The sequence below is a fragment of the Zea mays genome, chromosome 2 (assembly GCF_902167145.1).
Source record: "Zea mays cultivar B73 chromosome 2, Zm-B73-REFERENCE-NAM-5.0, whole genome shotgun sequence".
NCBI classification, from domain to species: Eukaryota; Viridiplantae; Streptophyta; class Magnoliopsida; order Poales; family Poaceae; genus Zea; species Zea mays.
Window position 1 is genome coordinate 101143019 of NC_050097.1, and position 71645 is coordinate 101214663.

The 71645-nt window shown below is 49.0% G+C and overlaps 1 protein-coding gene across 3 annotated transcripts; it reads left to right on the forward strand.

The window, feature by feature from the left end:
- Positions 1 to 32847: 32847 nt before the first annotated feature.
- Positions 32848 to 46491, forward strand: LOC100382262 (uncharacterized). 3 transcript variants are annotated; one of them, NM_001175014.1, is made up of 4 exons: positions 32848 to 33325; positions 34837 to 34917; positions 45869 to 45963; positions 46102 to 46464. In NM_001175014.1, the coding sequence occupies exons 1-4, from the start codon at positions 32960 to 32962 to the stop codon at positions 46325 to 46327; spliced, it is 768 nt and encodes a 255-aa protein (NP_001168485.1). In that variant the 5' UTR covers positions 32848 to 32959; the 3' UTR covers positions 46328 to 46464. The 3 variants fall into 3 exon arrangements, 1 of the variants encoding a protein (NP_001168485.1); XR_004855986.1 differs by lacking the exons at positions 32848 to 33325; positions 34837 to 34917 and adding exons at positions 35608 to 44435; positions 44517 to 44635 and having other exon boundaries at positions 44746 to 45963; positions 46102 to 46491; XR_004855985.1 differs by lacking the exons at positions 32848 to 33325; positions 34837 to 34917 and adding an exon at positions 41216 to 44635 and having other exon boundaries at positions 44746 to 45963; positions 46102 to 46414.
- The last annotated feature ends 25154 nt before the right edge of the window (positions 46492 to 71645 follow it).

Here is a 71645-nt window from a genome sequence, read left to right on the forward strand (position 1 = left end):
TTTCTTAGAGTTCCAAGACACCAGGGACCTTCCTAAGAATTGGCACGTCCCCGATGTACTCTTCCTATCGACCTTACATCCAGCATAGTCGGAGTCTGAGTATCCAACTAAGTCAAAGGTAGACCCCTTTGGATACCAGAGCCCGAAGCAAGGCGTAGCAACCAAATATCTAAGAATTCGCTTCACCGCCACTAAGTGACACTCCTTAGGATCGGATTGAAATCTAGCACACATGCATACGCTAAGCATAATATCCGGTCTACTAGCACATAAGTAAAGCAAAGAACCTATCATTGACCGGTATGCTTTTTGATCAACGGACTTACCTCCTTTGTTGAGGTCGGTGTGTCCGTCGGTCCCCATCGGAGTCTTTGCGGGCTTGGCGTCCTTCATCCCAAACCGCTTTAGCAGATCTTGCGTGTACTTCGTTTGGGAGATGAAGGTGCCGTCCTTGAGTTGCTTCACTTGGAACCCAAGGAAGTAGTTCAACTCGCCCATCATCGACATCTCGAATTTCTGCGTCATCACCCTGCTAAACTCTTCACAAGACTTTTGGTTAGTAGAACCAAATATTATGTCATCGACATAAATTTGGCACACAAACAAATCACCATTGCAAGTCTTAGTAAAAAGAGTTGGATCGGCCTTCCCAACCTTGAAAGCATTAGCAAGTAAAAAGTCTCTAAGGCATTCATACCATGCTCTTGGGGCTTGCTTAAGTCCATAGAGCGCCTTAGAGAGCTTACACACATGGTCGGGGTACCGTTCATCCTTGAAGCCAGGGGGTTGCTCCACGTACACCTCCTCCTTGATTGGCCCGTTGAGGAAAGCGCTCTTCACATCCATTTGGAACAACCTGAAAGAATGGTGAGCGGCATATGCTAGCAAGATTCGAATTGACTCTAGCCTAGCCACAGGAGCAAAAGTCTCCTCAAAATCCAAACCTGCGACTTGGGCATAACCTTTTGCCACAAGTCGAGCCTTGTTCCTCGTCACCACCCCGTGCTCGTCCTGTTTGTTGCGGAACACCCACTTGGTTCCCACAACATTTTGCTTCGGACGAGGCACCAGTGTCCAAACTTCATTGCGCTTGAAGTTGTTTAACTCCTCTTGCATGGCCAACACCCAGTCCGGATCTAGCAAGGCCTCTTCTACCCTGAAAGGCTCAATAGAAGAGACAAAGGAGTAATGCTCACAAAAATTAACTAATCGAGATCGAGTAGTTACTCCCTTGCTAATGTCACCCAGAATTTGGTCGACGGGATGATCCCTTTGAATCATCGCTCGAACTTGGGTTGGAGGTGCCGGTTGCACTTCTTCCTCCATCACTTGATTATCTTGTGCTCCCCCTTGATCAAGCGCCTCCTGTTCGTCATCTTTGGTTGGGGGATGCACCATAGTTGAGGAAGAAGGTTGATCTCGTTCATCTTGTTCCTGTGGCCGTACTTCTCCAATCGCCATGGTCCGTATAGCGGCCGTCGGAACATCTTCCTCATCTACATCATCACAATCAACAACTTGCTCTCTTGGAGAGCCATTAGTCTCATCAAATACAACGTCGCTAGAGACTTCAACCAAACCCGATGATTTGTTGAAGACTCTATACGCCTTTGTATTTGAGTCATAACCTAATAAAAACCCTTCTACAGCTTTGGGAGCAAACTTAGAATTTCTACCCTTCTTCACTAGAATGTAGCATTTACTCCCAAATACACGAAAGTACGATACATTGGGTTTGTTACCGGTTAGTAGCTCATACGACGTCTTCTTGAGGAGGCGATGAAGGTAGACCCTGTTGATGGCGTGGCACGCTGTGTTCACGGCTTCCGTCCAAAAGCACTCGGGGGTCTTGAACTCTCCTAGCATCGTCCTCGCCATGTCGATGAGCGTCCTGTTCTTCCTCTCTACCACACCATTTTGCTGTGGTGTGTAGGGAGCGGAGAACTCGTGCTTGATCCCTTCCTCTTCAAGGAACTCCTCCACTTGAAGGTTCTTGAACTCGGACCCGTTGTCGCTTCTTATCTTTTTCACTTTGAGCTCAAACTCATTTTGAGCTCTCCTGAGGAAGCGTTTGAGGGTCCCTTGGGTTTCAGACTTATCCTGCAAAAAGAACACCCAAGTGAAGCGGGAAAAATCATCAACAATAACTAAACCATACTTACTTCCCCCTATGCTTAGATAGGCGACGGGTCCGAAGAGGTCCATATGCAGTAGCTCCAGGGGTCTTGACGTGGTCATCACATTCTTGCTGTGATGCGCTCCTCCCACCTGTTTACCTGCCTGACAAGCTGCACAAGGTCTATCTTTTTCGAAATGTACATTTGTTAGACCTATCACATGTTCTCCCTTTAGAAGCTTGTGGAGGTTCTTCATCCCCACATGTGCTAAGCGGCGATGCCATAGCCAGCCCATGCAAGTCTTAGCCATTAAGCATGCATCTAGACCGGCCTCTTCTTTTGCAAAATCAACTAAATAAAGTTTGCCGTCTAGTACACCCTTAAAAGCTAGTGAACCATCACATCTTCTAAAGACAGACACATCTACATTTGTAAATAAACAATTATATCCCATTTGACATAATTGACTGACAGATAGCAAATTATATCCAAGACTCTCCACTAAGAATACATTTGATATAGAATGCTCATTTGAAATTGCAATTTTACCTAGCCCTTTTACCTTGCCTTGATTCCCATCACCGAATATAATTGAATCTTGGGAATCCTTATTTTTGACGTAGGAGGTGAACATCTTCTTCTCCCCCGTCATATGGTTTGTGCATCCGCTGTCAATAATCCAGCTTGAACCCCCGGATGCATAAACCTGCAAGGCAAATTTAGGCTTGGGTCTTAGGTACCCAACTCATGTTGGGTCCTGCAAGGTTAGCACAAATGTCCTTAGGGACCCAAATGCAAGTCCTGTCTCCCTTGCATTTTGCCCCTAACTTCCTAGCAACTATTTTCCTATCCTTTCTACAAATAGCAAAGGAAGTGTTTAAAGCACAATAAATTATAGAAGGTTCATTCACTACTTTCCTAGGAGCATGAATAACATTCTTTCTAGGCACATGAGCAATATTTCTCCTAGGCATATCCCTATCATGCTTATAAGAAGAACTAGAGGCAAACATGGCATGAGAATCATAAACATGTGAATCAAAATCATTATAAGCATTTCTAGCATTTCTCCTATCATAATACATAAAAGCATGGTTCTTTTTAGCATTACTAGCCATAGGGGCCTTCCCTTTCTCCTTGACGAAGATGGGAGCCTTATGGCTTGTTAAGTTCTTAGCCTCTCTCTTGAAGCCAAGACCATCCTTAATTGAGGGGTGTCTACCAACCGTATAGGCATCCCTTGCAAATTTTATTTTATCAACTTCATTCTTGCTAGTCTTAAGTTGGGCATTAAGACTAGCCACTTCCTTATTTAATTTGGAAATTAAAACTAGATGTTCACTACAGGCATCAACATCGAAATCCTTACACCTAGTGCAAATCTTAACATGTTCTACACAAGAATTAGATTTATTTGCTACTTCTAACTTAGCATTTAAATCATTGTTAACACCTTGTAAAGTAGAAATGGTTTCATGACAAGTAGATAGTTCATAAGAAAGCATTTCATTTCTTTTTACTTCTAAAGCATATGATTTTTGTGCCTCTACAAATTTATCATGTTCATCATACAATAAATCCTCCTGCTTTTCTAAAAGCCTATCCTTTTCATTCAATGCATCAATCAATTCATTGATTTTATCTATCTTAGATCTATCTAAGCCCTTGAACAAGCATGAATAATCTATGTCATCATCACTAGACTCACTATCACTAGAAGAAGCATAAGTGGAGTCTTGAGTACTCACCTTCTTCTCCCTTGCCATAAGACATGTGAGACGCTCGTTGGGGAAGAGAGCCGATTTGTTGAAGGCAGTGGCGGCGAGTCCTTCATTGTCGGAGTCGGACGAGGAGCAATCCGAGTCCCACTCCTTGCCTAGATGCGCCTCGCCCTTTGCCTTCTTGTAATGCTTCTTCTTTTCCCTCTTGTTTCCCTTTTCCTGGTCACTATCATTATCGGGACAGTTAGCAATAAAATGACCAAGCTTACCGCATTTGAAGCATGATCGCTTCCCCTTGGTCTTAGTCTTGCTCGGCTGTCCATTGCGACCCTTTAGCACCGTCTTGAATCTCTTGATAATGAGGGCCATTTCTTCTTCATTAAGACCGGCCGCCTCAATTTGCGCCACCTTGCTGGGTAGCGCCTCCTTGTTCCCTGTGGCTTTGAGAGCAAAAGGTTGCGGCTCGTTGATCGGTCCATTCAAGGCGTCGTCCACATACCTCGCCTCCTTGATCATCATTCGCCCGCTGACGAATTTTCCTAGTACTTCTTCGGGCGACATTTTGGTGTACCTGGGATTCTCACGAATATTATTCACCAAATGAGGATCAAGAACGGTAAAGGACCTGAGCATTAGTCGGACGACGTCGTGGTCCGTCCATCGCGTGCTTCCGTAGCTCCTTATTTTGTTGACAAGGGTCTTGAGCCGGTTGTATGTTTGAGTTGGCTCCTCGCCCCTTATCATCGCGAACCGTCCAAGCTCGCCCTCCACCAACTCCATTTTGGTGAGCAAGGTAGCGTCATTTCCCTCATGAGAGATCTTGAGGGTATCCCAGATTTGCTTGGCGTTATCCAAGCCACTCACTTTATTGTATTCATCCCTGCACAATGAGGCTAGAAGAACAGTAGTAGCTTGTGCATTCTTATGGATTTGCTCATTAATGAATATAGGACTATCCGAACTATTAAAGTGCATTCCACTATCTACAATCTCCCATATGCTAGGATGGAGAGAGAATAGGTGACTACGCATTTTGTGGCTCCAAAATCTGTAGTCCTCCCCATCAAAGTGTGGGGGCTTGCCGAGTGGAATGGAAAGCAAATGTGAATTTGAACTATGCGGAATACGAGAGTAGTCAAAAGAAAAGTTAGAATTAACCGGTTTCCTTTGTTTGTCGTAGTCGTCGTCCTTTTGGGAAGAAGAGGACTCATCGCTGTCGTAGTAGACGATCTCCTTGATGCGTCTTGTCTTCTTCTTCTTCCCATCTCTTCGCTTGTGGCCCGAGCCCGAGTCATTGGACTTGTCATCCCTTGGCTCGTTGACGAAGGACTCCTTCTCCTTGTCGTTGATCACAATTCCCTTCCCCTTAGGATCCATCTCTTCGGGCGGTTAGTCCCTTTCTTGAAGAGAACGGCTCTGATACCAATTGAGAGCACCTAGAGGGGGGGGGGTGAATAGGTGATCCTGTAAAAACTTCAAACTTAAGCCACAAAAACTTGTTAAGTGTTAGCACGATTATTGCCAAGTGGCTAAGGTGAAGTCTCAACAAAACACAGTACCACAAGAGAATCAAGCACAGAGTGACACAGTGGTTTTATCCCGTGGTTCGGCCAAGACCAACGCTTGCCTACTCCACGTTGTGGCGTCCCAACGGACGAGGGTTGCAATCAACCCCTCTCAAGCGGTCCAAAGACCCACTTGAATACCACGGTGTTTTGTTTTCCTTTCACTATCCCGTTTGCAAGGAATCTCCACAAATTGGAGTCTCTTGCCCTTACAAGTATATGATCACAAATGAAACACAGAGTAAGGGAGGGAAGCAACACACACAAATCCACAGCAAAAGCGCACACACACGGCCAAGAATCGAGCTCACAAGACTATCTCAGAGTTCTCACTTAGAACAGAGCTCGAATCACTTAGAAACACAAACGAATGCGCAGAGACTTAGTGTGGATGATCAAGAATGCTCAAAGGTTGCTTGTGTGTCTCCTCCATGCGCCTAGGGGCTCCTTTTATAGCCCCAAGGCAGCTAGGAGCCGTTGAGAGCAAATCCGGAAGGCCATCCTTGCCTTCTGTCGTCGGGGGCACCGGACAGTCCGGTGCACACCGGACACTGTCCGGTGCCCGATTTGTTTCCTTAAACGGTGAAGACGACCGTTGCAGACCGTTGGCAGATCTGGCGCTGTTGGCGCACCGGACATGTCCGGTGCACACCGGACAGTCCGGTGCCGTCTTCCGACCGTTGGCTCGGCCACGTGTCCCGCGCGGATTGCGCGGCCGACCGTTGGCCCTGGCCGACCGTTGGCTCACCGGACAGTCCGGTGCACACCGGACAGTCCGGTGAATTTTAGCCGTACGCCGCCGGCCAATTTCCCGAGAGCGGCCAGTTCGAGTCGCGCCAGCCTGGCGCACCGGACACTGTCCGGTGCACACCGGACAGTCCGGTGCTCCAGACCGAGCTGGGTCTTGGCAGCACACAGCCAAGTCCCTTCTCCTTTTCTCTATTCTTCTTCTTTCTGTTTCTAACACTTAGACAAATATATTAGTACTTAAAACCAATGTACTAAGGCTTAGAAACATACCTTTACTTCATGATTTTCACCTTGTTCATCCATGTACATAAATTCACATTTAGGCCCTTGTGTTTGCACTCAATCACCAAAATACTTAAAAATGGCCCAAGGGCACATTTCCCTTTCACCCCGCTAGACACGTAGCACTCTGCTACACCCCCATTGTACACCTGGATCCTCTCCTTACGCCTATAAAAGGAAGGACCAGGGCCTTCTTAGAGAAGGTTGGCCGCGCGGGGACGAGGACGGGATAGGCGCTCTCTTGGGGCCGCTCGCTTCCCTCACCCGCGTGGACGCTTGTAACCCCCTACTGCAAGCGCACCCGACCTCGGCGCGGGACGAACACGAAGGCCGCGGGATTTCCACCTCTCTCACGCCCGTCTCCGGCCACCTCTCTTCCCCCCTTCGCGCTTGCCCACACGCTCGACCCATCTGGGCTGGGGCACGCGGCACACTCACTCGTCGGCTTGAGGACCCCCCGGTCTCGAGACGCCGACACTTTTAGCTTTTGACCAGTTAATCATTTAAATCAAAACTTTAAAGTTTTCTGTAACACTTAGGGGTTTTATATTTTTCCTAAGTAGTTTACATTATTTAGGATCTGGCAAAATTGGTTTGACTTGATTTGGGTAAACCAAACTGAAGTTATGAATTTTTCAAGTTCTGTTTGGATTTAAATCAGAATATTTTAAAAGGTTTCCTGGAAAACTACTTTGCATTGAAGACCCCGGATTCTTTCTAAATCAATCCATCCATTTCTACCCCTGCGCTACTATTCCCCTGAGTCACTGACAGCGCACAAAACCCCCTGGCCTTTCCTTCTTGTTCCCCAAGGTCCCTCCCCTTATGTAAACAGTAGCCGCGGAAAGGAAAAGGGCGGCGTGGCTTACCGACGGCGAGAGAGGTCCGGTGAGGGGCGTGGTTGGCTTCGGGAGGTCCTGGTGGTCACAGCGAGGTACGGCTCGACGGCGGTGGTGGCCGGAATCGGCCGGTCCACGTGCGCAGGCGGGTGAACTCGTCGGCAGCGGGTGCTCCGGCTTAACCACGGCGATCTAGTTCAATTAAACGGCATGATGAGCTCCACAGGGTGATGTAGAGGCTATGTGCGCAAGGAATCGAAAAATGGTGCAGAGACTTACCCGGTCTACGTTCACCGGCGATCGAGTGAAGTCCGGCGACCGTGGACTGGCTTCTCCGGCGAAGCAAAGTCCGATTCCTCGCTCGGGGAGCTTCACCGAGGCATGCACGGTCCACTCCGAGGGTCGGGCGCGGCTGGGAAAAGCTCTGTTGGTCGGTCTACGATGGTGGGGGATCGGGTGGCCGCGGGCACGCTGTCCGCAGGGCAAACGCCGGTGATCTCTGGCTCCGGTGAGGTGGAGAGCACGTAGGGGAGTACGGTTGAAGCTCCGGTGGGCTTTATAGGCGCGGGTGCGAGCAGGAGACACGGGCGCGGCTCGGTGCGGCACGGGGCGCGCGAGGTCGGGCGCTGGGTGTGCTCTGGCGCGCTTAGAGCGCGTCGAACACGTGGAAGTGTCCTTCTGCCCTCGTTCAACAGCTCGCCGAGATCGCAAGCGTGCAAATCTTGGCAAAAATCCGGCGCAAGCCTCCTCCTAGCACCTAGGGTTGTATCTTATATGTGAGTCCCCATGGCAGATATGCCCTAGGTAGGGAGATTTGCGGACACCAAATCTGGCTTGTTCCTCTGTCCACCTCGCGACAAAAGCCATGCCAAATCTTGTCAAACGTCTTGGGCACAGTTTCAAACTTTTCCAGTGGGTGCCTTAGGTGGTATGACACATTTTTGGTATACAACTCAAGTGGTTTTGGCGCCATTTACTAAGTGAACACGGTGGATCTTTAGATTAGGTTCAAAATTTGACTTAGAAAGAATTAGAGAGCTCTAGTGCTCTCTCCACTTAAAGAATGGATTTGGGGTTTTAAGGGGTCTTTTTGTAATGTTTCCTCTCTGCATTTTGTAGATTATAATGTTACTTAAACTTTGGCTAAGGGTTAACTCATGATTTGCACATTTGCTTAACCTTCCCCCCCCCTTAAACCAGGGTTTTGGGAGTTAAGGGCTCAAGAAGGGTCTAGGGTTAAATCTTCTCTTGCCCAAGGTGATAATTGCATAAATGCTTGGGTAATGCTTTTGGTCCTTAACATTCTTGGTTAATACATGGTTCCAAAGGTTTTGGGGCTCCCTCTCTTCCACTTAACCACATGAGATAACAGGTCATAGGTGCAAGTAGGGAGTCAGGGCCTTGGTAACACCTAGGGTGTTACAAACCCTAGGCAAAAAGGGTTCACGACTCATGGGTAAAGTGTGCAACCTCTGTAGAGTGTTAGAAACTGGTATATCAGTTGTGCTCATGGTTAAGAGCAGCCTTGGGATCCTCTTTGATTAGAAGAACTTTGGATACTCTTTATGATGATGATTAATGGTGATGGTTATAACTCTAATCTCTGGTATTTCCTCTTCGTGTACTTTTGGATAATGTTGGTCACTTGTTCTCAAAAGCTATGAATCAAGAACAAGGCAACACAAATGTTAATGGTTAGAGACCTTCGTCCTTTGTAACATTATCTCCCTTAGGATATAATGATCTTCGGACGAAGGTCATGAAGGACATACCTTCATCATTTGAATATACAAAGATACAAATAGGAACATATGAAACGCAGAGAAAGCATGAATAATCATTTCAGATCATTAAATTATTCATACTATCATCATATATCCATGAACAAATATTAATGATGTTTAAATTACATCGATACCTTCGTCTTGACAGAAGGCAAAAATCCTAAAGTGATGCGAGAATGATTACAGGTCAGCGTGAACAGTACGGTATTACTGTTCATCTATTTATAGGCACATGACGCAGCCTGGGTAAAATTACATTCATGTCCCTGACATTTACTATTAGTCAAAAGGTAATTTGTCGAGGACTGAGCAGTCTTTTCCTTTTAAGTCGGTTTCATCTTCCATCATTGTCCTTGTGCTGAGCCGAAACTTCTCCAGCCATAGCTTCAGAGTTGGTCTAACCTTCTTCCAGATTACGCTTTTTATACCATGCACGCCTTCGTCTTAAACCCGAAGCTTCTTGTGACAGTATACTATACTGGGAAACATGTTAGTCGTGTTTTTGAGGACCTTCGGAAGATGAAGGCCCCCAACAGTAGCCCCTCGCAGTATTGATTTGTTGTTTAACAAATTCAGACTGCGACGTAAACGAAGGCCTTTAGCCGAAGGTCCGAAAAAACACCTTCCCTTCGCTAGAATAGCGAAAGTCAATGACAAACGGGGCCCACCAAGTTGCAATGCACTAGGCATATAAATAGAAACCCACATCGACAGCATTTGCTACGCCATTTCAATTGCTTGTCCTGTTTTCTCAAGTTTTAAATTTCTTGCTGTCAGATTTCACTTGTTTTGTGAGCTTCGACATTTGTTTGATTTCCCACAAAATGTTGACGAGAAGAAGGTTGCTGATCCTGCCATGGCTGGTTTTTACGAGGCCATGGAAAAAACAAACATGGAAAAGATTACAAATGAAGTATTAGCTGATTTGTCTGAAGATTCTGACGATAGTGGGAGCTTTGATATGGAAAGTAAAGATGAAGATGCGGATAATCGGCCCTGGCGACCAAGTCACACCATCTTCAGAAAATCATCCATTAAGCAGAGTCAAACTGATGCTATGAAAGGGAAATATTTCTGAGATATTTCAATTGTGAGAGCTAGAGGAGATAGTGCTGCACCTGCTCCCGAAGAGGATGAGGTGGTTGTTTACATGAGTTTTATGAAGGCTGGGCTTCGATTCCCATTGAGCAAATTCATGGTTGAGGTGCTGAAGACCTTCGAGATTTTTCTGCATCAAATTACTCCCGAAGCCATTATTAGGATGGGAGTTTTTATTTGGGCCGTGAGAAGCCAAGGGATGGAGCCAAGCGCGAAATGCTTCTGCAATATGCACGAGCTGTTGTATAAGACGAAGGCTACTGGCAAGGAGCAGTATCACAACAATTTTGGTTATTATGGCTTCGTACCCCGTGCCGATGTAAGTTACCCGGTCCCAACATTCCAAAAAAGGTGGCCCAGGGCCTGGATAGAAGAATGGTTCTATGTTAAGAATAATTTAATTGAGAGGGAAGATATAAAAGGAATTATTCAACGTCTAACCTGGTCTCGCTTCGGCATCAGGAGGCCAGCCACCGCTCTTAGGAACGATATAGAGGCATGCCACAGAAGCTTCAACATTGTGTGCACTTTTATTGGCACTAGAGACCTGGTTCAAGAACACATCGCCTACAAAGTATGGTCGCTCGTGAATGAGTGGGAGATGCCGAAGGAAGCTGCTGCCGGGTCTAGTCAGGGTGGCCTGGTCTATCTAAAGTATACCTTCAGATATAGAGGCGAGTTTGATGAGCCAAATGATGAATGGTTGAGCAGTATTGAGGCAACCAGTGACGAATTGCTTGGGGCCTATACAAGGGCCGAAGATGATGCAATGACCTTGGCTTTCGAAGGCTGAGGCAAGAAAAGGTTGAATAGAGTTTTTGACGTCATTGATTTTGTATACCCTGATTATTGCTATCCCTCGTGAAAGTAGGGAAAGAAAAGGAAACCTACCGCTTCGGGCATTTCTATTATGCCAAAGGGCAAGAAGATCAATGTTTTGACCCACCGGCCAAGATATATTGAAATGGCCACAGTGCCAAAATTTGGCGAAGGAACATCTTCCACTCCTGAGGCAGAACAAATTGAATTGCCGAAGGTGCCTACAGCTGAGCCAGTCGAAACACCAAAAAATGGTGCCGAAGCCAAAGAAGAGGCGGCCAAAAAACCAGAGCTAGAAGAAGCAATAGTGCTGCCAAAAAACTTGAGACCATAGGCAGAGGTAGAATTGCCGAAGGTTGCAAAGGCTCCCGCAACAACTCCCAAGAGGAGGAGAAGGGCTAGCGTGTTAGACGCTGTCATGGAGACGACAAGGGCATTTACTCCTACCCCTGTGAAGAAGGTTGCCGAAACTGTTACGGCTCGTGCTGAAACCGAAGCTAGGCCCTCAGTACCTGCGGAGGCAGAGCCTGCCGCAACTGAGCAGAGAGCTGAACAAGAATTTTCAGATATTAGCATGGCTCTAGAGAAGGATGTGGCTGAAAAAGCTAAACCTCCTGCTCCCAAAGCACCGTCCGAAGGTCTTGACTTTATTATTCGACATGTTTCGGGAAAAAGACTATCTGAAGAAGAAATTACAGAAGCCAAACACTATGCCCGGGAACTGAAATACCCGAAGGGGCCTTAGTGTTCAACGGCATGGACGAAGATGATTTCCTATACTGTCTCCCGGACAACAAACAAATATCCGTCTGCCGGGAGATGGCCAAAAATATGGGATTTCCGAAGCTCGAAGCTGGCCTCTCCGCCATGTCAAAAGATGACCTTGCAGACAGCCTTGCATACAACAGTCTGAAGGTACGAAAGTGATGAACTTAAAAATAAATTATCTTGTCTTGTATTCTCGTGCTGACTCTATCTTCTTGCAGGGCTTAATTCTTAGCAATGCTTTGAGGGCGCAAAAGAATGCTAAAGATGAAAGCTGTGTGATAGCCCTCGGCAACCTTCGGTCAGAAGTTATTAAGCTGAGAAATGAAGCCGTGGAAAAAGATAAAATCCTGCTTTCATTGGTGGATAAAGTGAAAAAACGAAGCAAAATTTAACACTCAATCCGAAGCTTATAAAGCCGAAATTGAAGACCTTCAGAAAAAACTTGCCGAAGCTAATGAAAAATTTGCACTTGCAAAAGCTAGTCAAGAAATAAGTGAATGGTCGAAGTCTAGGCTGGAGAAAAATGTTGAGGAGCTTCGCGAATCCAAGGAAAGGTGCTTCGAGAAATACTTGGATTGCGTGAGAAAATTGAAAAACAGCTTTGCCAGAGTAGGTGCTTATTCTTCCAAAGAGAATTATATCCGAGATGACCCCGATGGTGTTATTGATTGGATAAGCGGGGAAGCCGAAGCTTTTGAAGAGATCCTCAGCGATTGTGCGGACATTTGTGCTTTCATTGGCGCTCGAGGGATTACGGCAATTCTGGAGAAGGCTGGTTGCGACCATGTTAGAGTTGTGGCCTAGACTGAAGCCACCTTCTCTACAGACGACACGAAAGACCCTTCGGTCGAAGCTACTTTAGTGGGCGGAAAGTTTTACTCCGATGTTTGGGTGAACGGTGGCCGAGAATTGGCCAATGAAATCATAAAGAAAAATGAAAAAGAAACCCATGATGCCTGAGAAGAAGCTAAGCGAGCCGAAGAAGCTGTCGAGCGCGCAAGGCGTATATGTATTGATTTGAATTTTTAGCTTTGGTGTTTATTTTCTGGCTTCAAACTAACAGTTTGTCTATTATAGCTGAACTCTCACCGCTGCCCGAGCCTTACAACCTGGCCGATCCCATCATGGAAGAAGCGTTGGATGTAATGAGCGTTTCTAACTCCATCGTCGACGAAGTCGTCGACATGCTACTGAATGAAGCCGCCGAGAAGATCCTTAAGGAAGATTAGGCTTTTATCGTAATGATACGATGGAACATTTAGTGTATGAAACAATTAATCAGACATGTAAATTGTTGTAATATATTTCTTTGCAATGCATGAAATTTACACACATACCGTTTTTGAGCCTTTGGCGAAAAAACACCTTGCCTTCTTTTCATGCTTCATAAAGAAAGAAGCCCCTTCTATGGCAAATCTGATAAAATTGTATTTTCCGAAGGTTGCCTTCGTGCCTCAGCACATTTTCATTCAAGTTATTGCCGAAGACTTGCTTCATACTCGATCTTTGCTTTTGATGTGATATGATGTATGATGTAATGTATGCAGAATGATGCGATGATGATGGTTATGCCGAACACACACACATACCTACACTTGAACACCCAAGACTCTGCATCCCCTTGAGGACGTCTTTGGAGTCATTAAGCTCTGCATCCCCTTAGGAACGACTTTGGAGCTTCTTCACCTTATATTTTGGTGGTATCTAAGCTCTGCATCCCCTTAGGAACGACTTTGGAGCTTCTTCACCTTCTATTTCGGTGGTATCTAAGCTCTGCATCCCCTTAGTAACGACTTTGGAGCTTCTTCACCTTATATTTTGGTGGAATTTTTGGCTCTGCATTCCCTTAGGAATGACTTCTGAGCTTCGGAACTTACTCTGCGCTCCCGTAGGAACGACTTTTGTAGTTTCGGAACTTACTCTACACTCCCGTAGGAACGACTTTTGTCGCTTCGGAACTTACTCTGCGCTCCCGTAGGAACGACTTTGGTAGCTTCGGAACTTACTCCGCTCGCGTAAGAACGACTTTTGTAGCTTCGGAAGTCTGTTAGGAAGAAGCATTTTACTTAACGATACGGGCACAATTATTACATGAAACCAAAATTAAATCCTTCGTGACTTGTTTTTTTATACAAGAAAAGTAAGATGACAGAAAGGATAAAGATACATCAAGGGTAGGATATTCTTTAGTAGATGTGCTTGGATTCAGGCACAGTGTTGTTGATTGTGTGAGCTTCGGACTCTTCACAAAAATCGGGCTGCTGTTATGCGTGCTGGTGCCCTTCTGGCTGTTGCCTTCGGGTCAGAGTAGGTGGTAGTGGTGGTGGTAGTGGGAGCTGAGCCCAGGAAGCTTGAGAGTGACTTGCCGAAGTGACTGAGGCTGTAGGCAGTTGATTACCTACGTACTCTGGGACATAAGGAGAGTAGCATGAAGCAGTATGTAGGACCTACTTCGGCTGATTCTGCCTCGCCTCAGCTTCGGCAATCTCCTTTTGCTTCTGAATTGTGACTTGGCATGTTCTTGTGGTATGGCCCTTGTCTTCACCACAGAATAAACAATATAGCCTTCTGGGCTGATCTCTGTATCTCCCTCTGAAGCCCCTGCCGCCTCTGCCCCTTAGGACTGGTGGCCTGAAAGAGCTTTGTTGTTGTCCTGAAGATTGGGAGCTGTGTTGTGGCCTTTGAGGCTGGCTTCCTTTGTCATCACTTAGGTTGGAATTATGGATTGATCTGACGTGCTTGGGGTGAATTCTTCCTTCGAAGCCCCTGGTCATCTCAGAAAACATGTATGCTTCTTCCTTTCTTTGGTGGAAATCATTATCAGCCCGGATGTACTTATCCATCTTTGGAAAAAGCTTCTCCAGGGTTTGTGGGGGTTTCCTGGCAAAATACTGAGTCGTAGGTCCTAGCCAAAGCCCCTTGATCATGGCCTCAATGACAATTTCATTGGGCACTGTAGGTGCTTGTGCTCTTAAACGCAGGAACCTTCGGACATACGCCTGAAGATACTCCTCATGGTCGTACACTGAAATAAAGCCTGGGCAGTGACTGGCTTCGTCTGAAAGCCTTGGAAGCTAGTGATTAGCATGTCCTTGAGCTTCTGCCATGATGTGATTGTCCCTGGCCTGAGAGACAAATACCAAGTTTGAGCTACACTTTTGACTGCCATGACGAAGGATTTCGCCATGACTGCAGTATTGCCCCCATATGAAGATATGGTTGCCTCGTAGCTCATTAGGAACTGCTTCGGGTCTGAGTGCCCATCATACATAGAAAGCTGAGGTGGCTTGTATGATGGGGGCCATGGGGTAGCCTGCAACTCTGCTGCTAGAGGAGAAACATCATCAAAAGCAAAATTACCATGATGGATATCATCATACCATTCATCATCGTTGTCCAAATTGTCTTGACGAAGCTGTCTGTGTTGAGGCCTTCGGTCTTGGTCATCTTGGGTGAGATGACACATTTCCTCGGTGGCCTCATCAATCTTCCTCTGAAGATCGGCGAGGCGAAGCATCTTTTCTTTCTTCTTCTGGACCTATTGATGAATGGCTTCGAGGTCCCTGATTTCTTGGTCCAACTCCTCCTCTTGAGGCGTTGGACTGGTAGCCTTCCTTTTCTGCCTCCTAGCTTCGCGTAATGTTTCTTGATTAATGTCCAGTGGCTGCAATGCATCCCTTGGCCCTGATGACTTCTTCGGCGGCATGACGAAGGTCAAAGCTTGCCGAAGGTGGTCAAGTGAGTTCACCAGAGGTGGACGCCAATGTTGGTCAATTGTTCTCAAAAGCTATGAATCAAGAACAAGGCAACACAAATGTTAATGGTTAGATACCTTCGTCCTTTGTAACATTATCTCCCTTAAGATATAATGATCTTCGGACGAAGGTCATGAAGGACATACCTTCATCATTTTAATATACAAAGATACAAACATGAACATATGAAACGTAGAGAAAGCATGAATAATCATTTCAGATCATTAAATTATTCATACTATCATCATATATCCATGAACAAATATTAATGATGTTTAAATTACATCGGTACCTTCATCTTGACAGAAGGCAAAAATCCTAAAGTGACGCGAGAATGATTACAGGTCAGCGTGAACAGTAAACAGTACGGTGATACTGTTCATCTATTTATAGGCACAGGACATAGCCTGGGTAAAATTACATTCATGTCCCTGACATTTACTAGTAGTCAAAAGGTAATCTGTCGAGGACTGAGCAGTCTTTTCCTTTTAAGTCGGTTTCATCCTCCATCATCGTCCTTGTGCTGAGCCGAAGCTTCTCCAGCCATAGCTTCAGAGTTGGTCTAACCTTCTTCCAGATTACGCTTTTTATACCATGCACGCCTTTGTCTTAAACCCGAAGCTTCCTGTGACAGTATACTATACTGGGAAACATGTTAGTCGTGTTTTTGAGGACCTTCGAAAGATGAAGGCCCCAACAGGTAATAAGTGAGTTTATTACTAAAACTTGGCTTACTAATTGTCGGCGTTTCGACCCCGGGGGGTCCCTGGACCGACGAGTAAATTATCGCTGCGTGTCCCAGCCCAGATGGGTCGGCGCGAGACGGAACACAAGGGGGAAACAATAAGGGGAACCGCGGCTCGTGTTGTCCTGTGCCCAGGCCGGATGCGCTTGCTGTAGGGGGTTACAAGCGTTCTCGAGGTAGAGAGAGACAGCCTGCTCGTCAGCCCGTCCTCCCGCGCGGCCACCTTCTCGTACGAGGGCCCTAGACCTTCCTTTTATAGACGTAAGGAGAGGGCCCAGGTGTACAATGGGGGGTGTAGCAGTGTGCTAACGTGTCCGGCAGAGAGGAGCCAGAGTCCTATGTACATGCCGACGTGGCTATCGGAGGGGTGTTGGTGCCCTGTTCATGTGATGTCGTGGCCGTCGGAGGAGCACTTAAACCCTATAGAAGCACAGCTGTCGGGGCTGTCGGGACCTTGCTGACATCTCCTTGCTTCCGTAGGGGGCTAAGAACCGCCGTCGTCATGGAGCACGCGGGGTGTCATCATTACTTGTTTTACCGGGGTGAGCTAGATGGGACGCCGGTCTTGTTCCCCGTAGCCTGAGCTAGCTAGGGGTAGGGTAATGATGTACCCTCCTGCGACGTGGTTGGTCCGAGCCCAAGGTCGGGCGAGGCGGAGGCTCCTCCGAGGTCGAGGCTGAGTCCGAGCCCTGGGGTCGGGCGAGGCGGAGACCGTCGTCCGAGGTCGAGGTTGAGTCCGAGCCCTGGGGTCGGGCGAGGCGGAGACCGTCGTCCGAGGTCGAGGTTGAGTCTGAGCCCTAGGGTCGGGCGAGGCGGAGTCCGAGCCCTGGGGTCGGGCGAGGCGGAGACCGTCTTTCGGGGTCGAGGTTGAGTCCGAGCCCTAAGGTCGGGCGAGGCGGAGACCGTCGTCCGAGGTCGAGGTTGAGTCCGAGCCCTGGGGTCGGGTGAGGCGGAGCTTCCTATGGCGCCCGAGGCTGGACTTGGTTGCTGTCATCCTCACCCTGGCGGGTGGCACAGCAGTCGGAGCAGTGCAGGCGGTGCTGTTTTCCTGTCAGGTCAGTCAGTGGAGGGGCGAAGTGACTGCGGTCACTTTGGCCTTGTCAACTGAGGAGCGCGCGTCAGGATAAGGTGTCAGGCGATCCTTGCATTGAATGCTCCTGCGATGCGATCGGTTGGCGCGGCGATTTGGCCAAGGTTGCTTCACTGCAAAGCCTGCCCGAGCTGGGCCTCGGGCGAGTCGAAGGTGCGCCCGTTACTTGAGGATGCCCTCGGTCGAGGCGTGAATCTGCCTTGGTCTACTGTTCCTGCCCGAGGCTGGGCTCGGGCGAGGCGAGATCGTGTCCCTTGAGTGGACGGAGCCTTAACCTGAATTGCGCCCATCAGGCCTTTGCAGCTTTGTGCTGATGTTGGTTACCAGCCGAGCTTAGGAGTCTTGGGGTACCCCTAATTATGGTCCCCGACAGTAGCCCCTGAGCCTCAAAGGGAGTGTTGGTACTCGCTTGGAGGCTTTGTCGCACTTTTTTTGCAAGGGGACCGACCTTTCTCGGTTACACTTCGTTCCGGTGGGTGCGCGCGAGCGCACCCGCCGGGTGTAGCCCCCGAGGCCTCGGAGGAGTGGTTTGACTCCTCCGAGGTCTTAGTGCCTTTCGTGATGCCTCGGTCGGTCTGGTTGTTCCCTCATGCGATCTGATCATAGTCCGGGTGCATGGTCAGGTTCCGAGTTCTCGGGCTGGTATGTTGACGCTGTCAACGGTTTGGCCGGAGCCGGGTTCGCGAGAGCAGCCCCCGAGCCTCTGCACAGGGCGAGAGGACGGTCAAGGACTGACTCGGCTTTTTTCATACGCCCCTTCGTCGCCTTTCCGCAAGGAGGAGGGGGGAAGCGCCATGTTGCCCTCGGAGGGCGCCGATCATGGTGTCTCCAGTGAGTTGCTAACAGGTGATCCGAGTGGACGCACGTGCCCCGTTCGATAAGGGTCGGCTAGTGGCCCAGAGGCGCGCTCCAAAAGTACCTGCAGGTGATTTGCCGGACCCGGTCCCGTTTGATAGGGTCCGAGGGCTCGATGCCTCCCTCTGATGGGATTCCGTTACAGAATCGCTCCTGCTGGTCTCAGAAATGTCCTAGGGTACCTCGGGAGCATAGCCCGAGCCTCGGCCATGTATCGGACGTACCCAGAGTCATCCCTCGCTCTGCTTGTTCTGAGGCGGCTGTCGAACCCTTCGGGGGGCCAGCCCACGAACCCCTCATCAGTAGTGGGCGCGGAGCCCGAGTGGCCTGAGGCGGATGTCGAACCCTTCCGAGGGGCTAGCCTTCGAACCTCTGACCAGTAGTGGGCGCGGAGCCCGAGTGCTCTGAGGCGGCTGTCGAACCCTTCCGAGGGGCCAGCCTTCGAACCTTTGATCAGTAGGAGGGCTCGGGGCCCGCTTCCTTCGCAAAGAAGGATCCCTTTCGGAGTATCCCCTTTCCCGGTCCCTGTAGCAAGAGAGAGAAAGGGGAAGAGGAAAAGGATACAAAATTGAACGACGTGGCGCACCTTTTTTTGACGCGGTCCTTATGGCGGAGGTGAAGCGTCGCCCGCTTCGCCTGCCAAAGGTGTCGCCTGCCCTGCCGCGGAGTTAATGCGATGGGACGAGTGGTTCGCAGGGCAGCCGTTGTGCATGCGCGAGCCGTTCGAGGAACGGGCGTTTCGCCTTCGAGTTTTGAATTTTGCGATGGGTTCGGGCGGAGTGTTGAACGGGTCTTGCCCGGGCCTTTATATATTCGGAAGAGGGACCGGTGGTGGTTTTTTACTCTGCTGCTCGCCTCCTGCTTTGGTTTCCGCGCACCTTGTCTGCTCCGCCGCCACCCCCTTCGCTTGGTGATGGTCGACCGGGTAACCGTCGTTCCGCCGCGCGACCCGTGGCCCTTCTCCACCATCACGGCGGACGACCTGGAAGCCCTTGTTGCCGATGGCTTGCTTCGTCCCCTCTCCGGTGACCCGCAGCCGGAGTGGATGGTCCCTCCGAGCGGAGCCGCCCCGTCCCCGCCGTCGGGGTATGTGCTGAGTTTCGTCTCTTTCCACGAGCGGGGGTTCGGAGTGCCGACAAGCCGTTTCATGCGGGCGATTCTGCATTTCTATGGGGTGGAGCTGCACAATCTCAACCCCAACTCTATCGCGCAAGCAGCCATCTTTGCGGCGGTTTGCGAAGGATTTTTGGGGATTGACCCCCACTGGGATCTGTGGACCCATCTCTTCTCCGCGGAGCCTTTTGCCTTGACGATGGGGGAAAAGAGAGTCCGCATGGCGGTGCGGGCCGGTGGCTGCATCCTCCAGTTGAGGCAGGCGTGTGTGCAACAGTACATCCCCGCCATCCTTGTGTCTTCGAACAAGGGGTGGCAGCGCCGGTGGTTTTACCTCCGGAACGACGATGGGAGGCTCCCGTCGTTTTCTCAACGAGTGGTGACCGCCGCCGGCAGCAACTGGCGCTATGGGGCCCCGCGCGAGAGGCAGAAGAATCTCCAGCTCCTTCTAGAGGCCTTGCAGGAGCTGCGAGACGGAGGGCTCACCGCCGCGGGGGTGGTTGCCGCCATCCATCGCCAGAGGGTGCTCCCCTTGACGGAGCGGTGGCTGCTGCTTTCGGAGATGGCACCGGGGATCGACTTTGAGGGTTCGCAGATGTCCTCGGTCCCCCTCCCCGCTGATGACCTCCACAGGCGGGTAGCTGGCACGGTAGGGAGGCTGGATGCCGGTGCCCTTACCCAGCCCTCGATGTGTCCCGAGCGTGGGTGCATATCCCTGGTGAGTGTCCGCTCCTTCTTCCTTCTTGTGTCGGATTGCCCTTGGTTCTCACAGCCGAGATTTCTGTCCGTCTCCAGGAGTTGGGGTTTCACAAGCCTTCTCTGCCACCGGTCCCGGAGGACGCGGTGGATCGAGCCACGTGGAGGGTCGCTGCGGAGAAGAAGAAGGAGAAGAAGGACGCAAAAAAGGCTCGGGCCCGCGAGCAGATGCAGGCTCGGGACGCCTTGGAGAGGCGTCGTCGAAAGTAGGAGAGGGACGGGCTCCCGAGGGAGCCGTCGCCGGAGACGCCTGACGACGACGACGATGATGACGAAGACGACGACATGGCGGCCCACCTTGGCCTCAGCCCAGATCTGCGGCTGGGCCAGGGGTCGTCGAGCCAGCCCCCAAGTGGGCTGGCGCCGTCAGTATCCGGGGCCGGGACATCAGGGTCCCGGTCTGAAGAACAGGGGCAGACCGAGGGGGTACTTGACCCCTTGGCCGAGGTAGTTGAGGTAACCCCGGGGAGTCAGGCCGACCCGCCTGTGCCCCAAGAGCCGTTGCCCATGCCGGCCGCACAGGAGGTTGATCCTCAGGTCGTCGTGACTGTGCCTGGGCGGACCGTCCCTTCGGCGCCCCAGGTGCCCGAGGCGGGGATGGTGCCGAAGCCGGCAGCGGGGCAGACCTTGGCGGCGCCGGCGGGGGTCGAGGCCCGAGGGGCCTCCCCGCAGGCACGATTGGCCATGGTCCGGAGTGGGTAAGTATCTGAGGATACCTCTGTCCCGGTTCCTTCTTCATGTGTCCTGATCCTGCCTTTCCTTTTCCTCCCAGCAAACGGAGGCATGGCTCGACCGGTCTGGCTCCCCGGAAGGTCCTCAAGACGGCATCGGCCTCTGCAGCCAGTGCCGCACCAGGCCACGCCGGTCGGCTGGCCTCCTCACAAGATGCCCCAAAGCGGGGGGCTCAGGCGGCATGGGTTGCCGTGGGGCGAGCCCCTCAGGCTGACCCCTCTGCTGAGGCGGCCGTCGTGCCGGGGGAGACTGCTGGCGCGGCCGTGACCTTCACACCATCTGACATGTTGCCGACGCCGGCACCAGCCTCTACCGAGGCTATTGTCGTTCTGCCCGTGGAGCCATCCGTCGCCGTCGATGCTGAGATGGCCGAGGCGCTGCTACCCGAGGCCGGTGATCGGAAGCCTGCCCCCTTAGTCGAAGAGGTACCCGATGCGCCGACCGCAGGGGGTGCCTACGCCTTGGAGGAGGGGGCGCAGAACCACGGCCCGTCCTGGGGAGCGGCGACCTTATCCTCACGCGGCGCAGTCCCAATGAGCAGCGTGGGGAGGCGCTCCGGTTCTGGACCCATGGTGCCTCGAAGCCCCTCTTCGTTCTTGACGATGAGCGAGAGGAGCAGTCTCGGGACGAGCTCCACGAGTGTGCCGAGGCAGCAATGGGGTCACTTCGGTCGACCATGGAGGTCCTTGCCAGGAACATTCCTAGGATCCTCCAGGTAAGGATTTCAGGCATACCTTTCACGTGATCAAGGCATTCTTTGTGACTCCCCTCTTCCCTTCCTCAGGATCTGATGGATCTGAGCACCGCCAAGTCGTCGTTCATCCGTCGCGAGGCCGATGTCTGGGGTTCGCTGCGGTTCCTGAGGACCGCGCTTGCCGAGGCTACCGAGCGCCTCTCCCAACGGAGCGCCTAGGCGGCGGACCTTCGGTTGCTCTGTGACGAGCTGGGGGCAGAGGCAGCGGTGGCACGCGCAGAGGCGCACCGGCGGCAGCTGGAGCTTAGCCAGGTCATTGGTGAGCGGGACCAATCTCGGAGCCAGGCCGCCGAGGCTGAAAGCCGGGCTGAGGCCCTTGGAGGCCAGCTAGCCGAGGCGTCTGCTCGGGCCGGAGCCCTTGCGACGGACCTGGCCGTGGCCGTCGGGTCTGATCAGTCCGCCCAAGCCGTAGCCTCGGAGCAGCGTGCCCGGGCTGAAGGTATGTCTTGGCTGTTTTGAGACTTTGATTCAGCTTCACTCTTCAACTCGTGTTTGAAGGATTCTGTTTTGGCTGTTTGCAGAGTTCGAGTCTGCCCTCAACGAGTCCGCCAAGGCACTTGCCCAGGCGGCTGAGCAGAAGGAGGCCGACCGCGTGGCCATGTCCGAGGCTATCTCGGCCTTCTGTCGGGTCTTTGGTCTTGACGACGTCCCCTCGAGAAGCTCCCCCCCAGAATCGCCTGCAGGCCTTGGGTGACCACGCGCGCGGCAGACTCCACGAGGCGCTGCATCACGGCGTTAGGCGGGCCTTCGCCGTACTCGCTTCCCACTACGATGTGGATCTGGAGCGGGTCAACGAGGGGTACTGCCTTCCCGACGAAGATGAAGCTGCCCTGGCCGAAGTTGAGAGGCTTGACGTGGCCGCCGCGGGCCCAAGCGCGGTGCTGGCGTCCTCCTTCGAGGTGGAAATCCTCCCGCTTGCACCGCCGTCCGAGGCCGGAGCGGATCTCGCCGAGGGTGGAAACGAAGCCGAGGGTGCAGCTCCTCCCCCGGGCGATGCCTGATTTTGTCGGAGCAGTTTATTTTGAATATGTATGTGTCTTTCGCGGCCGCCGAGGCCTGAACACTTTGTCGTCGTGATATAAAGTTGTGTCTCTTTTCCTCCTGTTTCGCGTATTCGGACTTGTTCGTCAGTAGCAGGATCGCTTTACCCAAGTAAGAGTTATTTTTTTGCGGTAGGTGACGAGTGAGGTATCCGTATCCCGGAGGCGTAGGAGTCCCTAGGCTCGGTCGGCCTTGCCGCTTATATGTACTCTTATTCGTTTCTCGGGGTTCTGTTACTGATATAGCCGGGAAACACGAAAGTCGTTTTGGTGGAAGACTTTTTTCGAGGAAAATTTTGACGCAGAGGGGGTTCCCCCCTTCTAGCCCCCGAGGGAGGGTCGGGCTTTGCCGAGGCAAGGCTGACCCTTCCTTGATGGTTAGACATTATTTGTGTATGTAAACGAGGTATACGAACGACTTGAAAACATCTTAAGGGTAGAAGCGACGTAGCTGTCGGATGTTCCAAGCGTTGCTGTAGACCTCGCCTTGACTGTTGGCCAACTTGTATGTTCCAGGCTTCAAAATCTTGGCGATGATGAATGGCCCTTCCCAGGGAGGTGTGAGCTTGTGGCGCCCTTGCGCGTCTTGTCGTAGCCGAAGCACCAAGTCGCCCACCTGGAGGTCTCAGGACCGAACCCCTCGGGCGTGGTAGCGTCGCAGGGACTGCTGATACCGCGCCGAGTGTAGTAAGGCCATGTCCCGAGCCTCTTCCAGGTGGTCCAGTGAGTCTTCTCGGTTGGTCTGGTTGCTTTGGGCGTCGTATGCCCTCGTCCTCGGAGAGCTGTATTCTAAGTCTGTGGGCAAGATAGCCTCAGCCCCATAGACTAGAAAAACGGTGTGAAGCCCGTGGCTCGGCTTGGCGTCGTCCTCAGACTCCAGACCACCGAGGGGAGTTCCTTCATCCATCGCCTACCGAACTTGTTGAGGTCGTTGTAGATCCTCGGCTTGAGTCCCTATAGAATCATGCCGTTGGCACGCTCTACCTGCCCATTCGTCATGGGGTGAGCTAAGGCGGCCCAGTCCACCCGGATGTGGTGGTCCTTGCAGAAGTCCAGGAACTTCCTGTCGGTGAACTGGGTGCCATTGTCGGTGATGATGGAGTTTGGGACTCCAAAGCGATGGATGATGTTGGTGAAGAATGCCACCGCCTGTTCGGACCTGATGCTGTTTAGGGGTCGGACCTCAATCCACTTGGAGAATTTGTCGATAGAGACCAGCAGGTGCGTGAAGCCCCCGGGTGCCTTCTGCAAGGGACCGACGAGGTCCAGACCCCACACAGCAAACGGCCAGGTGATGGGTATTGTTTTGAGCGGGCAGGTGGGTCTGCTTGCGTAGAATTGACACCCTGGGCAGGTGTGTACAATCCTAGTGGCGTTGGCCACCGCGGTTGGCCAGTAGAAACCTTGTCGGAAGGTGTTTCCAACAAGGGCTCGAGGCGCTGCGTGGTGACCGCAAGCCCCCGAGTGTATTTCTTGCAATAACTCCTGACCTTCGGCGATGGATATGCATCGCTGGAGGATGCATGAGGGGCTGTGGTGGTAGAGCTCCTTTCCATCACCCAGCAAGACGAACGACTTGGCGCGCCGCGCCAATCGCCGAGCCTCGGTTCCGTCGAGGGTTGCTCTCCTTGGTGGAGATATTGCAGGTACGGGGTCTGCCAGTTTCGATTAGGCGGGACCCCATTCCGCTCCTTCTTGACGCGCAGTGCCTCACCCTCGGCGGCCGAGGGTGCCTCGAGTTGAGCCGAGGGTGCCTCGGGCAGGGCCGAGGCCTTCTCGGGCTCGGGCGTGTCGTCGGTCCTGACGGAGGGTTGATGTAGGTCTCGGGAGAAGATGTCCGGGGGACCGTTGTCCGCCCCGAGGCTATTTTAGCCAGCTCGTCCGCAGTTTCGTTGTATCGTCGGGCGACGTGGTTGAGCTCGAGCCCGTAGAACTTGTCTTCCAGGCGCCGAACCTTGTCGCAGTAGGCTTCCATCTTCGGGTCGCGGCAGTGGGAGTTCTTCATGACTTGGTCGATGACAAGCTGCGAGTCGCCATGAGCGTCGAGGCGCCGAACCCCTAGCTCGATGGCGATGCGCAACCCGTTAACTAGGGCCTCGTACTCGGCCACGTTGTTGGACGCCGGGAAATGGAGGCGCAGCACGTAGCGGAGGTGTTTCCCAAGGGGTGAGATGAAGAGCAGGCCCGCGCCCGCTCCTGTTTTCATCAGCGACCCGTCGAAAAACATGGTCCAGAGTTCCGGTTGGATCGAAGCTGCTGGAAGCTGGGTGTCGACCTATTCTGCCACGAAATCCGCCAAGACTTGGGACTTGATGGCCTTCCGAGGGGCGAACGAGATTGTTCCACCCATGATCTCCATCGCCCACTTTGCAATCCTACCCGAGGCCTCTCGACACTGGATGACCTCCCCCAGGGGGAAGGATGACACCACAGTCACCGGATGAGACTCGAAGTAGTGTCGCAACTTTCGCCGCATCAGAATTACCGTGTATAGTAGCTTCTGAATTTGCGGGTAGCAGATTTTGGTCTCGGACAGTACCTCGCTGATGAAGTAGACCGGCCTTTGGACGAGCAATGCATGCCCTTCTTCTCGTCTCTCGACTATGATCGCGGCGCTGACCACCTGAGTGGTTGCGGCTACGTAGATCAAGAGAGCTTCTCCCGCAGCGGGGGGCACCAGGATGGGCGCGCTTGTAAGGAGCGCCTTTAAGTTCTCGAGGGCTTCCTCGGCCTCGGGGGTCCAAGTGAAGCGCCCGGTCTTCCTTAAGAGGCAGTACAGGGGCAGACCACTTTCGCTGAGGCGCGAGATGAAGCGGCTCAGAGCCGCAAGGCATCCCATGACCCTCTGTACTCCTTTCAAGTCCTTGATAGGCCCCATGTTGGTGATGGCCGCGATTTTCTCTGGGTTGGCCTCGATGCCCCGCTCGGAGACGATGAACCCCAGGAGCATGCCTCGGGGGACTCCGAAGACACACTTCTCGAGATTGAGTTTTACGCCTTTCGCTTTGAGACACTTGAATGTCGTTTCAAGGTCAGAGAGGAGGTCGGAGGCTTTCCTCGTCTTGACTATGATGTCATCGACGTAAGCCTCGACCGTTCGACCAATGTGCTGTCCGAACACGTGGTTCATGCACCTTTGGTATGTCGCGCCTGCATTCCTTAAACCGAATGGCATAGTAATATAGCAGTACATGCCAAGGGTGTGATGAAAGAAGTCGCGAGCTGGTCGAACTCTTTCATCCTGATTTGGTGATACCCTGAGTAGGCATCAAGGAATGACAGGGTTTCGCACCCAGCAGTGGAATCCACGATTTGATCGATGCGAGGCAGAGGGTAGGGAACCTTCGGACATGCTTTGTTTAGACCAGTGTAGTCTACACACATCCGCCATTTCCCACCTTTCTTTTTCACAAGCACAGGGTTGGCTAGCCATTCGGGATGGAATACCTCTTTGATGAACCCTGCAGCCATCAGCTTGTGGATCTCCTCGCCTATGGCTCTGCGCTTTTCTTCGTCGAATCGGCGAAGAGGCTGCTTCACGGGTCGGGCTCCAGCTCGGATATCCAGCGAGTGCTCGGCGACATCCCTCGGTATGCCAGGCATGTCCGAGGGACTCCACGCAAAAACCTCGGTGTTTGCGCGGAGAAAGTCGACGAGCACTGCTTCCTATTTGGGGTCAAGCTCGGAGCCGATCCGGACTTGCTTGGAGGCGTCGTTGCTGGGGTCGAGAGGGACGGACTTAACCGCCTCTGCTGGCTCGAAGTTGCCGGCGTGGCGTTTCGGATCTGGCACATCCTTGGAGAGGCTCTCCAGGTCGGCGATGAGGGCCTCGAACTCGGCGAGGGCCTCAGCGTACTCCACACACTCCACGTCGCATTTGTACGCGTGTCGATATGTGGATCCGACGGTGATGACCCCGTTGGGGCCCGGCATCTTGAGCTTGAGGTAGGTGTAGTTTGGGATGGCCATGAACTTGGCGTAGCATGGTCTCCCTAGCACTGCGTGGTAGGTTCCTCGGAACCCGACCACCTCGAACGTGAGGGTTTCCTTTCAGAAGTTGGAGGGAGTCCCGAAGAAGACGGGCAGATCGAGTTGCCCAAGGGGTTGGATGCGCTTCCCGGGGATGATCCCGTGAAAGGGCGCCGCACTAGCCCGGATCGTGGACAAATCGATCTGCAAGAGCCCGAGGGTCTCGGTGTAGATGATGTTGAGGCTGCTGCCTCCGTCCATGAGGACCTTGGTAAGCCTGACGTTGCCGATGATGGGATCGACAACGAGCGGGTACTTCCCCGGGCTCAGCACGCGGTCGGGGTGGTCGCCTTGGTCGAAGGTGATGGGCTTGTCGGACCAGTCTAGGTAGACTGGCGCCGCCACCTTCACCGAGCAGACCTCCCGGCGCTCCTGCTTGCGGTGCCGAGCCGAGGCGTTCGCCACCTGCCCACCGTAGATCATGAAGTAGTCATGGACCTCGGGGAACTCCTCTGCCTTGTGGCCTTCCTTCTTGTCGTTGTCGTGGGCTTTGCCACCTTTCGCCGGTGGCCCGGCCTTGTGGAAGTAGCGCCGAAGTATGACACACTCCTCAAAGGTGTGCTTTACGGGACCCTGATGATAGGGGCACGACTCCTTGAGCATCTTGTCGAACAGGTTGGCCCCTCCGGGAGGCTTCCGGGGGTTCCTGTGTTCGGCAGCGGCGACAAAATCTGCGTCGGCGGCGTCGCGTTTCGTTTGCGACTTCTTCTTGCCCTTCTTCTTCGTGTTGCGCTGAGCGGACGCCTCAGGGACGTCTTCCAGCTGGCGTCCCTGAGGCTGCTTGTCCTTCTGGAAGATGGCTTCGACTGCCTCCTGGCCAGAGGCGAACTTGGTGGCGATGTCCATCAGCTCGCTCGCCCTGGTGGGAGTCTTGCGACCCAGCTTGCTCACCAGGTCACGGCAAGTGGTACCGGCGAGGAACGTGCCGATGACATCTGAGTCGGTGATGTTGGGCAGCTCGGTGCGCTGCTTCGAAAATCGTCGGATGTAGTCCCGCAGGGATTCTCCCGGCTGCTGGCGGCAACTTCGGAGATCCCAGGAGTTCCCAGGGCGCACGTATGTGCCCTGGAAGTTTTCGGCAAAGGATTTGACCAGGTCGTTCCAGTTGGAGATCTGCGCAGGAGGCAGATGCTCCAGCCAGGCTTGGGCGGCGTTGGAGAGGTACAGGGGGAGGTTGCGGATGATGAGGTTGTCATCGTCCGTTCCACCCAGCTGGCAGGCCAGCCGGTAGTCCGCGAGCCACAGTTTCGGCCTTGTTTTCCCCGAGTACTTGGTGATGGTAGTCGGGGTTCGGAACCGGGTCGGGAACGGCGCCCGTCGTATGGCCCGGCTGATAGCTTGCAGACCGGGTGGTTCGGGCGAGGGGCTTGGATCCTCCCCGCTGTCGTAGCGTCCCCCACGCCTGGTGTGGTAGCCTCGGCGCACCTTCTCGTCGAGGTGGGCTCGATGGTCGCGGCGGTGGTGCTCGTTGCCGAGGCGACCCGGGGCCGCAGGCGCTGTGTCCCGCGTGCGCCCGGTGTGGACCGAGGCTTCTCACATGAATCGGGAAGTTGCGACGCGATGCTCCGGGGGGTACCCTTGCCTTCGGGAGGCAGAGCTTTCGGCCCGTCGGACCGCGGCATCCTCTAGGAGATTCTTGAGTTCTCCCTGGATACGCCGCCCCTCGGTGGTGGATGGTTCCGGCATCGCTCGAAGTAGTATTGCTGCTGCAGCCAGGTTCTGGTCGACCCCACTGGAAGCCAGGGGCAGCCTTGCCCTGGCATCGTCAGCGATGCGGTGTTGGACGTCCTGGGGCAGATGGCGCGCTTCTTCAGCTGGTGCTCGGCCTGCCCACTCCTGCCCGATGTTCTGCCGAAGTTGCACAAGTTGTCATGCTTCCTCGTCGAGCCTGGCCTGCATCTCACGGATTTGCTCGAGCTGTGCGTCCTGACCCCCCGCAGGGACTGGGACCACAGCTAGCTCTCGAAGGATGTCAATGCGAGGCGCAGGCCTAGGGGGATCGCCGTCCTCCGGCATACCAAGGTGGTTGCCTTCGTCGAGACCCCCTAGATCGACATGGAAACATTCGCGACTTGGGCCACAGTCCTCGTCGCCGAGGCTGTGGCTACCATCGGAGCAATCGGAGAGGCAGTAGTCACATGCGGTCATGAAGTCCCGCATGGCACTGGGGTTCCCAAGCCCGGAGAAATCTCAACCATAGTCGGGCTCGTCATCTTCTTGGGAACCCAGGGGCCCGTAGGTCGAGATGGCCGTCAATCGGTCCTAGGTTGACCACATATGGTACCCCGGAAGGTTCGGATATGCCTTTATGAAAGCGTCCACCGAAGCGGGGTCGCTTGGTGGGTCGAAGCTGAATCTAAAAGGCACAGGGTGGAAAACGGACGGTACCTCTTGATCGACGGATGGTGACGGAGTCGCGTCGGGGACGGACTGCACAGTTATCTCAGGTACGAGGCTAATGCCCAGCAGGTCCTTTGCGAGCGTGCTGGCGTCATCCGTCCGCTTGGGGTTGGCATGTTGCGGGGAAACGACGCCCGTCTTCGTCTCAGACGCGAGGTCAACGCCTGACGTGTCCCCCGCTGGGGCATCGGCATCGTCGACTTGCTCGACAGCCGACGAGGTGCCGCCTCCTGCTTGGCCATGGTTGCCCCGCCTCCTACTCCGTCGGCGGGGAAGGTGATGGGACAGACCCGGATGCTGCTCTTCCGCCATGAGGGGAAGACGTCGTCGATTCCGCCGCCGGCGGGCGGGCTGAGGGCCGCCATTATCGTTGTCACGCGGCAGAGGAAGGAGTACCATGTCGTAGCTGTCGTCGAGGGACATGAACTCGAGACTCCCAAAACGGAGCAGCGTCTCGGGCTGGAGAGGTTGCTAGAGACTACCCATCTGGAGCTTGACGGGAATCTGTTCATCAACACGCAGCAGGCCCCTACCTGGCGCGCCAACTGTCGGTGTTTTGACCCCGGGGGGTCCCTGGACCGACGAGTAAATTGTCACTGCATGTCCCAGCCCAGATGGGTCGGCGCGAGACGGAACACAAGGGTGAAACAATAAGGGGAACCGCGGCTCGTGTTGTCCTGTGTCTAGGGTGGATGCGCTTGCAGTAGGGGGTTACAAGCGTTCGCGAGGGAGAGAGAGAGAGAGCCTGCTCGTCAGCCCGTCCTCCCGCGCGACCACCTTCTCGTACGAGGGCCCTGGACCTTCCTTTTATAGACGTAAGGAGAGGGCCCAGGTGTACAATGGGGGGTGTAGCAGTGTGCTAACGTGTCCGGCAGAGAGGAGCCAGAGTCCTATGTACATGCCGACGTGGCTGTCGGAGGGGTGTTGGTGCCCTGTTCATGTGATGTCGTGGTCGTCGGAGGAGCGCTTAAACCCTGTAGAAGCACAGCTGTCGGGGCTGTCGGGACCTTGCTGACGTCTCCTTGCTTCCGTAGGGGGCTGAGAACCGCCGTCGTCATGGAGCACGCGGGGTGTCATCATTACTTGTTTTACCGAGGCGAGCCAGATAGGACGCCGGTCTTGTTCCCTGTAGCCTGAGCTAGCTAGGGGTAGGGTAATGATGTATCCCCCTGCGACGGGGTTGGTCCGAGCCCAAGGTCGGGCGAGGCGGAGGCTCCTCCGAGGTCGAGGCTGAGTCCGAGCCCTGGGGTCGGGCGAGGCGGAGACCGTCGTCCGAGGTCGAGGTTGAGTCCGAGCCCTGGGGTCGGGCGAGGCGGAGACCGTCGTTCGAGGTCGAGGTTGAGTCCGAGCCCTAGGGTCGGGCGAGGCGGAGTCCGTCTTCCGGGGTCGAGGTTGAGTCTGAGCCCAGGGGTCGGGCGAGGCGGAGACCATCGTCCGAGGTCGAGGTTGAGTCCGAGCCCTGGGGTCAGGCGAGGCGGAGCTTCCTATGGCGCCCGAGGCTGGACTTGGCTACTGTCAGCCTCACCCTGGCGGGTGGCACAGCAGTCGGAGCAGTGCAGGCGACGCTGTTTTCCTGTCAGGTCAGTCAGTGGAGGGGCGAAGTGACTGCGGTCACTTTGGCCTTGTCGACTAAGGAGCACGCGTCAGGATAAGGTGTCAGGTGATCCTTGCATTGAATGCTCCTGCGATGCGGTCGATTGGCGCGGCGATCTGGCCAAGGTTGCTTCACTGCGAAGCCTGCCCGAGCTGGGCCTCGGGCGAGTCGAAGGTGCGCCTGTTACTTGAGGATGCCCTCGGTCGAGGCATGAATCTATCTTGGTCTACTGTTCCTGCCCGAGGCTGGGCTCGGGCGAGGCGAGATCGTGTCCCTTGAGTGGACGGAGCCTTCACCTGAATTGCGCCCATTAGGCCTTTGCAGCTTTGTGCTGATGGTGGTTACCAACCGAGCTTAGGAGTCTTGGGGGTACCCCTAATTATGGTCCCCGACACTAATAGTAATAAATACTTGATCAACTAAAAGCAACTGCTTTAACCTTAACTCCACATATATCTAGTTCACTTTAGCCAAATGAGACATTTGCTGAATACGTTGATGTGTACTCACCCTTGCTTTAAAAACCACTCCACCCCAGGTTATCCCCATTGCAATCAGTGCTCAGGAGGAGATGTAGACAACATGGAAGACTTTGAGAAGTTTCAGGACTATGATGAGTTCTAATTGTGTTAGTGACAAACACCCAATCAACTGCATGTGAAGGCCTTATATGTTATGTTTCGTATTTCGCACTTTGATCACGTTAATGACAATGTTTTGTTAATGACTCTATGGATGTTCTGAACATCTTGATGTAATAAAGTATTATTTTTACTATTTATTTTGAGCAATGTGTGATGATGTCCAACTATGTAATCGCTGTGTACGTGAGTTTCTGATCCTGACACGTACATGGTTCGTATTCAGATTGCATTCTAAAACTAGGTGTGACATCACACATATATCTGTGCATTTTGCTATCATCGTATCCTTGTTAGCTGCAAAAATTGAATCACGTAATTAGTTAAATTAAATTCGTTGCTTTCATCTGGTTCATGTTTTACATGGTCGAATGCATGAACATACAGTGGAGCTAGCTTATTATCATCCTCATTTATGGGCCGAAAAAGTTTTTGGTTCATATAATTTTCTATATATTATATATTTATATCAGTAATATAATATTAGTGTTAAGATAATATTTTATCACACGGATTTTACTGATTGTTTCGTATCTATTTTTGCCCTAATTTTTTTACTTCCCTTTGATTAGGGATGAAAACGGTCGGAAACGGTATTTATTCGGTAATCAGTTTTTTAGTCATTTTTCTTTGATTGCGAATAAATAGGATATAAAATCTACAATACAAATTTGTATTCTTGTTTTTAACATCCAGCTTGTAAAGATTCATAAAAGGTAAACCTCAAATTCATCATATATTTTCTCAAATAATAGATATAAACTTCGGTATGGATTCGGAAATAAATTCGGTAATTTTTTCAACGTTTCGTGTTGTAGGGAGCAAATAATACATTAAACAATTTGTGTAATATTTTATTCATATTCGTACTAATGCGCTAGATAACATAATAAAAGATCAACATTAAATTTTATGCATATCTATTTTAAAATATAAAATTTGTTCTAACAGTTTCCATTACCGTTTTCATCCCTACCTTTGATAATGCACAAGCGGGCGGTAACCGACGAATTTTGATTGGATTTCGCTACAACAGCCTCGGTTCCCGCTATCGTCTCGATAGCATGTTGCGTCTAGCTGGATCCGCAGATCTCGCTCGTTTCTCGTCGAGACCTGTATTTACCGGATCTCAACGCTCTGGCGGCAACAAATAGCGTCGCGGACGCCCGCCTGCAAGCGAGCCCGCCTGCAAGCGAGCTGAGTAGAGAAGAGGAGCACGGAAAGTGACTGAATGAGAAGAGAATGACGGGAAATATCTATTCGTTAAGAGCTAGTTTGGAAAACTCGTTTTCTCACAGGATTTTCATTTTCTAGTTCATTTTCCCTTTGAAAATAGAATCCCTTGAGAAAATATATTTCCCAAACTAGCCCTAAAAGATGAATATTTCGACTTTAAATATATTTTTGGAGTCTAGGGACAATCTATATAATTTTCAGAAATTTTTATTTTTTAAAATTTTAGAATTCATATCCGAAAAATTCGAAACGGGATTCGAATCCGTCTAACGTCGAGAACGGCATATTTCAGCGGAAACCGCCGAATACCGAGCGGTAAATTAATCCCTGCTGACGACTGCTGAGTCACAAAGAGTGAGAGCCTCCAACTCGCAACTCCGCCGCAGCAGAGCACGCACGCAGAGAAGCTCATCAGTGCCCATCCCCTGCTCCAGTGAGGAGAGAGATAGAGAGTCGCCGCCGCCGCCGCTGCCGCCATGAAGATCCTAGTCGCGGTGAAGCGGGTGGTGGACTACGCCGTCAAGGTGCGCGTGAGGCCGGACCGGACGGGCGTGGAGACGGCCAACGTCAAGATGTCGATGAACCCCTTCTGCGAAATCGCCGTCGAGGAGGCGCTCCGGCTCCGCGAGGCCGGCGCTGCTGCTGAGGTCGTCGCGGCCACTGTGGGCCCCGCCCAGTCCGCTGAAACGCTCCGCACCGCGCTCGCCAATGGTGCGGACCGCGCCATCCACGTGCTCCACGATCCGGACCCCGCGCGGCCCCTCCTCCCGCTCACCGTCGCCAAGATCCTCCGCGCTGTCGCGCTCCAGGAGAAGCCTGGCCTCGTCATCCTCGGCAAGCAGGTGCGCTCTCGCGCTATCGTCACTAGCAGGGCAGTGCTAATTTCATTTCACGACTCAAGAATCAGGTGTCTGATTTGTACGTTGAACAACTGTAGATTGGTGTGGGAGGGGAGGCGATTGTTGCTTTGACACACTAGTATACAGTTTGTTGAGATCATTCTCCAGTTAGACCAAATGCACTTATCTGAATAAACCTGTTTGTGGGATTTGTTGGAGATAGGGTGTTTGATCTTTTGCGAGCTTAGATTGGTTTTTCGTGCTACAAGGTGACCTTAAGATGGCATTTGTTGGGGCGAGACCGTGAGACGAATCTTAGTATGTTCTGAATTGCAATTGGAATTAGTTTGGTTACTCAAATCAAGGATATGTGGAAGCTTGTGGGTTATTGTAGCACTTCTAACTTTAGCATCCATAGTTGCTTTACTTAAGTTTCTGCCCTCTTCCTCAATTTCGACCAACAATGTAATTGCTTTCTTTTGGTTTCTTCTCTTGTCCTCAATTTTCACCTTGTCAATCTTTTGCAGCCAAGGTGTGATTGGTACACGCATAATGTATTCAAACCTCTGTTCTGATTTTGTTTCATTCATTATGCATTTTTTCTCAAGCAAGATTTGTATTTTTTTGAGAGATGAGAGGATGCCATTCCCACCTCTACCTTTTGCCCTCTTCCTCAATTTTCAACGACAATGTAAATCTTTTGCAGCTAACGTGTGACTGGTACAAGCTGAATATATTCAAACCTCTTGCATTTTTTGCTCAATTCTCTTAAGAGATGAGAGGATGCCTCCCCCGTCCCCCGCAGACCCCTGCAATGTACTTATGCATAGCAGCCCTTTGTTTTCACTGTAGGAACTTAAGCAAATAGAATATGTACCATCCATAGGTGTGAAGTAGAAAAGTGTCTTTATGCACTTTGGTTTATAAGCTTTCTTCCTATTAGCTCCTGGTGTTGTGCTTGTGCATGCTTCTTAGTCCATAGTAGTAGCTAAAGTAAATTTCAGAACTTCAGCGATTCAAACAGATAAATGTGCTTTTATCTTTCTGCGACGGCTAGTAGAGCCTACATGTCAAAAATTGTTCCTGCTCAGGACAGAAAACAGCCACTGCATTTGTTGTGGCACAAGATAGGTAAATAGTCACTTCATCGTGTGATATCTGTCATACCAATCAGTCCTTTCCTGAGAATCATTTTTACTTTTTGCTTTGAGTTTGTATGTGGAACTGTTTGAGGGTTGCCTGAAGCATATGGACATCCGAAGTTATGCCTTTCCTCTTGATTTCATGGTTTGACTTGATGGAAGATTAGTTGTTTCGTAGCATGTTTTCTGTCTCTTGAAATTACTACTTGGAGGAAATGTTTTCAAAGTCTTAGTTGTCTTTTTTTTGTCACAATCACAAACAAATTAAGAAAATATATAATCCTCCTGTAGTCAAGATCACCAAGTTTAACTAACTTGGGAGTATATCTGCTGATAATCAATGTTTCTGAGTCCTTTTCTTTTTAGTAACAGGCGATTGATGATGATTGCAACCAAACAGGACAAATGCTAGCTGGATTGCTTCAGTGGCCACAAGGAACCTTTGCCTCCAAGGTACCCTTTTTTCCCACTCTTGATTAGCTGGTAACACCTAAATTATGACCATAAAAAGGACTCTTGTCGTTGCATATGCTCCTCAAAATCTTACTATGTTCTTTTATCCAACTTACTATCTTCAATTATTCTTTTCTGCATGCCTCTAGAATCACAAGGAAAACTACAAACAAAAATATATTATTTTTCTTCTTTTGTTACTGGAGTGCTGTGAAGCCTTCCTGCTGAGTTAAAGGTCCTGGGTTCAGGGCAGCTTCTTTGTAAACTGCAGGGGTAAGGCTTATCTCGGTTATTCTCTCTGGACCCCACTCATGTGAGAACCGCTAGACTGGATCTGTTCTTTTTTTCTATAGTGGAGATAGTTGCACGTAATGGCAGATCACAATCATATTATTAAAAATTTGCAGTAAGAAGGGGTCTCGTTAAAGTGCCTGGAAATAATAAAAAACTCAGTCTGGGAGGAAATGACCACCCTCTCGGTATTATATTAAGAAGAGACCGAAACAATGGTCTCGACTGAGAAAATCCCCGAACCCTGGCTCTCATCACTAACGGGCCATCGTCAAGTGTCCACTTTGTAACGGCCCAACCGGAGGGTGGCACACAAGACATCGTCAACCGAGAGCGGATGGGGCACAACGAGGGGATTTTTTAACCAACCCGGAAGATTCGCCTTCGAGGGGAATCGAACCCGGGACCACTGTTCTTAAGGCGTCGCCTAGGCGACCCGGTGGTGGTCCAACGCCTAGGTGCCTTGCCCGCCTACCTCACGTAGGCGTCGCCTAGGCATCCAGGCGGTGGTACAATGCCCTGTCTTGCCATACTGCTTTAAAAACCATACCTGGGACTTAGAGGTGCTACTCGGAAGACTTTAACCACTAGGCTAAAGCCTTTAACCGCTTTAAAAGAACTTTATACCATTATTTTTTAATAAGAAAAATAGAAAAAGAGTCCAAACAACAAAGACCGCTAGGTTATAATTATCTTCAATGCTATTCATAATAACCTACGCAATTGCCATCAACTTGCTCAATTTGAACAATAACAGTCGTACTGTCAAAATTTTTAGTTGCATATAGATTGTTGGAAGAATTTTTTATTTCTGTGATTTTTCAGTCTTTAATTAACCCCTTTGACTTTCTTCAAGCATTCTGCTTTTGTTTCTTGACCAACATATGATGTGATCTTAGTTGATGAAATAAGATTGTGCCAAATTAGAAAAGCAAATGTTCAGGATTTTTTTATATTTTACGAATAACTGAAACTATTTTCTGTTAATTAGCTGATTTAATTGCCCCCTGTTTTAGTAGTTTTCTTTTTTCGATAAAGGAAATTTATTTCATCAGAAATGAAACATAGTCCTGGCCTCTTCAAAGTTTATATTTGGCCTGATGGTATGAAAAACCTTAACTATCCTTCATCTAAACATGATAAAGGATAGAAAACACACAAGAGTTCAACAATAGAAAAAACAACAATTGACTAAACTTCTAATCTATTGCTAAATCGCCATTCATTTCGAGCGAAGATGTCCATCGTAATTATCTCTAGCTGCAGTGAAGCATCCTTTAGCAACAATTGGTTCTTCTTCTGCAGTAGGCTCCAGTACTAAATCCAATAAGTGCTCTTGTAAATCACGTGCATTGGTGACATAACAATTGCATTGTTAAAAATAACACCATTTTGACTTGTCCATATTGCCCACAACATGGTTGCAACTCCTACCATGTCAAGGACGTCGGGACCTAGGGTAGCCGACCCTTGACTACGTAGTTCGTAGCCATGGTCCGTCGTCGCCGATGAGGTTTTGCCCTTCTGCCGTCGGCTTGTTGGAGAAGAGAGAGGTGGGAGATTAGGATAATGATCTTGCTTAACTTCTCAAGCTCTGGTTACAGGAGGAATATATGGCCAAGTGCCTTAACCAATCTCTCCTAGACTTAAGGAATAAGGATAGAAAATAATCTCTCTTTCCAACCAATCTCTCCTAGACTTAAGGACTAAGAATAGAAACTAATCTCTCTTTCCAAACTTATCCACTCGCGGTGGCCTCCTCCTCCTGCCCGCGCAGCGCGTTCTGTGGCACAACGCACGTCACGACAACACCTATATGTGCGCCCCCGCATGACATATCTCCCCCCTCGAGACCTAGCTCGTCCTCGAGCTAAAAGTCAGGGTACTTGATGCGGAACTCGTCGAGGTCCTCCTAGGAAGCAGACTCCGCCGGCTCGCCGCGCCAGTGGACAAGTACCTGACGAACCCCACGTGCCAACCGAGTTTGCTCAACACGTAGCGGCTCTGGAATAACCGCTCCATTGTGGAGGGCCAGCAGGGCTGGAGGCGAGGCAAGAGGTGCGTCGTTGAACTTCTTGAGCACGCCAACATGGAACACATCATGGAGTCAGGCCCCCAAGGGTAGTTCTAGGCAAACAGCGTCATCATTGATGATCTCAATGACGCGGTAGGGTCCCACAAATAGGGGCTTCAGCTTCCCCGTGGTCCTCCTAGGTAGGGACGCCTGTGCCTGCTCCAGGCGGTAGCGTATATCAGCCAAGAAGGCCTCGCGAGCCTCCATGTCCTGGGCGACGATGGCCACCCGTGTCTCTTCTGGCTCATAAGAGCGGATGGAAGGAGGGTCACGACCATATACCACCCGGAACGACGTGTCCCGGAGTGAGGTCTGGTACGCGGTGTTGTAGGTGTACTCGGTCCACGACAACCAGCGCAACCACTAGCGGGGACGATCTCCAGTGAAGCAGCATAGGTACATCACGATGACCCGGTTGGCAGCCTCTGTCTGACCGTCTGACTGTGGATGGAAAGCTGATGTCATGTGCAACCTAATGCCCATAAGCCGCATGAGCTCGCGCCAGCACGTCGAAGTGAACACCAGGTCGTGGTCGGAGACGATGCACTGTGGAACGCCATGGAGGCGAACAATGTCAGCGAAGAAGGCCCACGCCACCGACTCAGCCGTGTATGGATGCGCGAGGGGAACGAAGTGGCAGTACTTGCTGAACTGGTCGACGACGGAGAGAATGACCGTATTCCCGTTCATCCTGGGTAGCGCTTCCACGAAGTTGAGACCGATGTTGGCCCAAACCACCGACGGCACGGGTAGCGACATCAGCAACCCCGTTGGGTGTAGATGCTTCGACTTGTACCGCTGATAAGTGGGGCATGACTGCATGAATTCTTGCACCAAACGACACATGTTGGGAAAATGAAAGTCGCGGTGGAGGCGGTGAAGCGTGCGATGGACGCCCTCGTGCCCATCCACATGGATGGCCTCCATGATCTCCTACAGCAGCGGTGAGGTGGGTGGGATGTAGAGACGCCCCCCGTAGGCGACCATGTCGTCGACCACTGTCCAAGGCGCGATGCGTGTACCCGCGCGGACCTCGTCATGGATGGCCACCAGTGCCGGATCATTGGCCTGCGCGTGACGAAGGCGGTCGATGAATTCGAAGCGAGGCGTCGAAATGGCCAGTAAGGCGACCTCCTCCGTGTCACGGCAGGAGAGGGTGTCTGCCATGGTGTTGGTGGACCCTGACTTGTATTCGACGGTGAAGTCGAAGCCCAACAACTTACCGACTCAATGGTGTTGCGGGATTGTGGCAAGTCATTGGTCGAGCAGGTACTTCAGGCTGTAGTGGTCCGTCATGACGGTGAAGCGTCGCCTCCATAGGTACAGCCGCCAATGCCGTACAGCCTGGACGAGGCCGATGAGCTCCCGCTCATGCGGCAAGCGAGCGATGACGTAGCACCACCGACTTGCTGAAGAACGGGACGGGATGGCCATTCTGGACCTGCACCGCACCAAAGCCATAGGTAGACATGTCGCACTTGACAACGAATGGCTTGGCGAAGTCTAGCAGTGCCAGTACTGGGGCTGACGTCATCGCCCCTTTGAGGGCACTGAAAGTTGCTGCTGGTTGTCGTTCTAGGTGAAGCCCTCCTTCAAAAGTGTTGTGAGAGGAACAACGATGGTGTCGTAGTTGTGGACGAACTTCCTGTAGTACCCTGCCAGGACGAGGAAGCCACGCATCGCCCGCATCGAGCACGATTGAGGCCAGTCGTGGATGTCCTGGACTTTGTCCCGATCCGTGGCCACACTGGCCGAGGATATGGTGTGGTCGAGGTAGGCGACATCGTCCACGCCGAAGGAGCACTTGGATCGCTTGACGAAGAGACGATGCTGGCGGAGCACCGCGAGGACGACGCGAAGATGATGCAGGTGGTCCGCCTAGGATGTGCTGTATTTCAAAATATCGTCAAAAAAGACAAGCGCAAACTGGCGGAGGTAGGCGCGCAACACATCGTTCATGAGCGACTGGAACGTGGCAGGGGCGTTGCATAGCCCGAACGACATGACCAAGAACTCGAAGAAGGTGTCATGCGTCCGGAACGCGGTCTTGTCGATGTCCAGACCTGATGGTAATCGGATCGGAGGTCGAGCTTGGTGAAGAATTGGGCGCCATGGAGTTCATCTAGGAGCTCGTCGACGACCGGAATGGGGAAGGCATCCTTGATGGTGATGGCGTTCAGCGCACGGTAATCGATGCAGAACCGCCAAGAGCCGTCCACCTATCTGACGAGGAGGATCGGGGATGAGAACGCCGAGCTGCTGCGCTGAATAATCCCCTGGTCCAGCATGGACGCACATTGATGCTCCAATTCATCCTTGTGCAAAGCGGGGTATCAGTATGGTCGGATTGCCACCGGTGGCACCCCCGGCACCAAGGTGATGATGTGGTCACGGCTGCGCGATGGGGGCAGGCCGTGCAGCTCGCTGAAGATGTCGTCGAAATCCACCAAGAGCTCCTCGAGGAGCGAGCTGCTAGCCGTGGTCGTGCTCATAGCCAGCGCACGAGGGCTCGCCAGCCCCTGCCAGCAGAAAGCACGACCTTGGTATGTGAAGGAGACCACGCGGTTGCTGAAATCCCACACGATCGGGTCGAGCACGGCGAGCCACCGAGTGCCAGTACGACATTGTATCCCGCCAAGGGCATGACATAGAGATCAGTGGGGAACGAGGCGCCACCGATGGTTAGCGGACCGTCACGGATGACACCGACGCACGCGACGCTTTCGCCGTTGGTGACCACAGCCATGAGGCGCGGTTGGTGCTGTAGAGGCAGTCCAGTCCGAAGGTCAGCGGCCTCCGAGATCAAGTTGTGGGTGCTACCGGAGTCTAGCAGGGCGACGAGGGATGCAGATTCGAGCCCGACCTCTAGTTGCATCGTGTCGGTGAAGGCGACCCTGGCTAGGGCTTGGAGGGAGAACACATGCGCGTCCTCAAGTACCACGTCCTCGACAGTCTTTGTGGCTGCCCTGTCTTCCTCCTCAAAACCCTCGAGGAGAAACAACTGCTTGCGCACACGGTTGTGGCCCCTGGTGAATTTTTCATTGCAATTGTTACAAAGCCCGAGATGACGACGTCCTTCTTGTTTCGCCTGGGTGAGGCGTTTGATGGGGTCGCCCTCGATGGTGATTGTCCAGGGAGTAGGCGCTTTGGCACCCAACGGCGCGGGTAGAGCCAGGTGGCCAGCCGAAGTCGGCAGCAGAGGGCGGGATGGTGGTCTGACGGCCGGGGCGGTGTACTGCTCCTGTAGTTCGAACTGGCGAGCCAAGCTCATGGCGGTGGCCAGGGACTGAGGGTTTTGGTTCCAGACGTCGATGCTGAGCGGCGGTTGAAGACCACTTGTGAACAACTAGACCTTCTGCGCCTCTTAAAGGAGACCAGGACGAGGGAGGAGCGCCTGGAAATAATCTTGATACTCGGTGACCGTGCCCGTCCGCCGACTTTTAGCCAATTCGGCTAGCGGGGCAGAGCGCAGTGGTGGCCCATAACGCATGCTCAACAGCTCCTTGAAGTGGCGCCAGGACGGGGTGCCTTCGTCCGTCTGGACCATGAAATGCCACATCTGCGCGCCCTCCAAGTTGTAGGAGGCCATCCAAACCTTCTCCATGATCCGTTGCTGATGGAAATACGACTCACAGCGATTGATGAAGATCAGCAGATCGGTTTTCCCGTCATAGCGAGGAAAATCCATCTTCTGGAACCTTGGTGGCCGATCATGGTGGTGCTGCCCATCGTGCCCCCCCATGTCGCTCGATGAGGAGGCAGACTTCTTCTGGAGCTCGGCCGCAGTCGTCTTCAGGGACGCCACAATCGTGGTCAGAGTCTCGATCATCTTGGCAAGATCGGCGATGGTCGGTTCAGACATGGCTAAAGGGATCAATGTAGCGACCGATGGTAGCGAGTGGGGTGGGTTGGGTGGTGGCGCAGCGGTGGGGGATGTTGCGGCGGCGGAGCGAATGAAGACGAGGAACGCCGGGTAGCCGATACCAGGTTGTCAAGGACGTCGGGACCTAGGGTAGCCGGCCCTTGACTACGTAGTTCGTAGCCACGGTCCGTCGTTGCCGGCGAGGTTTTGCCCCTCTGCCGTCGGCTTGTTGGAGAAGAGAGACGAGATATTAGGATAATGATCTTGCTTAACTTCTCAATCTCTGGTTGCAGAAATATATGGCCAAGGGCCTTAACCAATCTCTCCTAGACTTAAGGAATAAGGATAGAAAATAATCTCTCTTTCCAACCAATCTCTCCTAGACTTTAGGAATAAGAATAGAAACTAATCTCTATTTCCAAACTTACCCACTCGCGGTGGCCTCCTCGCGTGCGCGCAGCGCATTCTGTGGCGCTGCGCATGTCACGGTGGCGCCTGTACATACGCCCCCACATGACATACCATAAATTGTTTATTAGTATCTAGTTTCACTCCATCCAACCAATGCCAAAAAATGTGATACATTTTGTGGAGCCTTGATACCAGATACTATCAAAACAATTTGCCAAATAAATCTAGCAAAGTCACACTGTAAGAACAAATGATCTATAGTTTCATTGCAGTTACAAAAACAACATTTCAAACTCCCCTTCCATCTACGTCTTGCTAGATTGCCTTTTTGTAAGAACTACACCCATTGTTTAAAAGGCGTCGCCTAGGCGACGCCTAGGCGTCGAGGCGACAATTTTGGCTAGGCGTCCGCGCCGCCCAGGTGCCATTGAGTATGGCGTCCGCCTAGGCGCGGTAGGCGTCGCGGCGACGCCTTTCTCCCTCTGGGCGACGCCTTAGACTAGGGTTTGTAGTGGGCTAGGGTTTGCACTGGGCCTTAGGCGCGTTTTGGGCTTTCACTGTGCGCGCGATCTCTCCGCTGCGGAAATTTCAGCGCCGCGCCCTGCGTGGGCAAATCTCCCTGCGCGGCAAATCTCCCTGCGCGCACGGCAAATCTCCCTGTGCTCTCTCTCTCCCTGCGCACGCTCTCCCTCTCCCTGCGCGCGCTCGCGGCTGCTGCTCTGGGTGCGCGGCTACTCTCCCCTGCACGCGCGCTCCCTGCGTGCGGCTGCTGCTGGGCGCGTGCTCTCCCTGCGCGCGGCTCCCTGCGTGCGGCTGCTGCTGGGCACGGCTGCTGCTCCCTGGCCGCGCACGCTCGCTGCCTGCTGTGCTAGCTGCTGCCTGCTACTGCTGGTAATTCTCATCCCCTGTTTTCTCATCCCCTCCTCCCCTGCTTCCCTGTTTTCTCATCCCCTGCATCCCCTGTTTTCAGACTGTGCAGCGACTAGCGACAAGCCGACAACATAATGTCTTCTCGAAATGAAGCTCCATCTTCTGTGGCTGGTGAGTACGACCCGAAGAGCGATCCTACCCGGAAGCCACGGAAGTCTACTGATCCAGGGTGGAAGTATGGATTTTGGCCAGATCTTCAAAATAAAGATAAGGTGGAATGCACCCTATGTGGCCAGGTTGTTAGTGGAGGGATAAAGAGGTTAAAGCAACATTTGGCAGGGGCATATGGAGATGCAAAGTTATGTCCCAAGGCTACCAGTGGAATAAGGAAGGAGATGACAAGTTATTTGGAGGCAAACAAGAGAAAAAGACCAATGTTTCTAGATGAAGATGAAGAAGATGATGAAGTGGTGGAGGTGGCAGCAGCAGATGGGGCGAATGATACATCTGATGTGGAGTCTCAAGCATCCAAGGTGCAGCCTAGTTCTGGTACAGCAGCCAAAAAAAGACAATCGACCTTGCAATTTTAGGCAAACAGTAAAGCACAGCCAAAGACAGCCAAGTCCGTAGTTGGGATGTTGCGGAAAACACCAGAGGAGGTGGTGGATGAGAGACTTTCAGGCTCTTATCAGCCCACAATCTTGGCTAGTGCAAAAAGCAAGGAGGACAAACACTATGTGGACATGCAGTGGGCTTTGTTCTTCTATGAGTGCGGTGTACCTTTCAATGCCGCAGCAGCTAGGCAGTTTCAGATTGCAATTGAGGCCACAACACAGTTTGGTTCAGGGTATAAGCCTCCAACACCTTACCAACTAGGCGAGCCATTGCTACAAGAGGCTGTGAAGACAACAAATACAATGAGGGAGGAACATGAGCGTGCATGGAAACACTATGGTTGCACACTCATGTCTGATGGATGGTCTGATAGGAGGGGACGCCATCTCATTAACTTCTTAGTGAACAGCCCAGAGGGCACTTATTTTTTAGAGTCCGTTGATGCATCTAAGAAGTACATGATGCATACATGCTTGCTGATTTGCTTGAGAAAAAAGTTGATGAGATTGGGAGAGACAAGGGTTGTACAAGTTGTTACTGATAATGGTGCCAATTACAAAGCTGCAGGCAAGCTTCTAATGGAGAGGATTCCTACTTTATTTTGGAGTCCATGTGCTGCACATTGCTTGGACCTAATGTTGGAGGACATAGGAAACTTGAAGGAATTCAAGAAACCAATTGCACGTGCAAGGCGTGTGACAACTTTCATATACCGACACGGGAGAATTCTTGCTGCCATGAGAGAGAAAACTGGTGGGGCTGATCTTGTGAGGCCTGCAGCCACTCGTTTTGCTACTTCCTTTCTCACATTGAAGAGCTTGTACAAGCACAAGGATGCTTTGAAGGCTTTATTTGCAAGCACAGCTTGGACTGATAACAGATTGTCAAAGACCAGTGCTGGATTGGATGTGTATAACATTGTCTTCTCCACACAGTTTTGGAATTCAGTAGAAGATTGCCTTAGAGCTTCAGGGCCACTACTTATTGTACTTAGGGTGGTAGATGGAGATGAGAGGCCAGCTATGCCAGAGGTCCAAGCATTGATGAAATGTGCAAAGGAAAAGATCAATCAAAGCTTTGCTGTCCAAAGCAAGAAGACTTTACTCAAGAAAATCATAACTATAATTCAACGGCGTTGGGAGAAACAAATGGATCACCCATTGTATGGGGCTGCAATGTATTTGAACCCAGGAAAGTTGCATCCTCTCATAAGAAATGATGATGATGCTACTGTTGGTCAGCTAAGAGGTTGCTTTCTTGATGTGCTTGCAAGAATGGTAGATGATGAGGAAACTAGAGACAAGATCAATTCTCAAGCAATGGATTACGAGTTTCTTAGAGGAGCAGCTTTTTCAAATAAGATGACCAAAGATAACCTACAAACTATGACCCCACGTAAGTGTTTGTGGCTGTTACTAGTTTACTACTTACTAGTTGTTGCTAGTAGCTTGCTAAATTGTTGTGATGTTATTGCAGTTGAGTGGTGGCGTTCGTATGGTGGTCGTGCTATTGAGTTACAGAGATTTGCTAGACGTTTGGTGAGTCTTTGTGCGTCTTCATCAGGTTGTGAACGCAATTGGAGTACCTTTGAATTTGTAAGTTATTATGTGTGCCTCCTCAAGTCCTCATCCACCTACTTGGCTACTTTTGTATCCAATATTTCGGGATTAAATGACCAAGTGTTTTCTCTTTTCTTATTTTGTAGATCCATATAAAGAAAAGAAACCGATTGTTACATAAGAGGTTGAATTCTATTGTCTTCATTTCCTACAACAGAAAGATGAAAGCTAGGTTCCAAAAACTATGCCAGAAGAAGGGGAAAAACTTTGATCCATTGGTTCATGAGGACTTCAACTGGGACAATGAGTGGGCTGATTCTTTGCATGTAGTCCCTGAAGGTGGGCGTGGGTGTGAGTGTGACCTTACATGGGACCTTGTGGATAATGCCATTGGAGCATCGCAAGCACTTCGTGGCCGAAACTTACCAAGAAGGGCCCATAATGTGTATTCAAGAAGAAATTCTGTTGCTGCACAAAACATGTCAGAGGCTGAAGAGGAAGATGAAGATGAAGATGTTCGACATGACGATGCAGAAATCACAGATTGTGAAGATGAATCTAATGGTGGCAATGATGGTGAAGAAGGGGAGGCACCCAATATCCCAGGAGAGTTTGATGATGATTTTTGAGCGACGGGAGACGGGGAGAGTAGCTATTGCTAGATTGCATTAGCATATTTGCTGCATTACTAACTGCAGATAGTTACTATTAATTATGCCATTACAAACTATCTATGTGGCTATTTCAGATTTGGACATTTGGTATTGTGTTGTTTTAAATTTTGTGACTTGCTATTGTTCCTTTAGAAACTACTTTGTGGCTATTTCATATCCATTATTATGCTATTGTGAATTTGTGATGATTTCTAGTTTATGAGCTGTAACAGCTGTTTGGTTGCTTGGTATTTTGTAACAGCTGTTTGTAACAGCTGTTTGTAACAGCTACTAAGGCGTCGCCTAGGCGCCCGCCTAAGTCGCCTAGGCGGTCAGGCGGTGGCTGGGCGCCTAGTTCCGCCTAGCCGCCTTTTAAACCATGACTACACCCTTATACACATACAACAAGAAAATTCTTATCTTTAGTGGGATTTTGATTTTCCAACAATGCTTAAGCATAGGAATAACTTTGTGGTTTGAAAGGTGATTACATAGACTGTACTGAAAAAATGCCCCCTTTTGTAGGTAACCGAACGAACATGTCTTGCCTTCATTGAGCTGAATAGTAGTTTTCTTGATCGAAATTTATATCAAAAGGTTTTTCTTAATTTGGCAGGTTATATTGGACACCGAGAAACAAAAAGCTACTGTTGAGCGAGAAGTTGATGGTGGAATTGAAACCATATGCCTTGATTTGCCAGCAGTGATCACGTAGGGCCCAAGAAACATTTCAATATATTGTTTACATTTTATTATTCTTCGTTCGAGACGGGAAATCGAAATACTTTGTTCAGTAATGAATAAACTTGCGTGAACTTGTATTAACAATTAGTTTTGTCTTTGCTGCAGCACGGATTTGAGACTTAACCAGCCAAGGTATGCAACTTTGCCGAACATAATGAAGGCAAAGTCCAAAGTTATTAAGAAAGTTGTCCCTAAAGACCTCGGTGTAGACATTAGATCAGACATGGAGGTTATTGAGGTCAACGAACCACCAAAACGGAAGGCAGGGGTGATTCTTTCGTCTGTCGACGAGCTCATTGACAGGTTGAAAAATGAAGCACGTGTCTTGTAACAATTTGTATATTATTCCGACTGAATATGGTCTGACGTTCATTTATGTAAGTTATAATAAAAGCGTTCTCCAAATGTTCAGACCATATTTACAAATAAGAGAAGTGTTTCTACAAACCAGTCAAGATGCTATTCCAGAAACATTTACCTGCTGAATTAGCTCCAGATAGCGGTTTGCTTGATTGTTTACAAGCTAAACTAGCTCTTTCTGAAATTTGGAGGAATATGGCGTGCACGTTAGGATTAAGTTGTAGTCTCAACCACACTTTTCAGCTGGGTGCATGTGTGTGTGAATGTATCCGAGTTTACTGGGAAAAAGAGAGACAAAACTGAGCTGATCATATCAAATTTAGAAAACGGAAAAAATGGATAACTTCTTTTGCCGGAAAAATAAATATTTGAACAATAAAAAGAATGACGTGATGGTTTTCAACCCTTGGTTGTTTAAAACATTTACATTTCAATCTTGCATATAAGTGAAAGTGACATCGTGATGATGTTGCGTTGTGGCCAACAACTGTAATGGCATAGAGTTTTGTTTATTTTTTTTAAATAGCATAAGAAACTCTGAAGTTACGGAATATTTGTAATCTAATTAATTTTCTGGGAGGGAAATAAAGCATAGCAAGACTACTATAAAGATAGTGTTTACAGTTAAACCAAGCCATTGATCAATCCAGGTGGAATGATTTATGTTCTAAACAATCGATTCTCTATGTATATAAACTTGAGGACATATCTGGTGCACATGGAAACTTAGTGCACATGGTGCACATATTAAATCATCACTATCCATTTTAGATCTAACGTCTCTGGTTGATCATTGCAATTTACAAATAACACATTCCACCACTACATCCCACCACGTCGGAGGGTGTCCTTAGCAAAATATACCAAACAACTAGAGACGTTAGATCTAAGATGAGTGTTACTGATTTAATATGTGCACCATGTGCACTAAAGTTTCATATGTACCAGATATGTTTTCTATAAACTTATCCATAGCTTTCTAAAATCCAGTTCCTAATTTCTACAATTCTGACGCTCTTAGGATGACCAGTGTGACCTTTTATATGATCAATGTCAGCCCTGAGGGTGGGGCAGAAGGACGTCCGCCCTAGCCCCAAGTTCATAGAGTATGTTGGGGCGGAGGTCAAACATGACCTCGATCCACGACACAAAGACCCGACCCCTCGTTTTAACTAACTATACTTGTAACCATAGTTGCACAGGACCATGGGCGAATCAGAGCCTTCGCTATGTAGCGACTTCGGCAGAACCTCCGACAGCAGCCAACGACCAATCGCGCTTGCTGACAAGCACCTGAGCGAAGGCCCACGCGCGAGACAAGCGCCAAGACAAAGGACTTCGCCAGCCACGACTCAAGGGCCCTCAGCGCAGATAATGCTTCAGAGGGAAGCGAAGGCTCTTTAGTCAACTGTGAGGGTTGTACGGAGCATGACCCTCCGGGATCGTCGGTCCACTTGGGCGTTCTCTGAGGGGCCCGCCTGTCAGTGTGATTACCTGGGCGATGCTGTAATTACCCTGTTATATATATATTTCGAGGATGTAGTTGGTAACCAGGGGTATGAACATACTTTGGTCCACCTACCCCCGAACGACCCTATAAATACCCCCGTCCTGTAGCTAGACAGAACACGTATAACGAGACACTACAGTTCTCTACCAAACATTTTGTTGTGCACTGTCTTCCCTTTTTCCTTCGAGTGTTGGGTCCACATGTCGGAACCCAACATTTGGCGTGCACCGTGGAGGCAGTGAAGACTAATCCCACGATACTTCCCAAAAAGAACACTTGAGCCAGACACCAACCGTTGACGACGTAGCGAGGGCGACACTCACTGCTAAAAAGGGCAAGGTTGCCTTCGCTGACGATGTCTCACCACCCGATCGAACAAGTTTTTGTCATTCAAGTCATAGTTGCCGTCAGTCGAAGATGGAATCTCCATCCACTACGCCATCAGTGGCCTGCACGCGGGCCATCTGTATAGTCATTGCACCCGCAACCCACACAACCCTCCAAGAGTTGTACCCGCTATTTGAGAAGTATGCAAGATCTGAAGACCTCCATTACCACAAGGTTGAGGCACAACACAAACAAAAGGGATCCCTCACACACAACAAACTTGAGCCAGGGTCCTGAGGATAGTAGCCTCCACTGCCAAACTAGCAAGTCCACAACATCAACCGGTCGCAGCAATTCGAGGACCCCCTTGCAACTACGACCTTAATCAACAACTAGGTAGAGGTGGCAGAGCACCCAGAGGCAATGGACGCGGCTGAAGGAACCGGGTGACGCCTAAGAGGGGGGGGGGGGTGAATTAGGAATTCTAAAACTTTTACTAATCTAGGCCACAAATAAATCCCTAGAGCAAAACCTATGCAAATAATCAAACTAGAATGTGCAAACTAGGTTTTGTCCAAGTGTTGTTATCTCTACCACAATGACTAAGTTTCAATCTATACTATATAAGTGTAAAGACAAGATTGAAACTTAAATGCTTAATATAAATGCAGAAGTTAAAGAGCAAGGTAGAGATGCAAACTCTCGTGGATGACGCTGGTATTTTTACCGAGGTATCCGGAACTGCGCAAGGTCCCGACTAATCCTCGTTGGTGCCCCTACGTAAAGGGAAGCCCACGCAAGGGCCAAGCACCTTGGTCGAGTAACTCCGTAGAGAGCCGCGGGCCTTCTCCACACGCAAGTGGTGCTCCGCTTCCGGCTCCTCTCGGACGCTCCCCGCCGTCTCCACTATCAAGCTTCCGGCCGAAAACGTCACGGGCCTCGTTCTCTCCGGTACACGGTGGCGGTCGTGACACAAACGTGGTTGTCACGGTCTCGCATGACTCTCGCCCCACTCGGTACAATTACAACGGCTCGCGCAAGAGCCGATGAGTTGTGTGGTTTTACAAAACTCACTCAACTTATTAGGGTTCACCTAGAGCAAGCGCTAAAGCATCTAACTAACCTAAGCACTTCGCAAAGCACCTACGCTAATCACCTAGTGATTCTATTAAGCACTTGGGAGTTTGAGCTCTTGGAAATGTGCACTATATGCCTTGGTATGTTGCTTGGGCTCCCACACATTGAAATGGCCGATTGGGGGTGTATTTATAGCCCCCAACATAGATCTAGCCGTTGGAGAAAAGCTGCTGCTATTTGCGGCACACCGGACAGTCCGGTGGTGCACCGGATAGTGCACTGTTCACTGTTCGGTGCGCCTAGCCGTTGCTCTGACATCGAGACGACCGTTGGCGCACATGCTTTTCACACCAGACACTCCGGATGTCACACCGGACAGTCCGGTGGTCTTCTCTCCACAGTGCCACCTGGAACTAGTCGTTAGGGCTACTATTCCTAGTGCACCGGACAGTCTGGCGTGTGGCATCGGACAGTCCGGTGTGCCACCGGACAGTCCGGTGCTCCTCGCACAAACAGTCCGCAGGCAACACTTGATTCTTCTCTTGGACTTCACTTGATCTTTATAATGTATTTTTTTGAGGTGTTGCTTTCCTCAATGTCTTGGTCCAAGTTACTTTAGCATCCTGTGAACTACGAACACAAACACTAGTAAACACATTAGTCCACAGGTTGCGTTGATCATCAAACACAAAATCCTATTTAGCCAAATGGCCTGGGGTCCATTTTCCTTAATCTCCCCCTTTTTGGTGATTGATGACAACACAACCAAAGCAAGCAAATATAACAAGCATTTGAGTGAAAATATGCAATATACTTGCTAGGATGCATGTTTGTCCCCACAATGTGATATTATGGACTTAAGCCCCCCTAACTCTATAATTCACTTACTTCCTATTTTAGACCAAAGAACCAAAACCACTTGAAGAGATAAAATTTTAAATTGGTGGTGTTTGGTGTTTGATATCATTTTCATTGCTTTGGTCCCTACAACTTCTCCCCCTGTGGCATCAACCACCGAAAAGGAAGACATTAAAAACATAAATGAAGCAAATAAGACTTGCCCTCATAAAGGATTTGTTAATTAATACCAATCGAAGAACCAAAATATTACTCCCCCTAAGTGAGTGTTCTCTTTTAGAAAGAACTTTCTCCCCTTTTAGAGATGAAGAAATACTCCCCTGACAGAGATCATCTACTTAGGAAAAAGCATGTGAGAAATAGAGGTGCAAGACATGATTTGAATAGACTAACTTCCCTTATGCATAGGTAACAAAATATGAGCCAACAATATATGCATTTATAGCAACATGGGAAGTATAAGATATGAAATTTAGTCTAATCAAATATTGGAGAAGACATGTAAATGATACTGAATGTAGTCTCAAATATACCAATTGAAAGTCAATTGCGGACCAATTGAAGATAATGGCAGACTTGTGAGACATAAGAATTCTTGTTGATTCGCAGTGGAAGCTTGTTGTCTTTCTCCGAGGACCTCATTTTCCTTACAATGAGACTACTACATGAAATAGAGTTGAAAACAGGCATTACTCTCAAAGACTTAGATCATAGAGTAATCTCTCCTTGAAAGTGTGCATACAAGTTTTGAATACTTGTAGGAGACATGCACTTTGATTTGATATCAAGAGGAGCAAATTGCCTATAATCTGAGCTTTGGCACATATAAGTTAAATGATACCAAATGAAGGATATAAGATTTTTGAAGCATTAGTGTCATTTACTTAGGGATGTTAAATAAGCTATGTGCTGTGCTTAATTTAAACATTTTAGACCATGTAGGTTTGCTCAAGATTATGAATTTAGAACGAGCAATCCTACCATGTGATTTACCTAGTATGCATGCATTTGTTAATCTAAAGTAAGTTCTAATGAAATACTAGGCATGAAAGGTAAAACTAGATACAATAAAATAGATACACATATCAGAAATTAAGGAATACAATAACTCTAGTTACCTTAGTCATGGGTGGGCACATTTGGGTCCAAAATATTCACTAACCCACTTGGCAATAAACTTGATCCATTATGATGTATCCCATGATATACATCCCAACCTTGCCAAGTCTCCAAATCCCCCGTCGTCCTTCGGACTACTCACTTTCCTTTCGGGATCCAAACTTTCTTGGTGCTTTTCATGGTTGAAATTATTTCCTTTGGCACCCAGATGCGTTTGGCCCCCTTTCCTTTGTTGGCTTGCTTGTTGGCCTTGATTGCTATCACCTTTCCATTCTTTTTCTTCTTGATCAAATATGGTGTAGCAGCCTTTTTGTCAACCTTGTTGATGTAGGTGTTGGAGATTTTGCTTGTTGGCTTTTGCTTGAGCTTTGCCTTTGCTTATCCCTGGTCATCGCCTTGCATTGGAAAGACTTATGGCCTTCCTTGTGGCATAACCTACAAATCACGGTTTCGCCCTCCATAGGCTTGTTCACTCCCGCAGTGGTGTTATCCTGTGAAGGTTGGATTTGTTTGGCTTTGCCTTTCTTTGTATACAAGGCTTTTCCAAGGCGAGCCACTTCTTGCTTTAATTGCTCATTTTCCATTGCAATCTCGTCCGAACAAGTTTCTATAATAACATTCTTAACAAGAACTTGATTGCAAGAGTTAGAATCATCAATTAAATCAAAGCAGAAAGTAAAAGCATCTTTCTTAACAATTTCAGGTATTTCAACCAAAGATGCTTCTGGGGTGCTACCAATGTTTTCTAGCTTAGTAGTTAGCTCATTATTGTGTACTCTAAGAATTTCCATTTTCCCTAGCAAATTTTCAATAGCTTCTTGGGAGCTAGCTAACTTAGCCTTAAGTTTTTCATTCTTTTTAATGAGGCCATCATCGGTAGCTGTGGATGTAGCACTAGACTCTAATTGCTCAATTTTAGTTGATAGCTCACAATTCAAATTTGCAAATGCTTCAAAATTTTCTAGCAAACTTTATAATCATTTTGAGAGCTAATCAACTTATTTTTCAAAGTTTTAAGTTGGGCTTTTTGTTTAGTGCAGACATCCTGAAAAAATTTAACGGCTTCCGCAAGCTCATCTACGGAGGGCTTTCCCTCACCTTCATCATCACTACTACTTTCATCACTAGAGGATGGAATACTCATTTTACCTCTTGCCATAAGGCACTTGCGTGATGAGCGTGATGAGGATCGGTGGCTGTGCGTCCTTGGAGGTTCATCTTCGCTTGAAGAATCGTCCCAAGTTTTGACACTTGTTAGCGCCTTGCCTTTGCTCCTCTCCTTTTTGGGTTCGGCCATAGTTGGACAGCTGTCCCTGAAGTGGCCCTTCTCCCCGCATGCGAAGCATCCTCTCTTTCTTTGCTTTTTCCTGTCAATGTTAAAGAGAAGATCCTCTACCTGCAGGGGCACACCCATTATGATATAGTTGAAGTGCCCGATCTTTCGGTGAGTGGAGATAATTCCGATTTGGCGGAAGATGACCCTCGCGATCCGACTACGACAAGCAAGCCTGAGGCGCCAATGCAATCACTGAACCAACTCCCTGTGGTTACCGACCTTGCTGATGCGAGATCGGCCTGATCACGAAGATCGTTTCCTGTGCGCAATCGAAGAACGAACAAGAAAAAGATGTGAGCAATCTAATTTATTACTCGATGGTGGAGTTCTGAATACACGAAGACATCGCTGATTTGCGCGTGTTCGAGAGTAGATAAAGCTAACGTAATACAAAACTCGAAGAACAAAGCAGGCGCAGCTCCTGGATAAATAGAGAGAGGGGGCGCAGCCCCTAGTGGCGGCCAAAGGGGGAAAACGCAACCCTAGGGGTGGCCAACTCTAGGTCGTCCACTATGAGCCGCAGTTAGGCTGGTCGTCTATTCTTCTGGGCCCTCATTCTTCAGTAGCATGATGAAGTTAAGATCTCTGGCACGGGCCCGAGTGATTGGCCCAGCTAATGAAGGAAGTGGCACTTGATGTGGAGGTGCTGCTGGTGTAGTCGTACTCATGTTGCAGGTGATGTCCTCATCATCCTCCCCTTCTTGAAGTGAAGTCGTTCTCGATGTCAACTCCTCATCCTCGGCCATATATGGTTTCAAATCTACAACATTAAAACTAGTGGAAACACCAAATTCCGCAGGCAGGTCAAGGATATAAGCATTATCATTAATCTTTGTTAGCACCTTAAAAGGACCAGCAACACGAGGCATTAATTTAGAACGACGCAAAGTAGGAAACCGATCCTTTCTCAAGTGCAACCAAACCATATCACCTAGCTCAAAAGTAACAAGTTTTCTTCCTTTACTACCAGCAACCTGATTTTTTGCATTAGTAGCAGCAATGTTCTGTTTTGTTTGTTCATGTATGGTAATCATTTGTTCAACATGTGCAGCAACATCTACATGTGGGGCGTTTGCAGCATTAAGTGAAATCAAATCAATAGGTGCCCTAGGGATGTAACCATAAACAATCTGGAAAGGGCACATCTTTGTAGAAGAATGCGTGGCATGATTGTAAGCAAATTCAACATGAGGCAAGCAATCCTCCCAACGTCTCAAATTCGTGTCTAAAACAGCCCTAAGCATGGTAGATAAAGTTCTATTTACTACCTCAGTTTGTCCATCAGTCTGAGGGTGACAAGTAGTGCTAAACTGAAATTTAGTTCCCAATTTATTCCAAAGAGATCTCCAAAAATGGCTTAGAAACTTAGCATCACGATCAGAGACTATTGTTTTTGGAATACCATGTAAACGAATAATTTCTCTAAAGAACAATTCAGCAACAATGCTAGCATCATCAGTTTTATGACAAGGTATAAAGTGAGCCATTTTAGAGAATCTATCAACAACCACAAAAATACTATCCCTCCCCTTCTTAGTTCTAGGCAAGCCCAAAACAAAGTTCATAGAAATATCAAGCCAAGGAGAAGAAGGGACAGGCAAAGGCATATACAAACCATGGTTGCCCAAACGAGACTTAGCTTTCTGGCAAGTAGTGCAATGTGCAACAAGACGCTCAACATCACGGTGCATCCGAGGCCAAAAGAAGTGTGCGGCCAGCACCTCATGTGTCTTGTAAACGCCAAAGTGCCCCATGAGGCCGCCTCCATGAGCTTCCTACAATAACAAAAGACGAACCGAGCTTGCTGGAATACACAGCTTGTTAGCGCAGAACAAAAATCCATCCTGTATGTGAAATTTTCCCTAGGGTTTGCCATCCTTACAATGTATATAGAAATCTTTAAAATCAGCATCATCCACATCAACAATGACGTTTTCCTTCCCGTTCTTTCACAGTTTGCAAGCCAAAGATTCTAAATTCTAACTGTGAAAGCATGGTATATCTACGGGACAACACATCAGCAATGACATTTTCCTTCCCGTTCTTGTGTTTAATGATGTAAGGAAAGGACTCGATGAATTCTACCCAACTAGCATGACGACGATTCAGATTTGTTTGGGTACGAATATGTTTTAAAGCCTCATGATCAGAATTAATTATAAACTCACGAGGCCAAAGGTAGTACTGCCATGTTTGCAAAGTGTGAACTAAAGCATAAAGTTCCTTATCATAAGTAGAATATCTCAAGCTAGCACTGCTTAATTTTTACTGAAATAAGCAACCGGTTTTCCTTCTTGTAACAAAACAACACCTAACCCAATACCACTAGCATCACATTCAAGTTCAAACACTTTCTGAAAGTCGGACAATGGTAAGAGTGGAGCATGGGTTAACTTATCTTTCAAAGTGTTGAACGCCTCTTCTTGTGGGGGGTCCCAAGCAAAAGACATACCTTTCTTTGTGAGTTCGTGCAAAGGGGCAGTGATGGAGCTAAAATCATGCACAAAACGACGGTAAAATCCTGCAAGTCCAAGAAAATTCCGAATTTGCGTGACCGTCGTTGGTGTAGGCCAGTCCTGAATGGCTTCAACCTTGCTGCTATCCACCTCAATGCTCTGCGGAGTAACCACATAACCAAGAAACGAGACACGTTGCGTGCAAAATGTGCACTTTTCCATGTTACCAAACAAGCGAGCAGCACGCAAAGCATCAAAAACAGCACGCAAATGTTCTAAATGCTCCTCTATAGACTTGCTGTAAATAAGGATATCATCGAAATAAACAACAACAAACAAACCTATGAAGGCCCGTAGAACTTCGTTCATTAAACGCATAAAGGTGCTGGGAGCATTAGTCAATCCAAATGGCATAACCAACCATTCATATAAACCAAATTTCGTTTTAAAAGCCGTTTTCCATTCATCACCGAGTTTCATTCTAATCTGATGGTAACCGCTACGCAAATCAACCTTAGAGAAAATAACGGCAGCACTAAGCTCATCTAACATATCATCAAGGCGTGGAATAGGATATCGATAACGAACTGTGATGTTATTAATAGCACGACAATCTACGCACATACGCCATGACCCATCTTTCTTTGGAACGAGTAAAATAGGAACCGAGCAAGGGCTAAGAGACTTACGAATGTAACCTTTATCAAGCAGCGTCTGCACCTGGCGCTGGATCTCCTTCGTCTCATCTAGATTTGTACGGTACGGGGCGCGGTTCGGAAGAGAAGCGCCGGGGATGAGATCGATCTGATGCTCAATGCCATAGGGCGGAGGAAGACCCGGTGGTAAGTCCGTAGGAAAAAACATCAGCATACTCTTGCAAAAGGTTAACAACAGCAGGGGATATATCTAAAGACGGGGCATCATCAAGCGGAACAAGCATGCACGAGCATACAAGTGCATAACAGGGCATATGAGCTTCATGGAGATCATCAAAATCAGCACGTGTAGCAAGTAAAATAGGAGAGTGCAACTTGATTTCAGATTTAATAGGTGCGGCTGATGTCGATTTGACTTGTAGTGCAGTTTTAGCAGCCCTAGTAAGATCATCTTTCAAAATTTGGTCAGGGGTCATTGGATGTATAATTATTTTCTGGCCTTTAAACATGAAAGAATAATGATTTGAACGACCATGATGTAAACTATCAGTATCATATTGCCAAGGTCGACCCAATAACAAAGAGCATGCTTCCATAGGAATAACATCGCAATCAGCATAATCAGAATAAGAACCCGGCTAAAAGGGGACACGTACTGAACGTGTTACCTTTATTTTACCACCATCATTAAGCCATTGAATGAGATACAGATGTGGGTGTGCGCGAGTGGGCAAGGATAATTTCTCTACCAAAGCTGTACTTGCCAAATTGTTGCAGCTGCCACTATCGATGATGATGCGAATCGACCGTTCGTGCACAACACCCTTGGTATGGAATAGAGTGTGCCGCTGATTTTTTTCGGCCTGGGCAACCTGTGTGCTGAGAACACGCTGCACAACAAGACTCTCATACCTATCGGCGTCAATGGGATCAACGTGGACGTCCTCATTTTCTGCATGGTTAGTGGCAATCATAGCATGACTAGTTTCCTCGGAATCACTGGCTGAAGAGTACTCACCATTGTCACGTATAAGCAAGGTACGCTTGTTTGGGTAGTCCCGAATCATGTGCCCAAACCCTCTGCAATGATGGCACTAAATATCCCGTGTACGTCCTGTGGAAGAAACGACGCCTTTGGCAGGGGGCGCCGCTGGCTTGGCCGTCTCTGTCCGCTGGCTTGGCCGCTGGAAGGAGTTGATCTGTGTGTCGAACCCCGACCTGCAAAAGAGTTAGTATATGTCTTTGATCGTCGTCCCTGCACTTCACGTTCAGCTTTGCAAGCATATTCAAACAATGTGGTTATATCAAAATAATCCTTATAATCAAGTATATCCTGAATTTCCCTGTTCAAACCACCACGAAAACGCGCCATAGCAGCGTCATCCGACTCAACCAAACCACAACGAAGCATACCATTTTGTAACTCCTAGTAATATTCCTCAACACATTGTGAACCTTGTTGAAAACGCTGCATTTTGTTAAGCAAATCACGGGCATAATAGGAAGGAACAAATCTGTGGCGCATGGCAGTTTTTAATTGGGTCCAAGAAGTGACCCTGTTAATGGGAAGTTTTTGTTTATACTCACGCCACCAAATTAAAGCAAAATCAGTAAATTCACTAATGGCAGCCTTCACTTGGCTATTAGAAGGAATATCATGGCATGAAAATTTCTGGTCTACCTCCAATTCCCAATCAAGAGATGCAGCAGGATCATATTTACCATTAAAAGATGGAATTTTAAATTTAATCTTAGCAAATAAATCATTAGGGGGATGACAAACCACACGGCATGCACGACCACGGCGATCTCCATCGTCCTGCTCAGTGTCACCACCGTAGTCCTGCTCCATCTTTGTGGTCAACGCATCAAGGCATGCCAGGATGGTGTCGAGTGTGGTGCGAGTCGCCGTTTGAGCAAGGTCAAGCTGGTTGAAACGCGCGGTCGTCGAAGTGACCGTTGAATCAAGCCGTTCATGCATTATCCTAATGTCAGCAGCAAGTCCATCAACTTGTCCCCTTACTTCCTGCAACTGGACATCCACCATGTCGTGTGCTCCTGCCATAGTTAGCGCAAACACCAAAACATCAAAAGGAGAAAAACCGACGACAACAGGGGAATGGTGGTGACAACTCGCTCAATGGAATGCTGTTATCAAGTTCTTATCCGTTCTTACCAAGCCACAGGGGTGAACTGCAACCAACAGGTGGAACTGGTGAAAGATTGGATGAGCGATTGCCTGGAGAGACAGAAACCTGCTCGTCGTAGAAATATGTGGAGTTCTGGGTAGGCTGCACTCAAGTCAAGGATTAGTACGATCAAACAATAATGTAAAGTTGAATTATAGTGCAAAACTCGAAACTATATTGCTGGCCACAAGTGCAAATGACACAATAAGTTGGAACAAAGAACAATGGAACTAGCAGAATGGCAGTACCGTAAATATTGTACTAGCGAGGCTAAAAAGGCACTAGTAGGAATCACAGGTGATTTTGTTTTTCTTTTTTGTATGATTTTTTTGATATTTTTCTCAGCACAAGAAGCAACAAAATAGGAGCTACACCAAGTTTCACCTAAAACAGAGATCAGATGTGGTCTACAGAAAAAGAGCAAGTTCTCTGAAAAGCGTGCAAGAGCTTTGACGAATTTTTTTCTTTATTTTCCTGAATTTTTTTGACAATTTTATCGAAACCAAACAGGCCGTAGGCGAGTTTGGCTGGCCTCAGAATGGTGTCAACAAGCTCCTGTAAAAATTTTATATTTTTTGAACAACCGAGCGAAAAGTTATGCCCGGTTTAAGGAAGGTACCTCAAGTTATGTTTAAAACGACCGAGATGAGACAACCGCTTTGTATCCTTTCTCCTTTCTTTTTTTTGTTTGTTCTCTGGTTCTATCCTTTCTCTTTCGTTTTCTTTTTTTTGTTTTTGTTTTTTTTAAGTAACCGAAGGAGAAAAACAAGAAAGCGGCGTTGACTCGGTTTGTGGCGTGATCAAACGGGAGATGGTGGCGGCGCGCTAGGGTTTGAATGGTGTAAGAAAGAAGGATGGTGAAAAAACACAATGCAACCAACAACAAATGACGCGAAAGCACACAAATTCAACAATGCTGATTATTGAAAGAAAGTGCGAGGCTCAAAAGGGTGCTGGGACAAGGTCTAACCTGAATTTTTATGTGGTTTTGTGGACTGTAGGAGAGAAAAAAACTCGATAAACTCATCGATCAACCTGGAAATCTGATACCACTTGATATATCTGAGGTGCCCGATCTTTTGGTGAGTGGAGATAATTCCGATTTGGCGGAAGATGACCCTTGCGATCCGACTACGACGGGCAAGCCCGAGGCGCCAATGCAATTGCTGAACCAACTCCCTGTGGTTACCGACCTTGCTGATGCGAGATCGGCCTGATCACGAAGATCGTTTCCTGTGCGCAATCGAAGAACGAACAAGAAAAAGATGCAAACAATCTAATTTCTTACTCGAGGGTGGAGTTCTGAATACACGAAGACAGCGCTAATTTGCGCGTGTTCAAGAGTAGCTAAAGCTAACGTAAAACAAAACTCGAAGAACAAAGGAGGCGCAGGTCCTAGATAAATAGAGAGAGGGGGCGCAACCCCTAGTGGCGGCCAAAGGGGGAAAACGCAACCCTAGGGGCGGCCAACCCTAGGTCATCCACTATGGGCCGCAGTTGGGCTGGTTGTCTATTCTTATGGGCCCTCATTCTTCAGTAGCATGACGAAGTTAAGATCTCTAGCATGGGCCCAAGTGAGTGGCCCAGCTAATGAAGGATGTGGCGCTTGATGTGGAGGTGCTGCTGGTGTAGTTGTACTCAAGTTGCAGGTGATGTCCTCATCACATTAGATTAATCTTGCGGATCATCCCCATTATCTTTCCGACGCGTCGGATTGTTTCTTCGTCCTCAGAGGATGATGTTGATGGTTGATTATCTTCTTCATCATCACTTTCTTCTTCTTCCTCTTCTTCACTTGAGGAACTTGGAGTGGAAGCCTTCTTTTTACCCTTCCTTTCATCACATGCAAAAGCATATGGCCTTGAGGAAGTTGGCTCCTCTCCCCGACACATCTTTCGCGACATCTCAAAGACCGCGATTTTCCCAATCACGATGGTCGGGGTCATTGTACTCAAGTCCTTCATGTTGTGAAGAATGATGATGATGCTCCCATATCTTTGTTGTGGTAGCAGGGAGATAATCTTCCTCACAATGTCCGCATCACCTAGCCTATTAATGCCAATAGAATTGAGCTCATTGATGATTAGATTCAAACGAGAATACATATCTCTAACAAGCTCATTATCTTTCATAGCAAAAGAATTATACTCATTTAAGACTAGGTAATGTTTTTGCTCATAGACATTGGATGTGCCGTCATGGAGCTCATGCAATTTTAGCCAAATCTCATTAGCAGTTTTCAATGTAAAAACTTGATTAAAAATATCCATGATAAGAGATTCATACAAGCAATATTTGGCTCTAGCATTTAAATGAATTTCTTTTTTCTCACTCGTGGTGGGTTTCTCGGGATTCTTGGGTGGTTTCATCCCATCACGAGTGACTCCCCAAACACCTAGATCAACGACCTCATGGTAACAAGCCATTCTAGCACTTTAATATGGGAACTTAGTGCCGTCGAAGTGTGGTGGCCTATGGGTATCCATCCCTTCCTCTAAAAGGCATCGACTCTTTTAGCCGTGAAGCTAGAGTGTTTCAATGAGCCAATCCAGCCTCTGATACCAATTGAAGGAACCGGGTGACACCTAAGGGGGGGGGTGAATTAGGACTTCTAAAACTTTTACTAATCTATGCCACAAATAAATCCCTACAGCAAAACCTATGCAAATAATCAAACCAGAATGTGCAAACTAGATTTTGTCTAAGTGTTGCTATCTCTACCGCAATGACTAAGTTTCAATCTATACTATATAAGCATAAAGACAAGATTGAAACTTAAATGCTTAATATAAATGCGGAAGTTAAAGAGCAAGGTAGAGATGCAAACTCTTGTGGATGACGCCGGTATTTTTACCGAGGTATCCGAAACCACGCAAGGTCCTGACTAATCCTCGTTGGTGCCCCTACGCAAAGGGAAGCCCACGCGTGGGCCAAGCACCTCGGTCGAGTAACTCTGTAGAGAGCCGCAGGCCTTCTCCACACGCAAGTGATGCTCCGCTTCCGGCTCCTCTCGGACGCTCCCCGCCGTCTCCACTATCGAGCTTCCAGCCAAAAACGCCGTGGGCCTCGTTCCCTCCGGTACACGGTGGCGGTCGTGACACAAACACGGTTGTCACAGTCTCGCAAGACTCTCGCCCCACTCGGTACAATTACAACGGCTCGCGTAAGAGCCGAGGGGTTGTGTGGTTTTACAAAACTCATTCAACTTACTAGGGTTCACCTAGAGCTAGCGCTAAAGCGGCCTAACTAACCTCAGTCACTTTGCAAAGCACCTACGCTAATCACCGAGTGATTCTATTAAGTACTTCGGTGTTTGAGCTCTTGGAAATGTGCACTATATGCTTTGGTATGTTGCTTGGGCTCCCACACATTGAAATGGCCGGTTGGGGGTGTATTTATAGCCCCCAACATAGATCTAGCTGTTGGAGAAAAGCTGTTGCTATCTGCGGCACACCGGACAGTTTGGTGGTCCACTAGACAGTCCGGTGGTGCACCAGACTATTCACTGTCCGGTGCATCCTAGCCATTGCTCTAACACCGCAGACGACTGTTGGCGCGCAAGCTTTTCAAACCGGACACTCCGGATGTCACACCGGACAGTCCGGTGGTCTTCTCTCCACAGTGCCACCTGGAACTAGCCGTTAGGGTTACTGTTCCTGGTGCACCGGACAGTCCGACATGTGGCACTGGACAGTCTGGTGTGCCACCGGACAGCCCGGTGCTCCTCGCACAGACAGTCCGCAGGCAACACTTGATTCTTCTCTTGGACTTCACTTGATCTTTATAATGTCTTCTTTTGAGGTGTTCCTTTCCTCAATGTCTTGGTCCAAGTTACTTTAGCATCCTGTGAACTACAAACACAAACACTAGCAAACACATTAGTCCACATGTTGCGTTGATCATCAAACACCAAAATCTATTTTGCCAAATGGCCCGGGGTCCATTTTCCTTACAGCGGCCATGGCCCTATCCGTGAACGGAAGGTGTGACGAAACCTCCCAAGGTATTAGGCCCACCTACAGATGTCCTTGTCTCAAGGACCTTAGACAGTCATGCAGGTGCGCATAATGACTCGGCAAGTTCGGTTAACTGCATCTTCATCATATCGCTGAAGAGCGCTTCACGCATCATGCAAACATTACACATAATCAGAGTTGAGAATGAGCAGAAAGGATTACAATAACATAATTTACAGTCATATACAATATAGAAGTACTTATTACATAACAGGGTGTTCGAGTGCAACACTTATTATTACATAACTGGGAGGCAAAACATCCTCCCGCCAACAAGTTTACTGATTTTTGTCACACCCGGTTTTAGAAGGTAAACCGAATGCGAACCATGTACGTGCCAGGATCAGAAATTCACGTACACAACGATTACATAAATCACTCATCATAGCACAATGCTTCGAATTACAATAAAGAATAAGTAATAATATTACAGACTAGAGCCATTTACATCATGTGCCTCACCTTCGTGTGAGCAAATGGTACTCGATCCTTGGTAAGTAGCTTCAATTGGACTAGATCCAAGGAATTGATAGTTTATTCCGTCTTAAGTGTGCGTCATTGCCCATGAGGTGAGACTAAGGCACTTAAACTGGAGTAATCTGGGCGGTTCTGCCACATCTGGTATTCGAGCGAGTACCACTTCAGATAAATCAATAAGTTAGAGATACCAACTTTTCAAAAGTAAAACTTGCTTAAAAACCAATGTTGGATAGATGTCAGGATGATAAGGATAGACCTAGGACGTGAAGCCTTAGGAAATAGATGGGTAGCTAGGTGGCTATTTATATATGTACTCCATAAAGGCTACTACTATTAGGAATGATGTTGTAGAAGCACCCGAAAAAGTAGTTAGGTCTCAGAAGACGCCTAGATTGAGCATGCATCATGATTATCACATCATAATTGTCTCTTGTGCATCAATATGATTCTCTTACCTTTACTCCAATAACAAGAAGTTGTGAATAATGTGATGTACTGCTATGTTATGAACTATAAGAAATGCCTTATATCATGTCGGATGGGTAAGTGTGACACCCCATGTGTTAGTTTCGTGTTATGTCGGAGATTTGTCCCTAACTTGAATGCTTAGTGAAAATTTCCTATTTCTCGATCGTGTCTATCTCTGTTTATCAGGATTATTCATGGAAGCTCACCGAAGTTGGAGCTATTCGATCGCGAGAAACAACCAATTTTGGAGCCTGTTAAAACTTTTAATTCTCGGCACGAATGCCAACTCGTTACTTATTCTCAACTTATAAATCTCATCTGAAGCTCATTTAATCAAACTCTCGATGACTGTTATTTGATTTGAGCCCGAGTCTAATTCCTCGAACTTTGATCTATGTTCGACTATTTTATCCGAATCCGTACTCACAGATGGAATACTCATTATGTTGTCCTCTAATAAATTCTTACTCGACTCAGCCTAGTATCTTTGTGTCTAAACCGAATTCAAACCCCACTCCGGCAGCGATTTTAAAATGTCACGACTCGCCTTCTCCGACTAAAAATCCAAAGCCGATCAAAAGTAGAGAGAAACATTTGTTTCTAAAATAGTGCGCGAGAAAATTTCAAAGCAGAATCTCCAATGCGTCGTCCTCAAATAAATTCTTATCTAACTCGACTTCATACCTCTGTTTTCAATCCGGATTCAAAAATCAACATCGGCGATGATTTTAAATGTCGCGATTTGTCTCTTTCAATCATAAATCCGAAAGCCGGTCATATCTCAAGACGATTTATTGTCGAATCATGCGTAGGGAATTATTTTTGAGCGAAATCAAATCAGACTCTCGGTCGAATTAATCGCTCAATCGTCCGTTCGTCCGAACTTTATTTCGCTCTGTTATCTGTAGAGACGAATTCCGCAGAAGCATTTTTACTCTGGAAATAATTTAGCGCGGCCCGAGTTAGCGTTTTGGGCCAAGCCCATTCTAGCCCAATTGGCACACTAAGAAACCCTAACCCTAGCCCATGTCTATAAATAGGGGTGCTCCTTCCTTGCACTTGGAAATTTTTCATTCCCACCCATCCATTTTTTTTCAGCCGCCACAACCTCTCCTCCCTGTCTTCTTCTCCCTCGCGCAGCATCTCTCCCATTCCTCCCACACGGCAGCGCGCAGGGAGCTCCCTCTCCTCCCATGGCGTCCTTCCCTCCTCCCCCTTCTTCTTCCTCAAGCAAGGAGGCCGGTTCCCTGCTTTCCCTCGGATCTCGGTTGTGTGAGCAGGCGTCGTCCCCATGGCAGGAGCTCTTCTCTTCCTCCCCATCCGGCGCCCTGCACAGCGACCGCCTCCCCCTACTCTTCCCTTCCCGTGGCCAGGGAACGCCCAGGCCCCGACGCCTCTGCTCGGCCAGCAGCCATGGCGCCCAAGCAGCGCCCTCCCCTGCTCTAAGGATGATGCCCGATGCTCCAGCGCCCCATGGCTGGGAAGTTGACATCGTCCAGCTCCAGTCCGAGTTCCCTACGCCCTCAGCCATGGCGCGACGCCCCAGCTATCTCCTCCCCATGGTCACTTGCCCCTGCGCCCCTCCCCCTGCTCTACGGCCAGCAAGAAGCCAGTGCCCCTCTCCTGCTCGGCCACCTCTGTGCGCAGGAGCTTCTTCTCCATTGATGCCGCCCAGCTCTAGGCCGAGCCCCTCTCCCAAGGACAGTCCCAACCCCCTCCTTCTCCATTGCAGCAGCATCACTGCTTCCCTCGCCACTTGCATGCCACCCGCTCGATACATTGCACAACCACATCGTCGCTGCCCTTTCTCACAAGCTCGCCGTGATGCACGCCGAGTGTTTGATGTATTGTGCAGCCCCATCCGTGACGCCATCGAAACCCGTGGTGAGAAACACCCCACTACCCTCGCCGCAATCATATTTTTGTGCTCGGTAAAATGTTGAACTGTTGTGTGTGTCTAATCGCAGCTAGCCGTCAATGCCATCCGTCGCGCACGCGTGTTCGATACAAGGTCGGTCGGGTGAACCACATACATGCACAACTCAAATTCAATCTCGTTCAGGTTGATTGATTTATAGTTTACAATACATATGATTTGGTTGATGTCAGGCAGTGCATGTATATGTGTGGATGTGTGTAAAGTGTTTCGGTTATACGCATTGGTAGGATCGCGTTTGCGATTGGAGAACAAGAGGTTATTTGATGTGTGCGATTACGTTGGTGATTGAATATGTGTGGGTATAAAATGTTTTGGTTATATGCCGTGGCAAGGTCGCATTCATGTTTTGGTAAGCAAACATGTTGTGTGGTTTAATGTGATGAGTGAGTTTGGAAATACATGTGAGGTGAGGATTGAAGTAGTACACGTATGTGTGTGTGCCGTGGTGTATTATAGTGGTGGTTGTCGGTGTTTTGGGTCCGACCGCGCACCCAGGGTTGCCCCTCGAGGTGCTTTTTGGAGTAGGACGGTGTTACCGACTGTAGCTCGATGGTTCGCGCTAGATGCACGAGAGACAGTGGACAATTTTGTACAGGTTCGGGCCGCTTTGAGATGCGTAATACCCTACGTCCTGGCGTGAATACTTTGAGTGGTGGGTTACAAGGAGGTTCTCTAGTATCGAGGATGTTAGAGAACTGAGCGGATGGCTAAGTGGTGAGAGATGTTTTTGAGGGGATGCCCCCTAGGCCTTATATACTTGACCGTGGGGCGTTACATGTGGATATGATAATAGTGTGAGCCTAAGTAATAGTGAACTGACTGAGCTTATCTTCCTATAATTCTGCCGACCTATCTCCGTTCGGTTCCGATGTATGAGGACACTGCGCGGGAAGGTCGGGTCACTGTTGCGGTTGCCCAAATTCATCGGGCCGTCTAGGCTTGCGTTGATCCAATCTTGTGTCACTCCACTTCACTGGGCGTCCCTCCCCAGGCCCACGAAGGAATGACCTCGCGAATTATTGGGCCCAAGGCCTTTCGTGAGGTTTTTTAGCCTTCCAGTGGACCCGGGGGATATCTGTCCCCCACAAGCCCCCGATCTTTGGGTTGATTTTGAAATAATCGGTCCAAAGATTCTAGGTCCAGCTTGATTTTGATGCCTTGAAAATAAGTCTGTCGAGCCGTTGCTTCTGAACTCTGAGTGACTCGGTAAAAACGATCTTCTGTTGTTTTCTTCTGCCATTATTCATCGGCCTTCGCTTTATTCCTCGGAAATCGGTGCTCTGTCTTGGGTTCGTGCTTTGGAGATCAGCATTCTGCTCTTTGGAATTCAGGATTCATTAGGTGTAGCCCCCGAGCTTCGAGTGGATTGTTGAAAATAATCCACTCGAAGGTCTTCATTTCAAGTCTTCTCAGAAATCGTTTTTATCTTCAACTCATGCTTTAGAAGTCAGCATTGTTTTATTTTCATCTCATGCTTTAGAAATCAACATTCTGTCTTTTGGGGTTGATGATTCATTGGTGTAACACCCCAGGTGTTACCATGGCTAGAGCACACCTTGATACTAAAGGCTATGATCACATGTGGAAGAACTTAAGGAGCAAAAGCATGAGGGCCTTGGAAAGCTAAATTTTAGCCAAGGATTGTGAGTGACCAAAAGCATTACTCTAATCCTTGCACACTTACTACCTTGGATAAGAGGGGAGAAGAACCCTAGACCTCTCTTAAACCCTATCACCCAAAACCCTTGATGAGAGGGAAAAGAGAATGAACAAGTGTGCAAAGCATGAGTAACATTTACCCAAACCTTAAGTAACCTTATAACCAGCAATTAGGGGAGGGAAATATTGCAAAAAGACCCTTGGAGAAACCCCTATTCAAATCTCCAAGTGGAGAGAGAGCTAGAGCTCTCTATTTCTCTCTAAGTCAAATTCTAACCCTAATCCAAAGACCAACCGTGTTCACCTCGAAGATGGCACCAAAACCACTTAGGTTCTATACCAAAAGTGTGGCATACCACCTAAGGCACCCCCTGGAAAAAGTGGAAACCGAGACCTTGATGTTTGACAGGTATTGGCATCAGTTTTGTCGCGATACGGGCAGTGAGACAAGCCAGATTTGGCGCCCGTCTATCTCCTGATCTAGGGCGTATCCTCCATTGGAACTCACACATGAGAGATAGCCCTAGGTGCCAGGAAGAGGTCTGCGCCGGATTCATGGCAAGATTCACACGTTTGCGATCTCTGCAGACGTTTGAACAATGGAAGAAACACACCTCCACGTGTTCGACGCTTTCTGCCCGCGCCAGAGCACGCCCGCGCGCGCCCCCGCATGCCCAGCGCCGCGCCCGAGCCAAGCTAGCGCCATGGCCCGCGCCCGAGCCTATAAAGCCCTCCCAGGCTTCGACGGCACTCTTCCGCGCACCCTCAAACCTCACCGGAGTTTAGCTCGCCGCCGTTTGCCCGTGCGCAGCGTGTCCGCGGCCGCCCAATCCCTCTGCCACCGTAGACCGGCCAATAGAGCCATTCCCAACCCCGTCCAGCCCTCGGAGAAGACTGTGCACACCTCCGTGAAGCTCCCCGAGCGAGAAATCGGAGTTTGCTTCGCCGGAGAGGCCAGTCCACGCTCGCCGGAGCTCTCAACCCCGCCGGAGTACGTGGACCGGGTAATCCACTCAACCATCCTTCGATTCCTTGTGCACACGGTCACTACATTACCCCGTGAAGCTCACCGTGCCCTTGGATTGAACCAGTTCGCCGTAGGTTGGCCGGTACACTCGCCGCCGACGAGAACACCCGCCTGCGCGCGTGGACCAAGCGATTCCGGCCATCCCCGACGTCAAGCCGTACCTCGACGTGACCGCCAGAGTCTCCCCGAGCCAACCCCACCCTTCGCCGGACCTCCCTCGCCACCGGTAAGCCGCGCCACCCTTTTCTTTCCCGCGGTTACTGTTTACATTGGGGGAAGGACTGCGGGTGAGAGGGAGAGAAGGTCAGGGGGTTTTGTGAAATGTCAGAGACACAGGGGAATAGTGGTGCAAGGATAGATTTGCGAAGGTTGATTTAGTTTAAACCCAGGGACCTCGGTGTAAACTGTTTTTCCAGAAAACCTTTATTAAGTCTGTTTTTAATTTGAACAGAAACTTTAAAAACTCATAACTTCAGTTTAGTTCATCCAAATTTGGTCAAACCAATTTTGCAAGACTTTAATTAATGTAACCTACTTAAGAAAAATATAAAACCCCTTGGTACTATAGAAAACTTTAAAGTTTTGATTTAATGATAGTTTTAGCCAAAAGCTCAATAATAGAAAGAAAAATAGTTGTGCTATTTGACTAGGGTTAGAAAAATTTGGAGAAGTTTATATCTACCTACTGACCTGTTTAAAAATGTTAAACCTATCTGTCCACCCCAATAAGTTAGTCTTTACCCCTTATTTTGCAATATGCTTAGGATTAAGAAAAATAGAAAAGGGAGTATAAATAATGAACCAGAGAGCACCTCTATTTTTGTTGGGATACTTATTCAATATAGTTCACTGGAAAAATCTATCATACCCTGGTTTAGTATAAAATAAGTAGGATACCTTTTATTTTAATAAAATAAGGATAACTTAGAAAAACCCTACAAAAATAACCCCAAGGTAAAAACACCCCCACCCTTGGGATAACTAATGTTTTATTAATGAGAACTTAGAAAAAAATATGAAATTTGCTGTTTGACATTTTTCAAATAATAATGTAGTAGAAAGTGCCTTTTTGACATTAAACTTAAGAAAATCATAACTAAATAACCACCCCTTAGTTTTCTGTAATTTTTAGCACAGAAGCCTATTATTACTATTGGATGCCAGCAAAAATAACCCTTAGGACAGAACCCACCCCTAACTAAGAGATGTAGTGTAGAGTGGCCCATTTTGCATAACTCTTGTTATTTTTGTTTAAAGCCTAGCCTTTGTACTTTAAGCCTCAAATTCTTAAAACAGGCTAGAATGGCAAATGGCAACCCATTGTACCTTTTACAGAATTTTTGGAAAATATTAAACCCCTGTCATAGTTCAAACCTACCCTAGAAACCATAAGTAGAAAATAAAAGAAAGGGAAAAGTGGGTAATAGAAGAATGGTGCCATCCTAAAATCCTTTATATCTTATCCATTGAAGGATACAAGAGCAATACAAATTCCCTATGTTTATCCTCAACAAAAACCTAAGCCTAAAGGTGATAAGTCTAACCCACTAGAAGCCCCACATAACCAAGAAACCCTAAGTTACTTCTTGACTTAGTTTCTTTTTAGCATAATGTTATTAAATCCTGCATAATCATGACATACATGTTCATTGCATTCGATAGACTGTAACCTTGCTGACGGAGAGTACATCCTCGTGCCGGAGCAAGGAGCTGCTCAGGAGGTAGCCCCGGATCCAGCACCCGAGCTTGCGCCAGAGGACCTGCCTGCCACTGCTTTGGAAGGCAAGCCCTGGTTTATGCATAACCTGTTATCTATGCTATTTTACTTCACTTAATGATTGTAGGGTTGATTGTGCACTTAGGTGTAGGAATTGTTTGAAACCCTAGTTGCATGATCTCAGGAACCCTTTTGAGATGAAGACTAGTATGATAGGTCGAGTAGTTGCTTTATTTAATTAGGATCTCGGTAGAAGACGAGTGATTTTTCTAGCACTCGCGCGAGATCAGGAAATTGATTGTACCCACTTTCATACTACCATGATACTAGTGGTAGACGACAATCCATGGGGATTGGTTGTCTACGAGATGGGAAAATGGAATAAGGATTAACGTGCGGATACCTGTGTCAAGCGTTTGAACGTATTAAGCACATACCGAGAAATATGGTAAATCGGTAAGCCTAGTACCTGAGTGAACCTGGCAGTGGACATATCCCCTCACGCGACCTGAGACATGGTCTCCCATTCCGGTTATGGTGGGTACAAGTGCGGTCACTGCACGACGGCAGTCGGGGTCAGTGAGGCATTGTACGCCAAGGCGGTGAGCCCTGATCTGCTGACGGGGAATCGATGGGGATGGTTGATGTGTGTGGGGACGGAGTGCCCCTACATGTCGTGTGTTTAGGTTTACCTTGCAAGGATAAAAACTCGATTCGAATCGTCTGCTTCTCGCAGCTAATGAGACTGCTTGATCCATTGTACTGCATTGAGTAACAAGTGGAAATATGATGAGTTGATATAAGATGTTGATTGCTAATAATGTTTGCTACTATGTATGAGTAGATAGTACACTTTTAGCCTTAAGAGAGTCACACTTAAATTGACAAAGTTAAAACTTGACTTAGAAACTCAGCTAATGCTTTTGGCAACCAAACCCCACAGCCGAACAAGCTGCATGTCTAGAGGTAGAGGAGTAGACTCCTCACACCAGGTAAGTCTAGTTGAGTATTAGTATACTCAGCCTTGCTTGTGGCATAATTTTTATAGGTTCTCTGGAGGACATGGTTGCTGGAGTGATTTGGCCGTCCATCTTGCCACCGGGTTGGACTGTCGAGTGGGACCCTACCTCGGCTGAGGAGGAGCATGAGGAGTGATGGGACAGGCTTCCCCATCTCTCTATTTATTTACCGTTAGTTTATTTCCGCTGCACTTCGAACAATGATGGTTACTTTTGCAAAACTTCTATGATGATGTAATAACTTACTACTCCTTTCATGCATGGTTTTATGCTTTATTGTATTTGCTCTGTGACTCACCATCGAGTGAGATTGTGGTACTTGATCCTGTCAGTGGCCGTGTCGGACTAGATCCGAGGGATTGACGGGTTATTCCCATTTAAGTGTGGTCTAGCCTCTAAGGCGGGGCTTAGGCACTTAAGTTGGAATAATTCGGGCAGTTCTGCCACAATTGGGTGCACTGGAGGTGCACCCAATGGGTGTAGCCCCCGAGCTTCGAGTGGATTACTGAAAATAATCCACTCGAAGGTCTTCATCTCATGCTGTTTTTTAGAAATCATCCTTTCCTCTTCGTTGAGTGCCTTAGAAATCAGCATTATATCATCAACTTTATGCTTTAGAGGTCAGCATACAGTTTTGCCTTTGAGATCGAGCACGCGATCTGCCCATATCTTGTTAGGTTTGAAATTTATTTGATCTGCGACAGATTGGACGTTCAGTAGATGGCTCTTGGCTAGTCATCATATCACTTCGTGCTTCAATGCTTCTGCTGATTAGACTTGTAACTCGTCAGCTATATTTGGCTTTCCTCTGATCTCCGTCGATATCTTCCTTCTGTCTTGAGGTATTCATTGCGTATACTTTATGGATGTGACTGCTTGGGAAAATCTATTGAAAATTCCTAGACGTCTGCCCCAATGGGTGTGGGCAAGGGACGGCTTGGTGCGCTGAGCGTTTAGCAAACTGCCCCTGAGTAGTAACTTGACGTGACCGTGGGTGTAATCATACCGTCCAAGCAGTTGACCTGAGTCCCAATGGGTGTCGTGTTATGTGAAACAACGCCAGCCGCCTGACTTGTTTGCAGACGATTTGAATTGCTTATTGAATATTTGCGACTGTTCAGTGACCATGGTAGGAGATGAGCTGTTGCCTTCTTCTTCTATAAATAGAGCTCTTGTTTCACTGGTGTCTTCACACATCTCTCTGCCGCTTGCTGCTTACTCTCTTCTCTTCTCTTCTACTCCACCATGGGCAAGAGCAAGAAAGGCGGAAGCTCCTCACACCATTCCGGCGACAAGCGGAAGCGCGAGCCGACTCCTCCTTCGGAGGACTTCGGCGATTCCGAGTACTCGGAGGAGGAGTTCTCCTCCGATTCCGAGGGATCACCGGTCCATGCCTCTCCCCCGTCAGACGATTCCCAGGGGATTGCTGTAGAAGT

Bases quoted from the DNA above. Each gene is read 5' to 3' on its own strand.
- LOC100382262 (NM_001175014.1), top strand. From the start codon at position 32,960: ATGAAGATCCTAGTCGCGGTGAAGCGGGTGGTGGACTACGCCGTCAAG. The intron at 33,326-34,836 runs GTGCGCTCTCGC...TTTTAGTAACAG, and splicing joins TCGTCATCCTCGGCAAGCAG to GCGATTGATGATGATTGCAA. The intron at 45,964-46,101 runs GTAGGGCCCAAG...TCTTTGCTGCAG, and splicing joins GATTTGCCAGCAGTGATCAC to CACGGATTTGAGACTTAACC.